Source organism: Triticum aestivum, chromosome 7B (genome assembly GCF_018294505.1).
Source record: "Triticum aestivum cultivar Chinese Spring chromosome 7B, IWGSC CS RefSeq v2.1, whole genome shotgun sequence".
NCBI classification, from domain to species: domain Eukaryota; kingdom Viridiplantae; phylum Streptophyta; class Magnoliopsida; order Poales; family Poaceae; genus Triticum; species Triticum aestivum.
The window spans coordinates 340206282-340278370 of NC_057813.1; the positions used below are offsets into that span (position 1 = coordinate 340206282).

General features: G+C 45.2%; 2 protein-coding genes and 2 long non-coding RNA genes across 11 annotated transcripts; 1 reads left to right on the forward strand and 3 right to left on the reverse strand.

Annotated features, from left to right (window-relative positions):
• Positions 1-3811: 3811 nt before the first annotated feature.
• LOC123161824 (mucin-7) lies at positions 3812-7514 on the reverse strand. 4 transcript variants are annotated; one of them, XM_044579640.1, is made up of 3 exons: positions 6987-7500; positions 5585-5656; positions 3813-3931 (listed from the first exon to the last, which is right to left on the reverse strand). In XM_044579640.1, the coding sequence occupies exons 1-3, from the start codon at positions 7483-7485 to the stop codon at positions 3837-3839; spliced, it is 666 nt and encodes a 221-aa protein (XP_044435575.1). In that variant the 5' UTR covers positions 7486-7500; the 3' UTR covers positions 3813-3836. The 4 variants fall into 4 exon arrangements, with proteins under 4 accessions (XP_044435577.1, XP_044435575.1, XP_044435578.1 ...); XM_044579641.1 differs by having other exon boundaries at positions 3829-3931; positions 6994-7514; XM_044579642.1 differs by lacking the exon at positions 5585-5656 and having other exon boundaries at positions 3812-3931; positions 6987-7502.
• Positions 7515-29116: 21602 nt separating this feature from the next.
• LOC123162400 (uncharacterized) lies at positions 29117-30622 on the forward strand. Its single transcript, XR_006481256.1, has 3 exons — positions 29117-29368; positions 29461-29659; positions 29967-30622. It is a non-coding gene; the product is annotated as an uncharacterized lncRNA (long non-coding RNA).
• Positions 30623-32182: 1560 nt separating this feature from the next.
• LOC123162401 (uncharacterized) lies at positions 32183-35695 on the reverse strand. 3 transcript variants are annotated; one of them, XR_006481259.1, is made up of 5 exons: positions 35315-35695; positions 35018-35161; positions 34592-34912; positions 33904-33949; positions 32183-33805 (listed from the first exon to the last, which is right to left on the reverse strand). It is a non-coding gene; the product is annotated as an uncharacterized lncRNA (long non-coding RNA). The 3 variants fall into 3 exon arrangements; XR_006481257.1 differs by having other exon boundaries at positions 32183-33802; positions 34592-35161; XR_006481258.1 differs by having other exon boundaries at positions 34592-35161.
• A 713-nt stretch (positions 35696-36408) lies between these two features.
• LOC123162399 (60S ribosomal protein L13-1) lies at positions 36409-38910 on the reverse strand. 3 transcript variants are annotated; one of them, XM_044580182.1, is made up of 5 exons: positions 38743-38910; positions 38316-38440; positions 37478-37611; positions 36911-37069; positions 36409-36824 (listed from the first exon to the last, which is right to left on the reverse strand). In XM_044580182.1, exons 2-5 carry the CDS (start codon positions 38422-38424, stop codon positions 36600-36602), a joined length of 627 nt encoding a protein of 208 aa, XP_044436117.1. In that variant the 5' UTR covers positions 38425-38440; positions 38743-38910; the 3' UTR covers positions 36409-36599. The 3 variants fall into 3 exon arrangements, with proteins under 3 accessions (XP_044436117.1, XP_044436118.1, XP_044436119.1); XM_044580183.1 differs by lacking the exon at positions 38743-38910 and adding an exon at positions 38617-38711; XM_044580184.1 differs by lacking the exon at positions 38743-38910 and adding an exon at positions 38670-38688.
• Between the last annotated feature and the right edge of the window lie 33179 nt (positions 38911-72089).

Consider the following 72089-nt stretch of genomic DNA (forward strand, 5'->3'; position numbering starts at 1 on the left):
TATAAAAAGGATTGGGCTACCTTGTTGCACTTATTGTTACTATTGTTACTTGTCATTTGTTACAAATTATCTTGCTATCAAACTACTTGTTACCGACAATTTCAGTGCTTGCAGAAATTACCTTGCTGAAAACCACTTGTAATTTCTTTCTTCTCCTTGTTGGGTTCGACACTCTTACTTATCGAAAGGACTACAATTGATCCCCTATACTTGTGGTCATCATTTATATTCTCCTCCCTAATCAGATTGAATGCACTGAATTTTTCTGTTAACAAGGCGTTCAACATGGGCTTGAAACGAATGAAAACTGCCTCAACATCAGATTTAGCACACAAGAAATAGATCCAAGTGAATTTGCTAAATGCATCGATAAAAGATACATAATATTTATAACCACCAACTGAAATAGTAGCGTGACCCATACATCGGAATATATGAGTTCCAAAGGAAATTTTGCGGAACAACTAGGCGAACCATACGGAAGTTCGTGACTCTTTGCGTGTTGGCATGCATCACAAACGGATGCATCATGAGTCCGATTGTATGAAAGTTCATTCAAACTAAGAATTGGTTGAATGACTTGGGACGATGGGTGACCGAGGCGATGACGCCATTGCTTTTTATTGACCGATGCAAGCACGGCAGCCTTGACATGGTGGAGGGTGGATAGCGGAATGGGTTAGACGCCCACTCTACATCTGCCTTGGAGTAGGCTTGTCTTCCATGCTTGATAATTAATGAAAAAATATCAGGGTGAAATTCAACGAACACATTGTCTTTGGTAAGTTTACGGATGGAGATGAGATTATTTTTTATATGGGGAACATGAAGTATGTTTCGAGGAAGAAGAGGTTTAGCAACAGAAGTATTAATAGAACTTTGACCAATATGTTCGATGTGCAAACCTACTCCGTTGCCAACTGTTGGGGAACGTAGCAGAAATTCAAAATTTTCTACGCATCACGAAGATCTATCTATGGAGAGACTAGCAATGAGAGAGAGGGGAATGCATCTACATACCCTTGTAGATTTCTAAGCGGAAGTGTTACAAGAACACGGATGAAGGAGTCGTACTCGTAGCGATTCAGATCGCGGTTGATTCCGATCTTAGCGCCGAACAACGGCGCCTCCGCGTTCAACACACGTGCAACCCGATGACGTCTCCCGTGCCTTGATCCAGCAAGGGGAGAGGGATAGGTTGGGGAAGAGGACTCCGTCCAGCAGCATCACGACGGCATGGTGGTGGTGGAGGAGCGTGGCACTCCAGCAGGGCTTCGCCAAGCACCGCAAGAGACGAGGAGGGAGAGAGGTAGGGTTGCGCCTTGGGAGAGAGAGACTCATGTGTTGGGAAGCCCCAAAACCTCCACTATATATAGGGGGAAGGGAGAGGGGGAGGCGCCCTAGGGTTTCCCCTAGGGGGGCGGCGGCCAGGGCAGATGGGATCTCCCCTTTGGGTGACTTGGCCCCCAAGCCAGGAGGTGGGAACCCTAGATGGGGTGCCCCAAACCCCCTGGTCATGTGGGAATAGGTGAGGGGGGCGCACAGCCCCTTAGTGGGCTGGTTTGCCCCCTCCCCTTGGCCCATGAAGCCCCCCCCAACACTTGTCGGGGCTCCCGAAACACCTTTCGGTCATGCTGGTCATCACCCGGTACCTCCGGAACACTTTCGGACTCCAAAACCCTTCGTCCAATATATCAATCTTCACCTCCGGACCATTCCGGGACTCCTAGTGATGTCCGAGATCTCATCCGGGACTCCGAACAACATTTGGTAACCGCGTACATACCTTCCCTATAACCCTAGCGTCACTGAACCTTAAGTGTGTAGACCCTACGGGTTCGGGAACCATGCAGACATGACCGAGACAACTCTCCGGCCAATAACCAACAGCAGGATCTGGATACCCATGTTGGCTCCCACATGTTCCACAATGATCTCATCGGATGAACCACGATGTCAAGGATTCAATCAATCCCGTATACAATTCTCTTTGTCTACCGGTATAGTACTTGCCCGAGATTCGATCGTCGGTATGACGATACCTCGTTCAATCTCGTTACCGGCAAGTCTCTTTACTCGTTCCATAATGCATGATCCCGTGACTAACTACTTAGTCACATTGAGCTCATTATCATGATGCATTACCGAGTGGGCCCAGAGATACCTCTCCGTCTCACGGAGTGACAAATCCCAGTCTCGATTCGTGCCAACCCAACAGACACTTTCGGAGATACCCGTAGTGCACCTTTATAGCCACCCAGTTATGTTGTGACGTTTGGCACACCCAAAGCATTCCTACGGTATCCGGGAGTTGCACAATCTCATGGTCTAAGGAAAAGATACTTGACATTTAGAAAAGCTTTAGCATACAAACTACACGATCTTGTGCTAGGCTTAGGATTGGGTCTTGTCCATCAAATCATTCTCCTAATGATGTGATCCCGTTATCAACGACATCCAATGTCCATGGTCAGGAAACCATGACCATCTGTTGATAAACAAGCTAGTCGACTAGAGGCTCACTAGGGACATGTTGTGGTCTATGTATTCACACATGTATTGTGGTTTTCGGTCAATACAATTATAGCATGAATAATAGACAATTATCATGAACAAGGAAATACAATAATAACCATTTTATTATTGCCTCTAGGGCATATTTCCAACAGTCTCCCACTTGCACTAGAGTCAATAATCTAGTTCACATCACTGTGTGATTGTAATGAATCGACACCCATGGGGTTTGATCATATCTCGCTTGTGAGAGAGGTTATTAGTCAATGGATCTGAACCTTTCAGATCCGTGTGTGCTTTGCAAATCTCTATGTCATCTCCTAGATGCAGCTACCACGCTCTATTTGGAGCTATTCCAAATAACTGTTCTACTATACGAATCCAGTTTACTACTCAGAATAATCCAGATTAGTGTCAAAGTTTGCATCGGCGTAACCCTTTACGACGAACTCTTTTACCACCTCCATAATCGAGAAAATTCCTTAGTCCACTAGTTACTAAGGATAAGTTTGACCGTTGTCCTGTGATCCATTCCTGGATCACTCTTGTACCCCTTGACTGACTCATGGCAAGGCACACTTCCGGTGCGGTACACAGCATAGCATACTATAGAGCCTACGTTTGAAGCATAGGGGACGACCTTCATCCTTTCTCTCTCTTCTGCCATGGTCATGTCTTGAGTCTTACTCAATACTCACACCATAAAGAACTCCTCCTTTGCTGATTTATTTTGAAATCCTTCAAAATCTTGTCACGGTATGTATTCATTTGAAAGTACTATTAAGCGTTTCGATCTATCCTTATAGATCTTAATGCTCAATGTTCAAGTAGCTTAATCCAGGTTTTCCATTGAATAACACTTTTCAAATAACCCTATATGCTTTCCAGAAATTCTACATCATTTCCGATCAACAATATGTCAACAACAAATACTCATCAGAAATGCTATAGTGCTCCCACTCACTTCTTTGGAAATAAAAGTTTCTCATAAACTTTGTATAAACCCAAAATCTTTGATCATCTCATTGTGACGCCCTCGATTCAATCATACACTAATCATGCACACAAATCTGTACGATCAAGATCAAGGACTCACGGGAAGATATCACAACACAACTCTAGACACAAATTAAAAAAATACAAGCTTTATATTACAAGCCAGGGGCCTCGAGGGCTCGAATACATAAGCTCGAAAACACAAGAGTCAGCGAAAGCAACAATATCTGAGTACAGACATAAGTTAGACAAGTTTGCCTTAAGAAGGCTAGCACAAAAGCATCTATGATCGAAAAGGGAAGGCCTCCTGCCTGGGAGCCTCCTAACTACTCCTGGTCGTCGGCGTTCGTCACGTGGTAGTAGGCACCCTCGGGGTAGTAGTAGTCGTCAAAGGTGTCATCTGGCTCCTGGACTCCGTCATCTGGTTGCGTCATCCGAGAAGAATGGAAAAGGGGAAAAGAGGGAGCAAAGCAACCGTGAGTACTCATCCAAAGTACTCGCAAGCAAGGATCTACACTACAGATGCAACATTATCAAGGGAAGGCTGTATATGTGGACTGGGCTGCAGAAATGCCAGAATAGAGAGAAGGCCTAGTCCTATCAAAGACTAGCATCTTCTGGAAACCATCATCTTGCAGCAAACAGGAGGGGGTAGAGTAGCATAAAGTAAAGTAGTAGTAGTGTTATCAACCTCGGCCAGAGATCCTTTCTCGACTCCCTGCGAGAAAGAAATCCCAGAGCCGTACTATCCAATTATCATCACAATCCAATTCTCATCACCATCCATTTCTCATCTCAATCCATTTCTCATCTCAATCCATTTCTCATCATGAGTATCCAGTTCTAGTTGTATCGATCGGGATACAACTCCGAGTGTCCGTTACCGTAGGACAGGCTATCGATAGATGTTTTCTTCCCTGCAGGGGTGCACCAACTTACCCACCACGCTCGATTAACTTCGGCCGGACACACTTTCCTGGGTCATGCCCGGCCTCGGCCAAACAATACGCTGCAACCCGACCTAGACTTAACAGAGAGGTCAGCACGCCGGACTAAACCTATGCCCCCAGGGGTCATGGGCCATCTCCCCGGGAACTCCTGCACGTTGCGAATGCGGCCGGTGAGCAGACCTAGCTACCTCCTTAAAAAAGGTAGGTGCTTACCAGTCCAACCCGGCGCGCGATGTTCAGTCACTGACGTCTATTAAGCTTCGGCTGATGTATACGACGCAGAACGCCCATACTATGCCCACGTGATGGTTAGTGCTATCAGGCCAGAGGCCCCTCGGATCAAATATCCAAATCGTAGTGGATTAGGAACGCGCGGTAACAAGCAGAGACTCACGAAAGATGTGACCCCGTTGCCCCGTCTCGAGGACTTGCGGCAAGGACTAGGAATGCCCGGCCACGCCTCGTAATTATCTCGCGGGCACCCTCCAGGTCAACCCGTCTCCACATCACTCGCAATTAAGCTCGCGCGGGTACCCCTCAGGGTCGACCCGTCTTTCCAAGTAACAGGGGTAAAGTCCAAGTATCTGTGTGTCCAAACATCAAGGGGAAAACCCGAGGAATCACCCCCGATGAATTCCACTAGATGTAATCATCAAGGTGAACGTAAGAGGAATCACCCCCGAGGTTCACACTTGAGGGGTTGCACGACAGAGTCGTATCGGAAGTGGTTAAGGAGGAAATCACCCTCGATGACCACGACCGAATGACTACACTACAGGGTTAACATCAGAAGTGCTGAAGAGGTTCACCCTCGGTACTCGATAGTAACCCAGTAGTGTTGAGCAACTAAGGGGAAAGTGATGTGCGGTGCCGGGGCCTGGTCTTCGGTCCCGTTGATCGGGTCTTCAATGATGAAGCAGGGGCAACAAGGACAAGGTGGGGGTCACTGATGGATCACTAACCAACCTATACTAAGCAGTTTAGGATAATCAGATAAGGTACAACAGCAGATACAAAAGCAGGCTATGCATCAGAATAGGAGCAATCAATAACAGTAGCAAAATCTAATGCAAGCATGAGAGAATGGAATGGGCGATATCGGGATGATCAAAGGGGGGGCTTGCCTGGTTGCTCTGGCAAGGTGGGGTCGTCGTTGATGTACTCGAACATAGCGGCATCAGCGGCAGTCTCAGGGTCTACCGGGGAGAAGAGGGGGGAGAAACAGTAAATACATAGCAAGCAAGAGCATAACAGGACAACAGGCGGAGCTAGATGCGTTCTAACGTGGTGCTACACGTTACCGGCGAAGGGGGATAACATCCGGGAATGTTTTCCCGAAGTATGCATTTTTCGGACAAATGAAACGGAGGGGAAAAGTTGCATGTTCTCTATGATAGGGGCACGTGACAGATGAACGGAGAGTGTACTCGGATTCGTCTCGTCGTTCTGAGCAACTTTCATGTGTAAAACTTTTTCATCCGATTTACGGATTATCTTAAATTGAATTTCAAAGTTTTAAATGATTTTTAAAATTATTATTATTTTGAAAATATACAGTAAATGCTACGGGTACACAGAAGTGTAACCAACATTGTGCATATGTGGCTGACAGATGGGGCCAGAGGGCCCAGTTGACCAGGTCAACAGAGACTAGTCAACCGATGAATAGTAGAAGTGGGCCCGCATGTCATTGACTCTAAGTTTAGTAGTTTTAGGAAACCTTGCTTAATTAACAGCGGGGCCCATTTATCATAGACTTAGCCTTTTTAGAACAACTAACTAAAGCTAATAAACAGAGGGGACCACTTGTCATTTGTTGTTATACTAATTGAGCACTAAAGTATTACCAACTAAACTAAACAAGGGCCGGCCTGGTGGCACAGCCGTGAGGCTGGTTGTGCACACACGCACAGACCACACACGACACGCAGCACACTATGCTAGGTGTTAATTATGTTCTCTATTGACCGAAGGTAGCAATTTGTGATTTTCATAGCATTTAAACCACACATCAAATGGATTTGGTCCAGTGGGGTAAAATGAAGTTTGTCAACTGTACTTTCTACCTATATTTATTTTAGTCTTGTCAACAGTTAATTAACAGCAGTTTAGAGGCTGTCTAGGAGGTTAGTCAGTGTAAAATTCCTAAAGCTAGCCATATAGCTACAGTCACATTCAGCAGCAGCAGTACATTCAGTAGAGCAGCAACTGCATGCACACGAGCTGGGCGGTGGGCGCTGCGCTGCACGGCGTACGCGTGAGCGCGCAGAACGGGGCCGGGGCGGCCGAAGCTGGAGCTCGGTGAGGTCGAGCGCAGGGGGCAAGGGGGGTTCATGGGGCTGCGTGCGTGCGCACGTCGGGCTCCTTGGGAATCGCAGGAGCTCGACAGTGAGCTCGTGCGCACGCGACCGCGGCTGAGGCCACGACGGCAAGCTCGTCGGCGGTTGCAGGTTCGACCATGACGGAAACGAGGTCTACAGGCACGGTAAACGACAGGGAAGAAGGGGGATCGACGTTGTTGCTCACCGCGGACCTGCAGATGTGCATGAGCGGGCTCGGGGGAGGCTCGGTGCAGCAGAACGACGGCGGCGGCCTTCGGTGGCCGGAGGTGGAAGCAGAGGGCCGGCTCGACGATGGAAGGGGTTCCGGCTCGTTTCATCTCCGTAGTAGACGCAGCGGACGACGGCGGTCTTTGTGGACGCAACGGCGAGGCGAGATGTGCCTGCTGGCCATGGCAGAGTGAGGCGAGCGGCAACGACCGCGCTTGGCGATGGATCTGGAGGAGGTGACGAGTGCGTGGGCAAGAGAGAGAGCGAGGGGGCGCAAGTGGGGAGCGGTGAGTGGACGGGAGGGCTCGAGGCGTCGAGGGGACGGCGCCCTTATCCCCTCGGGGCGGCGCCGGCGAGCTGGTCCGACAGGGACGTGTCCCTGTAGCGGTCGCGCCAGGAGAACAGTAGGCGAAGGCGACCGATGGGGTAGGTGGGCTGGCTGAGATGTTGGGCCGGCTGGGTGGGCTAAGGCCCATGGGGACAAGGGGGTGGGCTGTTTCCTTTTGCTTTTTTTACCTTTGTTTTTCAATTTCGTGGCTGTTTGTTTTTGAGCTCCTGTTTTGCATTTAGTTGACCCACCAAACAATTTTTGTAAAATGTGAATCATGTCATATAAATACTAGACAATGTCCTTAGATGGCAGAAAAAGTTTGGCTCAAATAAAATAGTTCAATATTTTATAAATTAGAAAAGGCATTTAATTAATTGTTAAACCCACTTTATATTCACAAAAGGGCATTTTAATACTTTACAAAAATGTGGGGTCACCACCATAATTAGTTATGGAATATTTGCCACACTTTGAACATTTCAGTTTGTATGTTTGATAAATTTGAATTTTGGACTTGATGTTTTGAACAAGTGGCAACTAGCAAGGTAATCATGATGACATGGCATGATTAGTGGGAGATTACTGTGGCATGAATCTCGGGGTGTTACAAATCTCCTCCACTACAAGAAATCTCGTCCCGAGATTTAAGTGGGGAAGTGATGGGTAACTTCAGGAGGACTAATCTTTATAGGGTTAATCATCTCGTGAACAATTAAGGGAATGTGGCAGAAGTATCTCTCGAGTCGAAACTTCAGAAAACATCAAGAGCAAAGTATGAAGGTACAATAGGAAGTTTCATGTGAATGTACAAACGATCGATACCTGAACAGAGTATGAGAAGGGGTGCTCAGAGCATTGGGAATAGATCATCTCTCAGAGGGTGGCTCATGATAACACACAAGGTTAAGAGCAAAGGATACTTCGGAATTAAGGATGTACAGGAGAGTCAGGTTTCGATCCAGTGGAACTGTGGGTTATGGGCCCACCATGTGGGTTAAATGCAGGAAGGGTGGTGACATCTTGCACGGTCATGAGGGAAAGGCATGTCAGGGGATAGTCTGTCAGTTATGTCGCCAACAACGTTGGTACCAAGGGCGAGGGACGAAGAGAACCATTTTCCTGCTCGATTAAACGAGGCGGACCAATAGGCGAAGTTCTCGTCCATCGATGGTTACCGGAATGTCAACAGCAATAATAACAAGGTCTTACTGACCAATTGTACACTGAGGTGTTTACATAAGCCGGGAACTATTACTGCTTAGAACATATGGATCACAAGATAGGTTAAACAAAACAATGGAAAGGAATATGTGATTATTATGATAATTAGACCAATGGAAAGGAAAGATGTTTATACCCAAGTATTAGAGTATAACTTTCCCAAAGAAAGGCAGAGCATGATTGGACTCCAAGTATTAAACCGTTTAGACAAAGGGGCAAGGAATTTATGAGGTTTACACATACAATGGTGATTGGATAATTGATCAAGAATAGTTAGCATTGCACTCCCAATGTTCTTGTTGATGATCGGAGTACCACACACATGTTCCGGGATAGTGTTGACATGGTCATCAGGGAAAGGTCGGACTTCAGATACACAAAGGATCCATCGGAAACAACTTAGAAAATAAGTCATACAATTTCAGCAAAGAAAAGATGAGGGTGTGGCCGACGGGCTCAGCAACAATCCATCGACATGTCAAAAAGGGTGTATTACCAAAATTATGTGAACAAGTTTGTGTTGGGGAGGGCAAGAATGTTGTCGATGATAACTTAAATCATCGAGGGGCAAGGATTGTATTTCTCATCATGAATTCGATTGATATCCTGGAAGAGCTCAGAATGTTGATGATGATCACGAAACATTTGTCGAGAGATTTAATGAAGATGTAATCGATCGGCGATGACATCAAGTCAAAGGAATGATGAAGCGAAAGGTTATTGGAACCACGGGTATGACACAAACTCGAAATTAAGCTTGCTATTCAAGACAAAATGATATGACGAGGAAAGTCGATGTAGGCTTAGCTCATCGTCAAAATTGTGCTCCGGGAAGAAGAACCAGGCAGCACAGTTAAAATTTGGCACGATATTGACATAGACGACCAGGCTAGGAATGACTTGAAGGATTATTAAACTCGGAAGTAATGAAAATTACTTAGTTATAGAATCGGAGTGCGGAATCGATCCAACCGATTCACTTACCGGTGTCCTTGAGTGATTAAAAACTCAGATCCTGGGGGGAAATGAAATCGGTGAGTAGCAATACTAGATGGAGACTAATAGGAAGCAACACAGTTCTTTGATATTCTCGAGATACCGAAGGGTAATACCCGAAGGAAGATCAAAATAGAGGTTGCGGGGATACATTGACCTGCAAAAGACAAGTGCTTTAACTTGCCTGAGAAATGGAATCAAGGGAGACTAATCATGGTCGGGTCCACGGTTGCAAAGGACCAAAACCCAGAAATAAGATGAACTTATACCAAGGAGATAATTAATTTTAAGAGAAGCTTCCATGATAAGATCTACCTCGTGTCCATGGGCATGAACACAAAGTTCAAGGTCGACTCCCACTTCTTCAATGCATAACCTTTCATTCACTCCTCGTTTTCGAAGAAATTGTAGTGCGAAAGATTTACCTGGTGAAGCACCAGAAGAGTATGACTCACATCTCTTTCGAGTTCACATGGATTAGTGAAGGCATAGGTTCAACCCGTAGGGGTATCTTAGGAACATATACCACTAACTTCAGGATTAAAATATACCAGCTCGAAAGCAGAGCATGGTTGACAAAAGCAGATGATAGAATTTACCAAAGGCATTATGTGTCAGGGCAAAACTCACAAGTTTAATGAATATGAAATACATTGTCGGATAATAATCCAACCAAGGATATGGTGGTCCATAAAAGATCTGATGTGAGTATCGATACTCACCCAGAAGAAGAAAGAATGCAAAGACAGCGGGTTATAGAAACATCTGAATAATTTGATGCTTGAGTACAAAGGAGTTATGATTTCAAGTCGAAGGATCAGAAGCAGAGGCTCTGATCAAAAGGTGAGTAAGTTGAATAGACTTAAATATGGCCCCGATCAAGTCTTGATTGGGCAAGAACCAGCTCATAACCGGAGCGATGTCGAAGCCGGAAAGAAAATTTCCAAGGATTAATTGATGATTGCGAGTATTTGCTCACACGTTGAATCCATAGGATTAGAATGACAGCCACAAAGAATTTTAAAGAATATTGCTAGACATATGGAATTAATCCTAATGCAAGCAGGCAAGGAAAATCAAGAGCAATAGGCTGCAGAGGATTTTTTGGAAGATCACATAGTATTTCCAAGTATTTTGGAAATCATGTGAACAACTGGGGATGAACGGGTTCGGCGAATTATCCGTAGTGCAAAAAGAAACCGCAAGGCAGAAGGCACAAAGGATTCTCGAAACACCGGAGAGTACATCTTGTAATAATAGGAGCAACTGGGTATGAAGGTACAAGCGGCAAGGATGTCATTCACGGGGATTATCTGTGGTCAGGAACTGCAAGGCAGTGGGCACAGGGTCTCGAAAAACATTAAGGAGTATCTGCAGAAACTTCTAGCAAAGCAAGCGATCAGTGGTAATGTCGGGGCTCTCCGGGAGGAAGTGGGTACGAGAACCTAATGTCAGAGTTAGTAAAATGTTTAACCCGAATAGACGAGAGATCGGAATCCCAGAGTAAGGAAAAGGAATAAATGATCCTAATACCACCCAATGGCGACGTGGGCCCGTAAGCCACACAACCAAGTTAGTAAAAGTCTTTCATTGACTAGACTCAACTTCGACCAAGGAGTTGGAAAGGGGGCTACCTATAGGCAGTTGGCTCTGATACCAACTTGTGACGCCCTCGATTCAATCGTACACTAATCATGCACGCAAATGTGTACGATCAAGATCAAGGCCTCACGGGAAGATAACACAACACAACTCTAGACACAAATTAAAAAAATACAAGCTTTATATTACAAGTCAGGGGCCTTGAGGGCTCGAATACATAAGCTCGAAAACACAAGAGTCGGCAAAAGCAACAATATCTGAGTACAGACATAAGTTAGACAAGTTTGCCTTAAGAAGGCTAGCACAAAAGCATCTATGATCGAAAAGGGAAGGCCTCCTGCCTGGGAGCCTCCTAACTACTCCTGGTCGTCGGCGTCCGTCACGTGGTAGTAGGCACCCTCGGGGTAGTAGTAGTCGTCAAAGGTGTCATCTGGCTCCTGGACTCCGTCATCTGGTTGCGTCATCCGAGAAGAATGGAAAAGGGGAAAAGAGGGAGCAAAGCAACCGTGAGTACTCATCCAAAGTACTCGCAAGCAAGGATCTACACTACAGATGCAACATTATCAAAGGAAGGCTGTATATGTGGACTGGGCTGCAGAAATGCCAGAATAGAGAGAAGGCTAGTCCTATCGAAGACTAGCATCTTCTGGAAACCACCATCTTGCAGCAAACAGGAGGGAGTAGAGTAGCATAAGGTAAAGTAGTAGTAGTGTTATCAACCTCGGCCAGAGATCCTTTCTCGACTCCCTGCGAGAAAGCAATCCCAGAGCCATACTATCCAATTATCATCACAATCAAATCCTCATCACCATCCAGTTCTCATCACAAGTATCCAGTTCTAGTTGTATCGATCGGGATACAACTCCAAGTGTCCGTTACCGTAGGACAGGCTATGCATAGATAGTTTCTTCCCTGCAGGGGTGCACCAACTTACCCACCACGCTCGATTAACTCCGGCCGGACACACTTTCCTGGGTCATGCCCGGCCTCGGCCAAACAATACGCCGCAACCCGACCTAGACTTAACAGAGAGGTCAGCACGCCGGACTAAACCTATGCCCCCAGGGGTCATGGGCCATCTCCCCGGGAACTCCTGCACGTTGCGAACGCGGCCGGTGAGCAGACCTAGCTACCTCCTTAAAAAAGGTAGGTGCTTACCAGTCCAACCCGGCGCGCGCCGCTCAGTCGCTGACGTCTATTAAGCTTCGGCTGATGTATACGACGCAAAACGCCCATACTATGCCCACGTGATGGTTAGTGCTATCAGGCCAGAGGCCCCTCGGATCAAATATCCAAATCGTAGTGGATTAGAACGCGCGGTAACAAGCAGAGACTCACGAAAGATGTGACCCCGTTGCCCCGTCTCGAGGACTTGCGACAAGGACTAGGAATGCCCGGCCACGCCTCGTAATTATCTCGCGGGCACCCTCTAGGTCAACCCGTCTCCACATCACTCGCAATTAAGCTTGCGCGGGTACCCCTCAGGGTCGACCCGTCTTTCCAAGTAACAGGGGTAAAGTCCAAGTATCCGTGTGTCCAAACATCAAGGGGAAAACCCGAGGAATCACCCCCGATGAATTCCACTAGATGTAATCATCAAGGTGAACGTAAGAGGAATCACCCCCGAGGTTCACACTTGAGGGGTTGCACGACAGAGTCGTATCGGAAGTGGTTAAGGAGGAAATCACCCTCGATGACCACGACCAAATGACTACACTACAGGGTTAACATCAGAAGTGCTGACGAGGTTCACCCTCGGTACTCGATAGTAACCCAGTAGTGTTGAGCAACTAAGGGGAAAGTGATGTGCGGTGCCGGGGCCTGGTCTTCGGTCCTGTTGATCGGGTCTTCAATGATGAAGCAGGGGCAACAAGGACAAGGTGGGGGTCACTGATGGATCACTAACCAACCTATACTAAGCAGTTTAGGATAATCAGATAAGGTACAATAGCAGATACAAAAGCAGGCTATGCATCAGAATAGGAGCAATCAATAACAGTAGCAAAATCTAATGCAAACATGAGAGAATGGAATGAGCGATATCGGGATGATCAAAGGGGGGGCTTGCCTGGTTGCTCTGGCAAGGAGGGGTCTTCGTCGACGTAGTCGAACACAGCGGCATCAGCGGCAGTCTCAGGGTCTACCGGGGAGAAGAGGGGGGAGAAACAGTAAATACATAGCAAGCAAGAGCATAACAGGACAACAGGCGGAGCTAGATGCGTTCTAACGTGGTGCTACACGTTACCGGCGAAGGGGGATAACATCCGGGAATGTTTTCCCGAAGTTTGCATTTTTCGGACAGATGAAACGGAGGGGAAAAGTTGCATGTTCTCTATGATAGGGGCACGTGACAGATGAACGGAGAGTGTACTCGGATTCGTCTCGTCGTTCTGAGCAACTTTCATGTATAAAACTTTTTCATCCGATTTACGGATTATCTTAAATTGAATTTCAAAGTTTTAAATGATTTTTAAAATTATTATTTTTTGAAAATATACAGTAAATGCTACGGGTACACAGAAGTGTAACCAACATTGTGCATATGTGGCTGACAGATGGGGCCAGAGGGCCCAGTTGACCAGGTCAACAGAGACTAGTCAACCGATGAATAGTAGAAGTGGGCCCGCATGTCATTGACTCTAAGTTTAGTAGTTTTAGGAAACCTTGCTTAATTAACAGCGGGGCCCATTTATCATAGACTTAGCCTTTTTAGAACAACTAACTAAAGCTAATAAACAGAGGGGACCACTTGTCATTTGTTGTTATACTAATTGAGCACTAAAGTATTACCAACTAAACTAAACAAGGGCCGGCCTGGTGGCACAGGCGTGAGGCTGGTTGTGCACACACGCACAGACCACACACGACACGCAGCACACTATGCTAGGTGTTAATTATGTTCTCTATTGACCGAAGGTAGCAATTTGTGATTTTCATAGCATTTAAACCACACATCAAATGGATTTGGTCCAGTGGGGTAAAATGAAGTTTGTCAACTGTACTTTCTACCTATATTTATTTTAGTCTTGTCAACAGTTAATTAACAGCAGTTTAGAGGCTGTCTAGGAGGTTAGTCTGTGTAAAATTCCTAAAGCTAGCCATATAGCTACAGTCACATTCAGCAGCAGCAGTACATTCAGTAGAGCAGCAACTGCATGCACACGAGCTGGGCGGCGGGCGCGGCGCTGCACGGCGTACGCGTGAGCGCGCAGAACGGGGCCGGGGCGGCCGAAGCTGGAGCTCGGTGAGGTCGAGCGCAGGGGGCAAGGGGGGTTCATGGGGCTGCGTGCGTGCGCACGTCGGGCTCCTTGGGAATCGCAGGAGCTCGACGGTGAGCTCGTGCGCACGCGACCGCGGCTGAGGCCACGACGGCAAGCTCATCGGCGGTTGCAGGTTCGACCATGACGGCAACGAGGTCTACAGGCACGGGAACCGACAGGGAAGAAGGGGGATCGACGTTGTTGCTCACCGCGGACCTGCAGATGTGCATGAGCGGGCTCGGGGGAGGCTCGGTGCAGCAGAACGACGGCGGCGGCCTTCGGTGGCCGGAGGTGGAAGCAGAGGGCCGGCTCGACGATGGAAGGGGTTCCGGCTCGTTTCGTCTCCGTAGTAGACGCAGCGGACGACGGCGGTCTTTGTGGACGCAACGGCGAGGCGAGATGTGCCTGCTGGCCATGGCAGAGTGAGGCGAGCGGCAACGACCGCGCTCGGCGATGGATCTGGAGGAGGTGACGAGTGCGTGGGCAAGAGAGAGAGCGAGGGGGCGCAAGTGGGGAGCGGTGAGTGGACGGGAGGGCTCGAGGCGTCGAGGGGACGGCGCCCTTATCCCCTCGGGGCGGCGCCGGCGAGCTGGTCCGACAGGGACGTGTCCCTGTAGCGGTCGCGCCAGGAGAACAGTAGCGAAGGCGATCGATGGGGTAGGTGGGCTGGCTGAGATGTTGGGCCGGCTGGGTGGGCTAAGGCCCATGGGGACAAGGGGGTGGGATGTTTCCTTTTGCTTTTTTTTACCTTTGTTTTTCAATTTCGTGACTGTTTGTTTTTGAGCTCCTGTTTTGCATTTAGTTGACCCACCAAACATTTTTTGTAAAATGTGAATCATGTCATATAAATACTAGACAATGTCCTTAGATGGCAGAAAAAGTTTGGCTCAAATAAAATAGTTCAATATTTTATAAATTAGAAAAGGCATTTAATTAATTGTTAAACCCACTTTATATTCACAAAAGGGCATTTTAATACTTTACAAAAATGTGGGGTCACCATCATAATTAGTTATGGAATATTTGCCACACTTTGAACATTTTAGTTTGCATGTTTGATAAATTTGAATTTTGGACTTGATGTTTTGAACAAGTGGCAACTAGCAAGGTAATCATGATGACATGGCATGATTAGTGGGAGATTACTGTGGCATGAATCTCGGGGTGTTACACTCATCAAAGCGTATATTCCAACTCCGAGATGCTTACTCCAGTCCTTAGAAGGATTGCTGGAGCTTTGCATACTTGTTAGCATCTTTTAGGATTGACAAAACCTTTTGGTTGTATCACATACAACCTTTCCTCAAGAATATCATCGAGGAAACAATGTTTTGACATCCTATCTGCAAGATTTCATAAATCATGCAGTAACTGCTAATATAATTCCAACAGACTCTTTAGCATCGCTACAAGTGAGAAAGTCTCATCGCAGTCAACTCCTTGAACTTGTCGGAGAACATCTTAACGACAAGTCGAGCTTTTTTAAAGGTGACACTTACCACTATCGTTCGTCTTCCTTTTAAAATCCATCTGTAGTCAACAGCTTTATGACCATCGAGTAGTTCTGCCAAAGTCTATACTTTGTTTTCATACATGGATCCTCTCTCGGATTTTATGGCCTCGAGCCATTTGTCGGAATCTGGGCCCACCACCGCTTCTCAATAGCTTGTAGGTTCATTGTTGTCCAGCAACATGACCTCCAAGACAGGATTACGTATCACTCTGAAGTAGTACGGATCCTTGTCGACCTATGAGGTTTGGTAGTGACTTGATCCGGAGTTTCATGATCACTATCATCAACATCCACTTCAATTGGTGTAGGTGCCACAGGAACAACTTCCTGTGCCCTGCTACACACTGGTTGAAGTGATGGTTCAATAACCTTATCAAGTCTACACCATCCTCCCACTCAATTCTTTCGAGAGAAACCTTTCCTCGAGAAAGGACCCATTTCTAGAAACAATCACTTTTGCTTCTGGATCTGAAATAGGAGGTATACCCAACTGTTTTGGGTGTCCTATGAAGATGTATTTATCTGCTTTGGGTTCGAGCTTATGAGGATGAAACCTTTTCACATAAGCGTCACAGACCCAAACTTTCAAGAAACGACAGCTTAGGTTTCTCTAAACCATAGTTCATACGGTGTCATCTCAACGGAATTACGTGGTGCCCTATTTAAAGTGAATGCGGTTGTCTCTAATGCCTAACCCATGAACAATAGTGGTAATTCGATAAGAGACGTCATGGCATGCACCATATCTAATAGGGTGCAACTATGACGTTCGGACACACCATCACACTATGGTGTTCCAGGCGGTGTTAGTTGTGAAACAATTTCCACAATGTCTTAATTGTGTACCAAACTCGCAACTCAGATATTCATCTCTATGATCATATCATAGACATTTTATCCTCTTGTCACGAAGATCTTCAACTTCACTCTGAAGTTACTTGAACCTTTCAATAATTCAGACTTGTGTTTCATCAAGTAAATATACTCAGCATCTACTCAAATCATCTGTGAAGTAAGAACATAACGATATCCACTGCGTGCCTCGGCACTCATTGGATAGCACACACCAAAATGCATTACTTCCAACAAGTTGCGTTCTTGTTCCATCTTACTGAAACGAGGCTTTTCAGTCATCTTGCCCATGTGGTATGATTTGCATGTCTCAAGTGATTTAGAATCAAGTGAGTCCAAACGATCCATGTGCATGGAGTTTCTTCATGCGCACATACCAATAGACATGGTTCGCATGTCTCAAACTTTTCAAAAAACAAGTGAGTCCAAAGATCCATCAAATTGGAGCTTCTTCATGCGTTTTATACCAATATGATTCAAATGGCAGTGCCACAAGCAAGTGGTACTATCATTACTATCTTATATCTTTTGGCGTGAACATGTGTATCACTACGATCGAGATTCAATAAACCATTCATTTTAGGTGCAAGACCATTGAAGGTATTATTCAAATAAATAGAGTAACCATTATTCTCCTTAAATGAATAAGCGTATTGCGATAGACATAATCCAATCATGTCTATGCTCAACGCAAACACCAAATAACAATTATTTAGGTTTACCACCAATCTCGATGGTAGAGGGAGCAGGCGATGCTTGATCACATCAACCTTGGAAACACTTCCAACACACATCATCATCTCACCTTTAGCTAGTCTCCGTTTATTCTGTAGCTATTTTATTTCGAGTTACTAACACTTAGCAACCGAACCGGTATCTTAATACCCTGGTGCTACTAGGAGTACTAGTAAAGTACACATTTAATACAATTTATATCCAATATACTTATGTCAACCTTGCCAGCCTTCTCATCTACTAAGTATCTAGGGTAGTTTTGCTTCAGTGATCGTTCCCTCATTACAGAAGCACTTAGTCTCGGGTTTGGGTTCAACCCTGAGTTTCTTCACTGGAGCAGCAACTGATTTGTCGTTTCATGAAGTACCCCTTCTTGCCCTTGCCCTTCTTGAAACTAGTGGTTTCACTAACCATCAACAATTGATGCTCCTTCTTGATTTCTACTTTCGCGGTGTCAAACATCACGAATATTTCAAGGATCATCATATCTATCCCTGATATTTTATAGTTCATCACGAAGCTCTAGTAGCTTGGTGGCAATGTCTTTGGAGAACTATCACTATGTCATATGGAACATTAACTCCCACTCGATTCAAGTGATTGTTGTACCCAGACAATCTGAGTACAAGCTCAACGATTGAGCTTTTCTCCCTTAGTTTGTAGGCTAAGAAGCTCGTCAGAGGTCTTATACCTCTTGACGTGGGCACGAGCCTGAAATCCCAATTTCAGCCCTTGGAACATCTCATATGTTCCGCGACGTTTCTAAAACGTCTTTAGCGCCTCAATTCTAAACCGTTTAACATTATTGAACTATCACGTAGTCATCAAAACGTATATGTCAGATGTTCGCAACATCCACAGACGACGTTCAAGGTTCAGCACACCGAGCGGTGCATTAAGGACATAAGCCTTCTGCGCAACAATGAGGACAATCCTCAGTTTACGGATCCAGTCCACATAATTGCTATTGTCAACTTTCAACTATATTTTCTCTAGGAACATATCTTAAACAGTAGAACTAAAGCGTAACCTATGACATAATTTGCAAACACCTTTTGACTATGTTCATGATAATTAAGTTCATCTGATTATTTAATGAACTCCCACTTAGATAGACATCCCTCTAGTAATCTAAGTGATACATGATCTGAGTCAACTAGGCCGTGTCCGATCATCATGTGAGACGGACTAGTCATCATCGGTGAACATCTTCATGTTGATCGTATCTTCTATACGACTCATGTTTGACCTTTCGGTCTCTTGTGTTCCGAGGCCATGTCTGTACATGCTAGGCTCGTCAAGTCAACCTAAGTGTTTTGCATGTGTAAATCTAGCTTACACCCATTGTATGTGAACATTAGAATCTATCACACCCGATCATCACGTGGTGCTTCGAAACAACGAACTTCCGCAACGGCGCACAGTTAGGGGGGACACTTTCTTGAAATTATTATGAGGGATCATCTTATTTACTACCGTCGTTCTAAGCAAATAAGATGTAAAAACATGATAAACATCACATGCAATCAAATAGTGACATGATATGGCCAATATCATTTTGCTCCTTTTGATCTCCATCTTCGGGGCGCCATGATCATTATCGTCACCGGCATGACACCATGATCTCCATCATCATGATCTCCATCATCGTGTCTTAATGAAGTTGTCTCGCCAACTATTACTTCTACTACTATGGCTAACGGTTTAGCAATGAAGTAAAGTAATTACATGGCGTTATTCAGTGACACGCAGGTCATACAATAAATAAAGACAACTCATATGGCTCCTGCCGGTTGTCATACTCATCAACATGCAAGTCGTGATTCCTATTACAAGAATATGATCAATCTCATACATCACATATATTTCATTCATCACATCCTTCTTGGCCATATCACATCACACGGCATATGCTGCAAAAACAAGTTAGACGTCCTCTAATTGTTGTTGCAAGTTTTTACGTGGCTGCTATAGGTTTCTAGCAAGAACATTTCTTACCTACGCCAAAACCACAACGTGATATGCCAATTGCTATTTACCCTTCATAAGGACCCTTTTCATCGAATCCTATCCGACTGAAGTGGGAGAGACTGGCACCCGCTAGCCACCTTATGCAACAAGTGCATGTCAGTCGATGGAACCTGTCTCACGTAAGTGTACGTGTAAGGTCGGTACGGGCCGCTTCATCCCACAATACCGTCGAAACAAGATAGGACTAGTAACGGTAAGCATATTGAACAAAATCAACGCCCACAACAACTTGTGTTCTACTCGTGCATAGAATCTATGCAATAGACCTAGCTCATGATGCCACTGTTGGGGAGCATAGCAGAAATTCAAAGTTTTCTACGCATCACCAAGATCAATCTATGGAGATTATAGCAACAAGAGAGAGAGGGAGTGCATCTTCATACCCTTCAAGATCGCTAAGCGGAAGCGTTACAAGAACGCGGTCGGTGGAGTCGTTCATGAAGCGATTGAGATCGCGGCCGAATCCGATCTAAGCACCAAACAACGGTGCCTCCGCGTTCAACACACGTACAGCCCGAGGACGTCTCCTCCTTCTTGATCCAGCAAGGGGAGAGGAGAAGTTGAGGGAGAACTCCGACCGCACGACAGCATGGTGGTGATGGAGCTCGTGGTTCTCCGGCAGGGCTTCACCAAGCACTACGGAGGAGGAGGAGGTGTTGGAGGAGGGAGAGGGTTGCGCCAGGGAAGAGGTGCGGCTGCCCTCTCTCTCCCTCACTATATATAGGGGAAGGGAGGAGGGGGAGGCGCCCTAGGGTTCCCTAGGGGAGGGGCGGCGGCCACAGGGGAAACCCTAGATGGGTTTGGGCGCCCCCACCCCCTAGGAAACTTGCCCCCCAAGCCAGGAGGGGCGGCTGCCCTAGGGGTGGCGCCCCCACCTCTCCTGGTTACGTGAGATGGGGTGGGAGGGGCGTTCAGCCCCTTAGTGGGTTGATGTGCCCTCTCCCCTTGGCCCATAAGGCCCCCCAACGCTTGTCGGGGCCTCTGAAACCCCTTTCGGACATGCTGGTCATCACCTGGTACCCCCGGAACAATTCCGGACTCCAATACCCTTCGTCCAATATACCGATCTTCACCTCCGGACCATTTCGGAGCTCCTCGCCATGTCCGGGATCTCATCCGGGACTCCGAACAACCTTCGGTAACCACATACTATTTCCCATAACAACCTAGCGTCACCGAACCTTAAGTGTGTAGACCCTACGGGTTCAGGAACCATGCAGACATGACTGAGACGTTCTCCGGTCAATAACCAACAGCGGGATCTGGATACCCATGTTGGCTCCCACATGTTCCACGATGATCTCATCGGATGAACCACGATGTCAAGGATTCAAGCAATCCCGTATGCAATTCCCTTTGTCAATCGGTATGTTACTTGCCCGAGATTCGATCGTCGGTATCCCAATACCTCGTTCAATCTCGTTACCGGCAAGTCACTTTACTCTTTCCGTAATTCATGATCCCGTGACTAACTACTTAGTCACATTGAGCTCATTATCATGATGCATTACCGAGTGGGCCCAGAGATACCTCTCCGTCTCACGGAGTGACAAATCCCAGTCTCGATTCGTGCCAACCCAACAGTCACTTTCGGAGATACCCGTAGTGCACCTTTATAGCCACCCAGTTACGTTGTGACGTTTGGCACACCCAAAGCATTCCTACGGTATCCTGGAGTTGCACAATCTCATGGTCTAAAGAAAGGATACTTGACATTAGAAAAGCTTTTAGCAAACGAACTACACGATCTTGTGCTATGCTTAGGATTGGGTCTTTTCCATCACATCATTCTCCTAATGATGTGATCCCTTTATCAATGACATCCAATGTCCATGGTCAGGAAACCATGACCATCTGTTGATCAACGAGCTAGTCAACTAGAGGCTCACTAGGGACAACTTGGATAGTGTCGTTGCCATTGTAGCACTCACGACAGGAGAGGCGATCCAAGTCGCTGGTGATATGGTTCGTTGCGCCTATGTCCAAGTGATGGTTAGGATCAGCCTGGTACCTGACACTAGTTCCGATGATATTTGCCAAGTGTTTCTCCTCATCGCCATGGAATGAGGAGCCAAAGCACTTGCGTCACTTCAGGGCAACATGCCCTTTTATGACACACAGCTAGCACATGGGGCGCTGGCCCCCACCATTTCCGTTGTTGCCACCATAGCCACGACCTCCGATATGACCATTTCTGCCATTGTCGCGGCTTTGACCACCACCATAATTCCATGACCTTGTACACCTTGATTGTTGCATCCCGGGTATTTGAGTAAGAAGTTGGCGGAGTTGTTGGAGCCGACACCGGCGTAGCTAGTCGAGGAGCTTGAGCCAAGCTGGAGGTCGAAGTTGTACTACTCATGACGATGCTGATGGCCAAGAAGAGCAGCGTAGACATCATCAAGAGTCAAACTAGGCTTCACATTCAGTGAGTGCACGAGGGACTCGTACTCCGCTCTAAGGCCCGATAACATGTAAGAAACTATCTCATCAGCATGAAGGGCTTGTCCAATGGGCGCAGGTGTGTCAGCCAAGGTCTTCTTCATCTTGAAGTAGTTTGTTCCCGTCATGTCGCATCTCTTCAAAGCATCCAGTTGTGCGTGTATCCAAACAAGGTGAGCACGGGAGCGCAATGAAAACATCCGCCCTAGCTGCCCCCACGCCTCGGTCGCTAAGGTCACAGCCATGACATATGGCAAGATGTCCTCACTAACGGTGGCGAGGATGCCGCCGAGGATCATCTGGTCCTCGCGGTACCAGATTTTGTATTCCGGATTTTCCACCTGAGTGGTGGTGCGGCCTTCGCATGTACTCATGGTCTGTTCCATGGTTGGAGCAGGGACCATCTCTCCGCCGGACACGATGCCGAGGAGATTGTAGGTGCACGGAAAGGTGAGAAGTTGTGCCTTCCACATGAGATGGGTGTCGCAGGAGAGACGCACGGTGACGACGGTGGTGATCGCTGGCACGGAACCCATGAGAGAGGAGGAAGAAGTAAACATTGGTCAGATGGCTCTGATACCATGTAAACTCTAGTGTTGTTGTTTAAGCTGTGATAAACCTGACTGGGTAGTTGTCACGCCCAATATGCGACCCTATCATAAAGGAACTCGAAGGTCCCACCAAGGATAGAAGCGCATATTGCAGACGCTTTTGCAAGGTGGATATCATTACATCGTACATTACATAATATTTGGGGATACATACAAGAGGCATACAATGCCACACGAATACAACATCATCATACAAGAGAAACATCCGACTACGGATGAAACACAAACAGAAACTCAAACGACATCCACCCTGCTAGCCCAGGCTGCCGACCAGGAACCTATCCCCTGAACGATGACGCAGAAGAAGAACTCAAAGCAAGCAAGCATCACTCTCACATCATGATCATCGCATTACCTGTACCTGCAACTGTTGTTGTAGTAATCTGTGAGCCACGAGGACTCAGCAATCCCATTACCATGGGTATCAAGACTAGCAAAGCTTAATGGGTATGGAATGGATAGTGGTGAGGTTGCCGCAGCGACTAAGCATAATATGGTGGCTATCTTACGAGTACAAGAATAAGATGAGAAGCTATGCAAAAAGTCGCAAACTAGTAATGATCAAGAAGTGATCCTGAACTACTTACGTTCAAAGTTAACCCCACTGTGTTCTCTTCTCGAACTCACCCGAAAAGAGACCATCACGGTTACGCACACGGTTGGTGTATTTTAATTCGAATCTGGTGTCAAGTTCTCTACAACCGGACATTAAAAATTCACATCTGCCACATAACCGCGGGCACGTCTTTCGAAAGTTTAAACCCTGCAGGGGTGTCCCAACTTAGCCCATTATAAGCTCATGATCCGCGGAGACAATCCTCCATCACGGGACATCCGATCAGACTCGGGATCCCGGTGCACAAGACATTTCAACAATGGTAAAACTAATCCAGCAAAGCCTCTCGGCGTGTCGACACCCTGATAGTAGCCGCGCGTATCTAGTCTCAGGACATGTCCGGATAGGTCAGCCTACGAGTGAAACCAGATCCTCGGGTTGCCCCGTGGTGGCCCTGCGGTCTGCCCGTTTGGGACCAACACCATCAGCGCTGGCCCCCCTGCTATGTAGAAAATCCTCGGGTTCATGACGCCCTATGCAAATTTATTATTTAGTTTAAGTATTATCATGGCAAATGTTAAAACCAATGTTGGGCATTGCTGGAAGAGTTTTATTCAAAGCGAACTGTCAAGAGGGTCCCATACCCCTCACTGTGTTAGGGACGCAAAATCAAGGAACATAACACCGGTATGAGGGAAACTAGGGCGGAAAGAGTGGAACAAAACACCAGGCATAAGGCCGAGCCTTCCACCCTTTACCAAGTATATAGATGCATTAATTAAATAAGAGATATTGTGATATCCCAACATAATCTTGTTCCAACATGGAGCAATCTTCAACTTCACCTGCCTAACAACGCTATAAGAGGGGCTGAGCAAAAGCGGTAACATAGCTAAACAACGGTTTGCTAGGTAGGGTGAAAAGGTTAGAGGCTGACAGGGCAATTTGGGAGGCTTGACAAGCAAGTGATAGGTAGCGCAGCATAGCGATAGAACGAAGCAACTAGCATAGCAATGATAGTAGTGAGATCCAAGGTGACGGTCATCTTGCCTGAAATCCCGCTAGGAAGAAGAACGAGTCCATGAAGAAAACGAAGGGCGAAGACGAACCTAGCGTAGACGAAAGAATCCTCACAATCACAACGAAACAGGAACTATTGAGAAGAAGCACAACCGGAAAGAAGCAAACAACATGGTAGACACACAACACATAAGCATGACATGATGCTCAACCAAGTATGATGCATGACAATACTATATGATGCTACTCATGGCAAGAGATGATGCATACAAGAATAACACACAAAGCAAGTTTAAATGAGGCCGAGAACAACATATAACTAATCCGGTAAGTCCTCATATGCAAATTTCGAAATTGCTCCAGATCTGAACAAACATTAAGTTGAAGTTGTTAAACAGCAAGTTAAATAGCATCATGATGATCTACATGAAATTCTAGTCAAGTTACATATAAAGTTCATTTAGTTCGGAGCTACGGCCTAGAAGATATGAGCAAAACAAGTCAACCATGGCATTGATGCAAAATGCATCCAAACATCAAGCAAACACCTTAAAACAAGGATGCAACATGATAATATGAAACTACATGCAATTCTAAGCAAGTTTCATATAGAGCATGCTCAAGACGGAGCAACGGTGCAACACATACACTCCACTCAAGATATAACAACAATCTGCCCAAAACAGCAAGTAGGCACTTTGCAAACATGAAAACAACATGCTACAGGAATCACATGTCATATGAGCACAAACTTGACATGCACTTCAAGTACATATAACATAATTCAAATATCATTAAGGTTCAGGTTCATAGGAATCAATATTAAACCAAGATGATCAATGCAAAATGCAACTTTATAACACAGGAGTAAATGCATGAACAGGGTTAATATGACGGCAACTTGAGAGCAAGAAAGATACAAGCTACAGCAAGTTTATATAGCAACTAGGGGCATGGAATCGAAGTACACATAACAAAAAGTAAATAACATCATGGCATCATATACATATGGCTCATGGATTAGTGGGAACCAACAAGACAAGATTGAATGTTGAAACAGTTTCAGCAAGTGTAAAACAGCAACATTATGATAGCATGTTTGCAAGCATGGAACAGAGGCATGTGACATCCAAAATTAACAACCATGGCATGGTAACATAGTACTCATAGCATACTACAAAAAAGTAATTGGAGAATCTCCAGAATAGGCATGGATCACTCAATAACAAGCTCACAACAAGGCATCATGAAGTTAACAAAAATCTGGAACATTATATAAGCATGTTCATGGCAATGAAAACATATGTTACAGGACATATATAGGGCATCAAAAGGCATGGCATGATATAGCATAATATATACATCAAAACATGTCAAATAAGCATCTCCAGATTATGTATGGATTAATTGGTAGCATCAAGAAAACATAGCCACATGATATGACAGATTCAGCATTGACAGAACATTAACAACAAGTAGCCCACTTCACAAGCTTGATGCACTCACTACAGGGCATATACAAATACATGGATGGCACCACTATAAAGATGGCATGAAAATGCTCCTAAAATATGTATACATCATGCTCATAGGATGCACACACAAAATGCAACAAAAATGACAAATCAGCAAGTTATAGCAGTTTTCAGCAGTTAATAGCAACATGCACTTTTGCAACAGGGATTAATATGTCAAGATGCACCCTAACATGAATGCAAAGCACACCAACACGAAGAGTATGAAGAGCAGAACATGTGTATATCAAGATCATCACCATAGCATCAACAGGGACAAAGTTGTGACACTCACAAGATGCAAACATAAAGTTAACAACCAGCAGATTACAGCAGTTTATATCAATTAGCAGTTTTGCAACGAAGATTAAGGCATAAATATGAACCCTAACATGCATGCAAACTACTCCATCATGAAGGGCACTCTGGGATGAACATTTTGACATATCATATGCACAAATCGGAGCCACGGACATGGAGATATGGCATGATGAACAAGGCAACAAAATGTTGAAAACTTTGGGACTTGGAGAAAATTCAACCTCGCAGATCTAGGGTTTCCGGGCGCGGATCCCGATGTTCGTCAGAGAACTCGCCGGAGTTGACGAGGAAGACAGCCGGAGCTGCGGGGAGGAGGCCGAGCTCAGGGGCGGCGGATCTAGCCGGATCCCGTCGGATCTGGCACGGTGGAGGCGAGGGTGAGGCCGACGGTGGTGGATGGCGTGGTGGCCGGAGGCGAGGAGGAGGCCGGCGGTGGAGTCCGGACGAGCGGGCAGCGAGGCGGCTGCCGGTGGGGAGGTGCGGCGGTGGCGAACCCTGAGCGGTGGGCGGCGGCGAAGCGAGGCCGGGCGGCGCGGCGGCAAACAGGAGGCGCGGGCTCGCGCGGGCGGATTCCGCGGGGGCGCGAGGTCGTCGGCGGGAGGCACGAGGCAGCAGGGGCGCTGCTCGGGGCGGCTGGGCCCCGATGGGCTCGGTGGGCCCGCCCCGGGCCTGGTGGGGCCGGCGGCGGCGCGCGGTGGCCGGGGCCATGTGGCACGAGGGGAGGCGATCGGGGCGGCAGCGCGGTTTTGTCCGGCGGGAAACGGACATGTCCGGCGGCGGAGGTAGGTGGAGACTAGGGTTTTGCCCGAAAATGGAGGGGGAGGGGACGTTTTTATAGGTAGAGGGAGCTAGAAGAGTCCAAATGAGGTGCGGTTTTCACCCACACGATCGTGATCGAACGGAGGAGAGCATGGAGGGGGTTTAGATAGGCTAGGTGGGTTGTGTGGAGGGGTGTTGGGCTGCAAAAGAAAAGGGGGTTTCGGTTAACTCGGTTAACCGTTGGGGCATCAAACGACCTCCAAATGGAACAAAATTTGATGGCGGTCAACCGGTGATATACCAAGGCCACTCGGCAAATCTCGGCCCATTCCGAGAACGGTTTTCTATGGCTCACGAAACAAGGTCTGAGAGGGGCAATGGGTGCATGTGAGTGTGCCTGTGCTCGGAACGGACAACGGAGCGAACCGGGGAAACCCGAACAGATGCAAGTTTTGAAAAACATGCAGATGAAATGCAGTTGATGACATGGCAAAATGCAACACGCAAGCAAATGACATGTAAACGACGGCGAATAACTGAAAGACACCTGGCGCATTGGATTCGGGGCGTTGCAGTAGTGCTCTGTTTATATAGCTTGAATTACAACATTAGTTACAAATGAATAGATTATGGATAATCAAGAGAGGACTCTAGTCCTTCTATATTCTAGCACTAAGCACTAATTACACAATGTTACTTCATATCCAGGAGGAAAGGGGGTGTTCGCCCTTCGGCCAGAAGAAGGAGAGGCTCAATGAAGACCGGCAGCTGACCATACAACATCGCTCCACTATGGAATCCTTTGTTGGTGAGCTCGAACTCAATCATCAATCTTGAGCTCAGTGCTTCCCCACTCCTCTTCATCCACCACCTTGGTGGCCTCAAGAGAAGGTAGGCGGCAGAGAGACCTCCTACAAGTGGCACGCATGTACATCTCCTTTTGGTCAATCTCTTCAGGAGAGAACATCTCATCCAGTGCACCATCTGGTTGGGATTTATTCCAGCAGAAAAAGAGAGAGAAGCGGGGACAAAACCGAAAAGGCCTAAGCTTCACCATGGAGACAGCTGAGGAATGCCCCGAAGGATTCACCGTTGGGGGTTATCTTAGCCTCTGCCTCTTCGCCACCAGCGTGACCTCAAGGAAGAGGTGAAGAACCACTAGGACAAGATCCAAAACACAACATCACTTTTTTTGTCGGAGAGAGACACACTCACCACTAGGCCTAGGATCCGGACCTCCATCCCACCGAGCGTCGGCTACCATGGCCGCTTGCAACGAGGGGGGGGGGGGATGGGGAAGTACTCAAGGGTGGTTATAGAATGCCAGCCAGAAAGATTTATTGCAACTGAAATTTGTTTTCTTTTTTTAGCATCCGACGCCAACAAAAAATGAATTGTATTCAACAAAGATGATGGGCATCTACAACCACATCGATGGTCATGCCTTTCAGCTTTTTATTTGCTGCGTTTAGCCATTCCTTTCTTTTTCTTCTTTGAACAAGCCACTCGCAAGCAATAAAGCCAACAATGGAATAGGAAGCACTAAATTTGTTTTTTTTTTTTTGCCACGCCTTCTAGGAATGTGATTTCATGACGAATTTTTGCAGGCACTTAGAACTTTTGTCAATGTTTCTCTCAAAAAAAAAATTGGAAATTTTTGAATGTTTTTCGATTTTTTTCGATTTTACTGTTCACGCGGAAGCATATGAGCTCGGGTGCAGATTAGCCGCGTCCGATTTTGCCTTCTTTTTTTGTGCGGGGAGCAGGACTTTGCCTTTGTACGAACTTGACCGACTTGTCCACATCGACTTGTCTAGGAAGGATTGATTTTTTTTTAGTTATAGGAAGGGATGATTTTAGTATTGCGTGGGTGCTTAAAAATATATTCTACTGCATGAGTTGTGCCCTAATGGTATTAAATCTAAGCCGTTCAAATATCACAACTCTAAAGTGCTAAATCCCTACCGTTTATTCAATTTGTTTCTCACTCTGCTGGTCTCCAAGCGATTAAGGCTACAAATTATTCTAAGTGAACGTAAAATATTTGCATAATCATTTTACTCTAGAGTTGTGAAACTTTTTCTTGATGGTTGTATGTGTCACTCTGGCCTTCCTATCAGGCATACATGGTTGAGATATCGTAGGTTCTCCGGGAGTTGAGCGGCTTTTGCATGATGGCTCTACATGGAGTAATTGAGCTCGAGCTCAAATGAGCTCGTTATCCTGGACGTTCGACAGTGCATCTGGATCTGAGCCATCTGTTTATACGGGCGTTGGAGTGGCGCTAGAAAAATGCACACTGTAGATAAATACATTCGCAACAGGGCTGAGGTTGGGCCAGAGTTAACGTTCGGGTCGGCGTCCGTTAGTCCCAGCGGAGGTGGGACGTGGATCAGAATCGCGTGTCCCCGCCTGGTCCATGGCCCTGGAAGTTAGCTTTTCCGTCGGGTGGGGACAGGCAGACAAATTGATTGCAGGATCCAGAGTGTTCTTTGCCCAGAGCGGTGCTCATTTGGAAACAGGGGAGTCTTCGGCGGAGAGAGAAGAGCGCCGGCGGCGATCCACCATGGAGTTTCCGATGCATCCAAGCGGCAGGTACGTAGATCTTTGTTTCCCTGGTGGTTTCGTCGCAAATCTTACCCGTATGGCTTTGGTGGCTGAACGGATTTGATTTTGGCTTGAATCAGATCCAGTGTCCTTGAGGAACTAGGAGAGAGCTTGGTGCAATGGTGCCGGCCGCTGTAGCGCCTGGGCTGAGGGGAGGTGCTACGGTGGAAGAGCAGCAGGTGTAGCAGCCAGGAGCGGTGGATAGCGCGGACGCTCAGATTTTCGCCACCAATGAAGCGCTGGTGTGCAGGAGGGATAATCGCCTGGTTGGACTAAGAGGTTAGTGTTGGATTTGTATTTCAATCAGTAAAATAGGAATTTACATAATAGTTAGAATGAGTGGGTAAATCCTGCCATTAGAACAACTAGTGATGTTGCTGTCAGCAAGCAGAACCGTGTTTACTGAACCCAGGCAGTTCATATGAGAAAATGCTGATTGTCGATTTGAGGGAGTTAATATGTGAATTTGCTATGTTTGCAGTGATATTCAGGGAATCATGCTTACTGCCCATGAGACATTTCATATAAGGAAATGCTGGTTACTGAAATCCAGGCAATTAATATGTGAAGTTTGATGCGTTTGCAGGCTGGGGATTAGGGCTGAGGCACCGAGAAGAACACCCTGCCCAATCGCGTCAGTGTGTTTGAGAAGGCTATTCGGAGTTATGCCGACAATCCAGCCGAGAATGTGATCACACCAGTGCTTGGCACTACTTTCAGACTCTTTAGGTGAGGCTTGTGACTTCTATAATTTGTACTCATGGGCGAAAGGCTTCGGCATCCGATATGAGAAGAGCCGGCTGAATGTCGAGAGGACGAATGCATGCGGGAAATAGTGTTAATTCAGTTAATCTCGGGAAGGGAGTGTGGTGCGGATGGCTTTAGGGAGGGACAGATCCCCACAAGTCTCGGAACTCTCCACGGTGAAGATGAATCCACATGCCCCTGGATGGAACAAGAGGTAAGCCTGATGCTTGTTAGTTCATTCCACCGTAGGACATAGGAGGCGAATTCAGTATGGCAGGCAGGTGGAATGATTTAGCGTAGTAATGGATGTGCAAAAAGAATTTAGGTATGGCCAGGTAGGTGTTGAAAAACCATCATGTGGAATGGAAAGGAAGTTTGTGTGGGCTGTAGTATGGTGAAGCACATGCCAGTTTCTGGGCTGAAAAAATTGTACAGATTTAGATGCAGGCAAGTTCTGGCATTCCTGTAGGTAAGAGCCACAAAATTTTAGTTGCATTGCTAAGGCATGTTTTGATTGATGTATTTGCTGTCAAATTTAGTATGTTCGGCTGTAATGAAGCAAAAAAAAAGCGGTTGTTGCAGATTGAGGACTGGATGAAGCTGTTGCTGCACCTAGTAGAGCCCCGTGTCCACCGCGCGTCGGTGCTTTCGAGAAGGCAGTGCGCGGTTATGCTGAGAACCCTAGTGCTGCCGTATCTTTGAGTATGATTCTCTTTGAATAATCATAGATTTGGTCTAACTGAGGAGTTCCCAGACTACGCACCCCGGTGTAATGCTTATAGATGATGTCTTTGTTATACGCAGTGAATTTAAATAAAAGTAATCATAGGTTTGGTCTAACTGAGGAGTTCCCAGACTACGCACCCGGCAATATGTAATGCTTATAGATGGTGTCTTTGTTATACGCAGTGAATTTAAATAAAAGTATACCATGTGGATTGTCAACTACTCCCTTCGTTTCTAAATAATTGTCTTTCTAGAGATTTCAACAAATGACTACCCGGAGCAAAATGAGTGAATCTACACTCTAAAACATGTCTACATACATCCGTATGTTGTAGTCCATTTGAGATGGCTAGAAAGACAATTATTTGAAAACGGAGGGAGTATATACCCTTAAAGAGGGTTTATATTTTATTCATTTGCATTGTACAATAATCAGCTTTCCAAACAGAAAAAAGGCATTACATCTTAAAACTTTGTTGCATATAAGAAGTAACATATAGAAGCAAACTGGAAATGATACATTTATTCTCACCCTATGTGATGCATCTTGCACAAGAGATGTACGCATTGACAATTTACTAATAAGATTAAACGCCGCAGTTAATATATATTTACAAAGAAAGATGTACACATTGCTATCTCATACCAAGACCGGGCATGTTACAACCATTGCCATCTTATACCATTCTAGTGCGGTCGCCAGCGAGATTGATACTGGTGATGATATGATTTAAAGCTCGTGCAAATTCTTGCACATGACTTGGTTGTGGTTTAGCAATTAATCGGCATATACTATGCTAACCAAATGTAGCACTTAGTTTAGAAAGCAACATAGCATGTGAATATTTCAGTACAGGGTGTTCAGTAAAACAAGAATCTGCATGACGACGGTCTACTCAAGATAACATGTCAGATTATAATTCAATATACCACCACTTAATCACTGAATATGCCAGCTTTACTGTATTATACATGGGCAACCTTTCTGAAGTCCCTCTGCCATATTTTAGGCAGGATCTCAAGAACATACATTCATTTTGCATGAGGCCTAGGATTATGTAAGGTGGAGGTGTCGGACAGTAGATAGAGGAGCACAGTTGATTCTTCTCATCAATGTTCTGGCATGTGAGCAATTTGAGAAGATACCTAGGCGACCTCTCTACAACGCTAGCCAATGTGACATGGCTAATGGAGAGTGGAGTGAAGGTGAGTAACAACCAAGGCAGAGCTGCAAAACAATTCTGAACTTAGGCTACGACGCTACGTTACAAAAGTGTGAACCAAACACCTTATAAGGATTCATTATTACCACCTCTATAATCCATGTGCTTCATAAGAAACAAAATTTTGTTCCAGACCTCATGTAGCAGCATAGTAGGATCAGCAGTTAGTGCATAATTGAAAGAAATTACACTCCAAATTAGTAATCGTCCTATTAGTGAAAAATCACTAATTTTCACAATACATTGTTCCTCCTCAAACTATATACTACAATAGTTTTCAGTAGGCTAATTCAGAACTATTTCTCAATGGATGCACATGACATGTTACTTCTTTATCTTGTTGTCTTGAACGAATGGGAGATAATGAGCTCAAGGATAAGGATGCACATGACATGTTACTTCTCGATACCTACACTGAAACAATATCCATCATGCCTTTCTATTCCAAAAAAATGGTTAACCATGTGAGAGGTAGAAGTGCATATATATGAGCATGTCTTCACATATGAACATTGGAAATTAATGGGTAGTGAGGAAGTTAACATTGAAATGCATAATGAATGAACGAAAATCCATCTATCTAAACATCATTTAAAGAACTGAAGTATATGAAATTTTAGGGGGCAATAGACCTCACAGTCACGCTGCAAACTTACACTATATAGCCAATCTATTGTCGAGAGAGGCATTTTGGAGGCCGAGCTCCATAGAGGCCTTTATTTTTGAAAAATTCAAATTCAAACTTTTATGGTTCAAAAAATTCTGAAAAGAAATATGCATGCATGTAAGCATGTAACCCACATGTGTGTAAAAATTTATGATGAAATACCTTGAGTTGTGACCTGTACAAAAAAGACAAATTGATGGCCTGGGAGGATGAATAGTATCGTGTGTTAAACAGCCCCAGATTTGTTTTTTTGCACAACCCTCATTTCAATGTATTCCGAACTGAAAATTTACACACATGTGTGTTATGCCTTCATGTATATCTGTATTTATTTTCAGAATTTTCTGAAATGTAAAAATATGAATTTTGATGAAATTTCAAATTTGAATTTGGAGGCCTCACTGGAGGCCGAGCTCTAAATGGGATTTCTGATCTATTGTCTCATCAATATAATTTAAAAGAAAAATCAAGTGACGTGTTTCTCAATTATACTAAATAAAATGGTCGAACTATGTAGCAGGATGTCCTGACCAACCACAAAAAGTATCTGCTAACTATCGCACGATGCCCTTAACGCTATAAGAAAGTGTAGAACAGAAAAGAGGAACTAAACTGACTTATGAGTTCTTGTCCATAAATGTGGCAGTTAAGAATAAGCATGACAGAGACGTCTTACCATACATAGAGCAAAGAAACAAAATTAAGTCGGATCAATTATTTGGTTCATGTTCATTGCCTTCTTAGTGCAGCCATGATGAACCAATACTCATGGTTACGGACAAGAAAAATATCCCACATTATCCAATTTGAGGTTAAAAAATTATCTCAAATAATTAGTCGCTCTGCATTCTTCTGCTACACACATCAACCATTCAGGTCCTACATTCAAAAATCACAAGAGTTACCTGGAAAATTGTCTATCATCTCCTAGTATTTAGTTATCCCGGTTTTGAAATCCCAACTGAGTACTTGATGGGTGTTTGCATCATGGAAATTTAAACAGCTTGCCTTATACTAACCTCCCTGGCCTGCAATTAGTTTTTGTCCCCATGCTCATGCCTGCTGTATCACATGGAAGGGGGTCAGTGCCTGGTACTCAGGTCCATGAACCATCAGACGATCAACAGTAATCTAAAATCGATTGATCAATACATAAGCACCTGCAAGGATAACCACCTACGACCATACTGTTTCCTTGTACACAGCCTGCAGCAGAACATATACTGTCAATCAGGAAGCACAACCAAAAATAGAGAACCAAATAGCCTATAACAATCTAATAGCTGGGCTGGATGTGTAACCAAATACCACAACGGCAAAATAGCTTTCGTTAGCGCGATACAAGAGCACAGGCATATCATAGAAACTCTAGAAATTTGAACAAATTGCTTCCGACCCATCCAGTAATGGGTGTGGCTCCCTATTTAGTTTACTCCAATACTTCAATAACATCTGATTTTTAAGTCTGCTCAACAGATGGGACATCTGATTGTTTTGGAGTACAGGGTACTGGACAAAACAAAGGGAAAACCAGAAGATGTTCGTCCGTTAAAAAAAACTCATAATTTTCTGAATATTTTGATATTTTCTGGATTTAACTGTTCATGGCAGGAACATGTGGTCTCGGTCCAGACCGGAACTTTGTGAGCTAATAAGTTACTTTACTTCCTGAACTTAAATACAGTCTACATAATGTACCCAATGTACAAAGCTTATATTTCATCAAACCAGAAACCTTGAAAGAATGATACACATGCATCTAGTTGTCCCTAACGAATTTAAAGTAGATACGTGTATTTGCAATGTGCATTGGTACTTCAAAACAATCATCTTGCATCTATTTTTTACCTGAGAGCTTCTCACAAAGGCAACCAACATCCATTACTAAAACATTATTTACGCATCTTCTATCGTATTAGCAGTCACCCAAGATCTCATACACTGGAAGAGAAAATCAAGGGATAAATTAGGGGCAAGGTTGAAACATCAGCACCAAATGATCGCTGACAGCATGTCACCAAGGATTGAGAATTTTTTGGCGACAAATGGAACTCCCTCTAGCGAAATAGAAACCATCTCCATAATGGAAGGGGGCATCCTCCACAGCTTCATGGTCGCACGGGAACGGCAGGGACGCGTCCTGCACATGTGCCAGAGCTGCTAGGCGACCTGCGAGACAACATCGAGATGCTCGCGAGAGGGGATGATTCACAAAGATCTGCAGAATTTGTATGTAACTAAAAATATACAATCAGACCATAGGTGAAGACTTACGCTGGTGGTTCCTGGAAAAACAGCAGCAAGCTCGAGCGGTCAGGCGGGCCACATCTCCGTATTCTCGAGGCCTCCTCGTCCTTAAAGTCAGCACCAACCCCGTGGGCGCTTGCCATAGTTCCCATCGACAGTAACCAGGGTGGCCTGCACACGAGAGGTTGTCGAACATCAAGCGCCGTTTTGGAGGTCTCGGCGGCCAAACTCGCTCCACGCTGGTCCGGTATCTAGACTTGGCTCGGTTGAGGCAATTGGCCGAACACCTTATAGGTGAGCATCGGTGTAGAGTAGACGACGAACCTAGTTAGTGAGGTCGTTGGAGGAGGCCGTACGGGGACGGGGAGAGCGCTGGAAGAGGTCGGAGGTGAGAGGCGACGTTGGGGCATCGAGAAGCCGAGGAGCGGGACGAAAACCGGATGAGGCCATCGGTGGAGGCCGTGCGGGGAGCACGCAAGCCGCCGGTGGTGGGGGAGGGGGGGGCGGGGGGGTAGGCGTGGGTGCAGGGGACGTCGGGGGGTAGCGGTGGTGGATGCCGAGAACGTGGTGCGACGACGGATTGCGACGGCGGTGGAGCAGCGGTTGAGTGTTCTGCGGCGGTGGCGGTGCAGCCTTTATATAGGTACGTCAAGCGGTGCCTTTTTCTGGAGGGAGCGATTAGAGCGGTGGCTCTGGAAACAACGAATCAAGCGGCAACCGACTCAGCCCGACAAAGGAGTATATCTGGTCAATAGGGCAATCCAATCCACAATCGCTGGATACACTTCAAAATGTACACCGCAATTTCCCCCAGTAATTAACGTGGCGGCCGCCCATTGGTCGATTTTTGACTGATAGAAAAAAGTCAAAAAAAAACAGTAAAAAAGAATCCTAGCTTGATTTAGTATATGTAGAATTTTCTGAGGGCAAACATGGTGTGTTAAACTTGCATTCGGTTTGTAGGATTTCGTCAAAGAAGTTCCAGTGGAAAAGAATGGTGCAAACAGCAGCTAGCATCTTCTAAAAAAAGACATATATGGTCCAAACGCACTATATAATGCCCCTAAGAGTAAATTTTGAAAAAAAAACAGATTTTTTTTCTTTTATGACAAACACTGCTGTTTTTCTGCATGCAAATTGTCATGATGAAATCACATTCATGTAGATCTAGGCTAAAATAACCGATACTCCAAAAAGACTTGTTCTGAAATGTTGATTTTGTTATTTTGGACACAAGAAGATAATTCAGCATAGTTTGCTAGATTTTTTTTATTTTACTGTCCACGAGAGTTTTGAGCTGAGTGTAGATACTCCAGGTCTGGTCAAAAGGGCAACTTGCTCCTAATTCAAACCGTCAATACTTCCACCAAAAATTTACGAAAAACAACGGTCATAGTTTGACCAGTGCATTTTGGGTATAAATCAGAGAATAATACTGGTTGACCTCCACGAATTATGCCAACAAGGGTAACACTGAACAGCATATCATGCAAACAAGTACCAGGTATCAAAGCCATCCGCTGGTCTCTTTTTCCAGCCCCAAAACAAAATTTAGAACAAGTTCCCGATGATAACATTCACTAGCTGCAGAATGAAACAAAATATCTTATCACTTCTTTTCTTCCTTCTCTGCCTCGGCGGCTTTCTTCATGCGGGCACCGAGCTGGCACTGGTTCATCCTCTCGACACGGAGCTTGCCGTAGGCCTTGAACGCCTTCATCTCCTCGGTGACCTTCATGAGCTCAACCGAGCGCTTCTCACCACGAGTAATAGGCATGTAGTCACCCTGGACCTGGGTGGCTGTGGCAAGTTCCTCAGGGGTAGAATCACCAGCCTAAGACAAGAGCATAATGGTCATGAACAGAAGAATACATAACAAAACATAAAATGGTGTACACAAACAATAAACTCCAGTCATACCTTAACCTTGCGAGCACGCCTTGGGAAGATAACCAGCTTGGCCTTGTAAGTCTTGAGTCTCTGAATGTTAGACTGCATACCCTCAAGTGACCGGTTTTTACGGCGGTGGTCCACAGAAATGCCAATAGTAGGAGCTAGCTTCTTCGGAATGCCCGCTGACTGCAAGTTACAGCATAAATGAACATTAGCAGAAAGATACAGTACGATACATGATACATGAGAAATGACAGCAGCATCTGGATAGAATAATCGGATTGCAAGGAGGATACACTAAAGGCACGGCAAGCTAGCATATGAGTCTGCATGCCAGACATCAGGTCATCACTTATAGGAAGGGAAGAACAATAAACTATTGCTAATATAAGTACTTACTAATAACAAAAAACAAATGCCGAATATGAGAACAATTTACCAGAAACATGCATGACAGCAACTGATGCGGAAACGAAACCACACATATTGAACAAGGGGTATATTAATTTTCTCCCACATTTAATTAAGAAAAAGGAAAACCAGAGAAAGAGACATGATTTAAAGGATTTTTACAGTATAGAAGAAACAAGTCACCTTCAGCTCCTCAAGGGTAAAGCCTCTCCCAGCCCTTGCCTTCATGTTGTACTTCCGTGTCTGGCATTGCACGATGGGACGAAGAGGACCAGATGTTGGGCGAGGGAAGATCTTCACAGCCTTCTTTTGACGAGCTGAACAAATACAAATTGTACGATGGTTATTCAAAATTAGTCAAGCAGCAAAAACAAGCCCCCAAAAAGTTGGTAGCTGGCTAGTGATGCTGAGCAGCCTCACAGGCATATCATTTTTTTTTTCGAAACGGAATCACAGGCATATCATCACATGTTAAAGATCAAGTGTGTGCATATGAAGACATGCTGAGTCAGATCACTCCATGCATGGCATCAGAGGTACACGAAAATTCAAAATAAATCAATCCAGAAATGATATTGAACAGACATGTCTAACAGTTGTCATGCGTTTGTGTACAGAAGTGAAGATAGGTTTGCTGGAAACAATTGATTGACCTGGCAAGGAATACTGCCTGGAGATAATTGAGGTGCCTAAATAAGCAAGAATGCTTTCAACAGAACACTCAGCACAGGTATAACTTTCAGGGACAACATTCGTTTCTATTAGATTACAAACCAGTATGCACTGTTAAATGTGTATACAAATGATAGTGATGAAGGACAGAGAGCCAATGTGATCACGCAATATGGGATAAAATCAACCACATATAGCTCTGTCTATCACTCTAGCAGGGATAATAAATTAACTAACGAGAATTTAAGCACTTAATATCACTGCAATTACCATCGCGTGATGCATGACATGTACAGTTACAAGTGTGTGACTGATAAACACGCAACAATGTAAGAGCAGGGTTGCTCACCAATGCGGCGCCTCTGCTTGCGGGCAGGCTGGTTGAACCAGGTCTTGACATAGTTCTGCCAATGCTTCTTGAAGTGTCCGTTAGGGATAACATTGTTATGCTTCACCATTTCGACCCCTTCTTACCTGCACACGATCCACCACACCAACGTAAGCACGCGAGCTAAACGATCCCAACAAGTTGTCACCTCTCCAAACTACTGAGCAACACGGCATGAGTGCGCAAGCTAACAAGCAAGATCATGAACGCGTGGCGGATCATAAACTAACACTACGCATCCGTGAGGAAATCAGGAACCTACTGCTACCGCGCGAAGAACCAGAGCGACATGGAATCCGGGGCAGATCTATTCACCCGAATACAGGAGATGATTTCCACCGGACGGGGAAGGTGAGATGACGTGAGCGACAGAGGGAACGGAACGAACCTGCACTGCGGCGGAGGGGAGGGGGAGGACGAAGAGGATGCGGCGGCAGGGGAGCGGGGGTTTAGGCTAGGGTTGGGAGTTTATAAGCGATCCCTAGCTTGGACGGCCGAGATCTTTCGATCATCCGAGCTGTTGCGCCAAGTGGGCCGAGGGATACAGCCCAGTGAGAGAGCCACCGGGAGGCGGGACATTCCTATGCGCCGCTTACTGCAGCAAACTGTCGATGCTTCGCAAAGGGAGTAGCTGAGCTGGGCTGGCCCATTTAGATAGTGCAACGTGAAAAATGAACAATAAAAATGGTCCTTTGTTGAACCCGCGACCAGCAGAACACACGACCGCGCATCTAGCCAATGCGCCAGGCTAAGAGCATCTCCAGCCGCGCCCCCAGCAAAGCCCCACTAGTGATTTTTCGGCCGCCGGCGCCAAAAAATCGGCTCAGTCGCGCCCCCAGGGGCCCATTTTTCGCCGGCTCGGGTCGAAATTGGCGCCGGCGGACCCAACCCGAACCCGGCATGCTGGGTGTCGCTCGGGGGCGCCGGGCGAATCTTTTATGGCGCGAAAGCACAGTGGGCCAGCCACGTCAGCGGCTCGGCTCCCCTCTCGCCGCTTCGTCGTCCTCATCGCCTCATTTCCCGCGGCGAATCAATGCCAAAGCTGCGCGCGCTACCACGCCGGTCAGCCTCCATTGATGCCTCACGGGCGGCGCAGTGAAGTCCGGGCGGCACAGTGAAGTCCGGGCGACGCGCGTCCCCTCAGCCGCCACGTCTCCCGCCACGCGTAACGCGCCGGCCAGCCTACCGCGTGGCGCTTCCGCCTATATAAGCCGAGGACCAGCGCGCCGGAGATACGCATGCACACTACACCGCTGACGCGCCCACTTCTCTGTTTTCCTCCTCTCGCCGTCTCCAGCTCAGAAGGATGGTCGAGCGCTTCCCAGGCGACGCCGCGGCGGCGAATGGTTTAGGCCGCTGCCATCTGCACGAGGACGAAGCTCGCCTCCTCTTCGAGGCCGAGTACCCGGCCCCGCCGGACATGCGGGTGCCCGGGTCGTGGAGGATCAGCACCGGCGGCGTGCCGGTGCCACCACCACCCACCGGGGCGGCGTGGCGTGCGGAGATCGCACGCATCCGTGCATCCCTGCCGCGGGCGGTGAGGGAAGGCCCGCGGTACACCCCCGACAACCCGCTCTGGGAGTCCTACTTCCGCCGCCGACGCCGAGCAGCTCGACGCGACGAACGGCGTCGTGCCCTCCGGCAGGCTCAACTCCGAGGGCCGGCGCCGGTGGTGGGGCATACCCGGCCGCATGTTGGAGGCCGTCCTCGAGTACATCGAGGGCGGTAACACGTCGCGCCTCGAGTACCCCGCTCCCCCGACCTTCTCACGCCGCCGTGGGAGCTCCTGGACGCCGAGGCGCATGGAGCGGCCCGGCGCATGCTCCTCCTCGTCCGGCCGCTCGTCGGGCTCTCCCTGCCTCCGTCCTGTCAAGCCGGAGCCCAGGACACGCAGGTCAGCGCGCGCACCCGCAACTCCTCCAGCGTCCGCATCGGCGACTCCAACCCCTCGTCCGGCCGCTTCATCCTCGTCGAGCCCAAGCCGGAGCCCAGCCTCCCCCCGGAGTACGAGGAGATAGCCCGGCGCGGCTTCTCCGACGAGGACGCCCTGAAGTGGGCGCGGGACGACTACCTCCGCGACGAGATGGTCCGGCAGCGCCGGGCCCTGGAGGATATTGAAGCCCGCAAGCACGGGCGCGAGGACGAGCACGGCGTCGTCATCCTCGACAGCAACGACGAGGAGGACGCCCCCGAACCGTCCAACCCGCCGCGCCAACCAGGGGAGGGATGCAGCAGGGACGACGACGGCGATGACGACGACGATGACGGCGGCGGCGACTACACGCGGTTCTACAGCCTACTCGGCATGTAGAACGGCGAGGAGCGGCGAGGCGGACGGCGAGGAGCGGCGATGGAGACGGCGAGTGGCGGCCCCTAGTAGTTTTTTTTTTTGTAAAATATGTTTAAGTTCGAACGAACTCGCCGAAGTTTGCAGCGAATTTACGCCGTTTTTGTGCCGTGTTTACATTTTTCAAAAAAACATGAGCGCCGCGACTAGGGGGCATCATGCCCCCAGCGCGCAGGTTAGCGCCGGTGCGCCCCCAGGGGACGATTTTTAGCCCCTTTTGAGGGACCAACGGCTGAAGATGCTCTAACTCTAGTGATAAATTAGCAACGTGATATATAAAGAACGAACTGCTACGCAAAAACTAAAAGAACAGCCCGTAAAACATTCGCAAAAACATGTGTGTGGGGATTGAGCACACGACCTCAACCTAGTGAACCGTGTCTCTAGCCACTCTGTTCATTTATTTGCTTGTCTAAACATGCTAGCTTAGTTAATATAAACTATACGTGGAAAAAGAAAATGAAGTTCTTTCGAAATTTCAAACGTGGTTTCTTTTCCATTAAAGTATATATATATTTAGAAAGCCGAAACATTTTTGAATTTCCCAAAACATTTTGAACGTACGATTACGCAAACAAAATTTCTGCAAACGAACAAATTTTGAATTTCCCAAACATTTTTTGAATTTGTGATATTTCTTTAAAGTCGAACATGTTTTGAATCTTGAGAAAAAAATTAAAAAGGAGAACAAATTTGAAAGCACAAACAATTTTTTAAAGCACAAAATACTTTTTGAATCTTGAGAACAAATTTTGAAATGGAGAACAAATTTGGAAGCGCGAATAATTTTTTAAAGCACGAACATTTTTTGAATCTTGAGAACAAATTTTGAAATATAGAACCATTTTGAAAAATCCCGAACAAATTTGGAAGCGCGAACAATTTTTTAAAGCACGAACATTTCTTGAATCTTGAGAACAAATTTTCAAATAGAGAACAATTTTGAAAAATCCCAAACAAATTTGGAAGTGTGAACAATTTTTCAAAATTATGAACAACTTTTTCAAAATGCGAACATTTTTTCTAAAAACAGGAACAAAATTGCTAAAACGCTGACATTTTGAATTTATGAATATTTTATGAAATTCTTGCAGATATTTTTTCAATTTGTGAACAAATTACGAAAACTTGGACTTTTTGAATTTGTGAATAAATTTTAAAAACTGGAACATTTTTTGTAAAAAGTGAACATTTTTTAATAAAATGAACAATTACTTCAAAACACGACCATTTTATAAATTTACGAACAAATTTTGGAAACATGAACATTTTCTGAATTTGTGAACAATTTTTGAAAACAGAAACAATTTCGGAAATTTGTAAACATTTTTTGAATTTTGAAAAAAAATTAGAAATGCCAACATTTTCACAAATTGTAATATTTTATGAATTTATATACATTTTGGAAATTAACTGAACAAAATTTAAAATACTAATTTTTTGGAATTTCTGAACAAAATTTGAAAATAGGAACAAATTCTGGAAAAATAAACAAATTTTAAGAAATACAAACATTTTAAATTGCATAAAATTTGTTGAGAAAAAAATTAACTTGAAAAGGAAAATGAAATAAAATGAAAAGGAAATAAAAGAAAAAAAGATAGAAAAGGGAAAAAGAAAAAGGACATGAAAAGGAAAAAGTAGAAAAATAAAAAATAAAAATAAAAAGGAGAAATTGAAAAATCGGTTTAGGAACCTTCCAGAAGGTTCACAAAACCGGTAGGAAACCTCTAGAAGGTTCCCAAAACCGGAAACTAGAAACTATACGTACCGTACACATGGGCTGGCCCAAGTCGCTCGCTAGGTCGTCTCGTTTGTGCGATCCCCCGTCAGTTTGACGCAAAGTGCGTCCTATTGGATTTTCCACCAGAGGCCTCCTTTCATCCTTTGCCTCCACCGAAAAAAATAAAGTACCTCTTTTGTGGGCGCGACTATACCTCGCATGACCCACAGTGAAAACAACTGAAATCAATAGTTGAGGAGTAATCCTGCAAAGATCAGCCGGGAGTACTCCACGCATGACAAGCGTCGCGTTCTGGCCACTCGGTAGACTTTCCCGGGTTGCTCCGCACGTGACACTTGTCATGTGGAGGAGCTTTCTCATGTTTTTTGGTTTCTGGTTTTCGTTTCCTGGTTTTCCCTTTTTCACGTTAGTCCTTAAACATTTAAGGTTTTCTATTATAATTTTGATATGTTTCTCTCTTGTGGTGCCATCCCCGACGCCTTGGCCTTGGCCTTTTTGCTCTATTTCCTTTTTGTCCTTCGTCGTTGTCCTCGCCCCCGTCGCCGTCCCCGCCGCTACCGCCTGGCTATGGCGGCCCTTGATTGCCGACGGTAATTGTGTTCTTCGTTGATTCCCTGGTTTTTGTTTGTTTTCCTTTATTTTTTCCATTATATTTCTGGGCAATGGAGATTTATGGGGTGATTATGGGCGAAGGCTTCCAACGCTATCAAATGTCAACTTTCAACTCGGTTCTGCAATCAGTTCTTAGTAATCATTGTGTTCTTTGCATGTATGGCTTGCCCTTTTTGCTGTATGCCAAGTGGCCCTTGTTCCTCTTTTGATTCTTCTGCAGATGTGTTCGCTGTGGTGCTGGATCGGCGCTGTTCGAGGCGTGTTGTAAGATTAACATTTTTATTTGTTCATTTTTTGGTGTTAAAAATTGTGCTGGCGCACATGGTTATTTATTTTAGTGTTGGTGGTGGTGTTTTCAATGGAAGGTATTTTATGTCTTGTTTATTTGAGTATGATGGTTGTTTTGATTCTTTTTGTGGTATGCTCCTTGCAGTGTTAGAGCTCATCTTGCTCAGTACATTGAGTAGTAAAGGGCTTTATCCATTGGGAGGGGTGACAAAGATACCGAGTTTGCTCTTAACACTAGTGAGAGTGCATTATATGATGTTCTATTTAGTCATGGTCGGATGAGCAGCAAATTCCATGGTCCTTCTTGGTAGGGACTGATGACTGATTATGGTCTCGGTCATCATGACATAATGGTTGTTAGGCTTGAGCACTATGGAACGTTGATTGGTGTTGATTTTTATCGAGGTGGAGATATGTTATTCCCTTTACCCTTTGTTGGTAAGGTTTATTTTTAAAGAAACTCTTACCTTGTTTCTCCTGACATGTTTTGTTGTTCCCTTAAACCTATTAAATTTGTTTTTTAGCACTCGAGGGTCTGAGTGAATATGAGAGGGAACATGCTGGCACTTGTTTTTATACTCGTGGTGTCAACCTGAATTATTAGCAATCGTATTTCGCGGCAACTCTTTGATGACAACTACTCTGATGTCCTCTCATACATTGGATTAATTCCATGAATGTTAATGGTCATCATATGGTTAGATTTTTTCCTTTGTTTTTTATTTTTCGATTTATTTATTATTTATTATTTTCTCTTTTATAGCCTTTTAATTTTGTTAATTCTAATAATTTAGTGTTTTTGTTAGGTTATTCCGAGCATGGTTGTGAGGAGTTTGAAGAAATTTGTGTTAGTTTCTAGGTCAGGCTTTTTAACTCTTGAAGTTACTTTGGATTATCATGATGATGATATACTCCCTCCGTCTGAAAATACTTGTCGGAGGAATGGATGTATCTAGACGTATTTTAGTTCTAGGTACATCCATTTTTATGCATTTCTCCGACAACTATTTCAGGACAGAGGGAGTATATGTGAGCACTCCTTGTTCGTACTTCATTGGCTTGGGTGGTAGAATGGTGTTCAAGAAGGAAGGCTTCGGTGATTTTCTTCAAGCATATGGAAGTAAATAGCTTGGTGCCTATAACCTTGAAAGAGCGTGATTGGAATCTTGTTGTTATCTTCAGCCTTCTGCCGCAGTGATGTTACTTATAGACTGTGAAGTGGAACAATTATGTAGCTTATAGTGGTATCCAAACGTTATTTAAAATATATGGTAGAATATAATGTTATTCAGATATATAAAACTAATATGAACCCAATTATTCATCGTTGTTCTACAGATGTAGAAGAGGCACGGCTATGCATCCGTGTTTTAAATATTTTTGGGACAAATATCAATCTATGAGAGGCACAATTATACATAAATCAGAGGCATGTGTGTGCCTTTGTGTTGCCCATGATTCCTCCTGACATGGACACTCGGAGAGACACAGTCGTGCAGCTAGTGGAGACACGATTATGCATAAATCAGTGGTACAGTCGTGTTTGTTTGTTTCAACGGAGAAGCAGGGTCATGAAGATACTAGAAGCACAATTATTCATAAAGTAGAGGCATAGACGTACTTTTGTGTTCGAATTGTATACAGTGACATGTACACTCAGAGAGGCATGACTATTAAGGTACTGGAGGCACGATCGTGCATTTGTGTTTGAAATGTATAAGCCCATGGAGCCCATCCACGCACGTGCCCCTGTGTTTTAAATGTTTTCCGGTTACACATTCACTTAGCAAGCCATAGCCTTAAAGCTATGTGAGGCACGCTTCCATACGCAGATAGGCACGGACGTTGCCTTTGTCTTTCAAATGTCTCCAAAGCACATGTATTACTGGGGAGGCACGCCCTTGACTTTAGGAGAGGCATGATGCCATATTGAGAAAAGGCACGGTTGTTTGTCTATGTTTGTAGTGTTTTCAATCGCACGTTCACATGGCGTGAGGCACGGGAATGTCGCTATGAGATGCATGGTTTTATCGGAAGTAGAGGCACGACCGTGCGTCTATGTTCCAAAAATATTTGTGCTAAGATGTTTACTGAGAGAGGCATGACCGTGGAGCTACTCGAGGCATGGTTGTATATGCAACAATGTCATGGGCGTGCCTCTTTGTTCCAAATGTTTGTGCTAACACGTTTAGCCAATGAGGCACGATGGTCAAGCTAGTCGTGGCGCTGTATTATATTAAGTATAGACACATTTACTCATAGAGGCATGTTCGTGGACCTAGTCTAGGCATTGTTGTACATGGAGGAGAGTGACGATTGTGGGTCTCTGTTCTAAATAAATTACCATTAAGAAGTGTCATGGTCGTGCCTTTGCATTTCAAATGTTGTTACTGTGTTTGAAATGTTTTGCAGTTACACATTCACTCGGAGAGGCACAACTTTACAGCTATGAGAGGCGCGCTTGCATATGAAAAAGATGCACGGTTGTGTCTTTGTCATTCAAAATTTATTCAAGTGCCATATATTTGTCGGGAGGTATGGTTGTAACTCTAGGAGAGGCATGGCTCCATATGGAACAGAGGTCGTGCATTTGTGTTTCGAATATTTCCAATCACATGTTCACTCAACGAGATGCACGGTCGTGACTCTAGACAAGTCATGTTACATCATGGAGCAGACACATATTTCAGCAAAGACTGCGATATCCTTGAGATGACAGAGCTCACAATTCAAACATGGACCATGTTTGGGGATTATCTAGGATAGGATTTTTTAGAAAGAGATTGAAGAATTTCAAGAACAGACGTGATTATAGTTTTTGGACCAAAAATGTATGCCCACTTGGTTGAATTTTGATTCAGAATTGAGAAAACTTGAAGGATCATATTGCTAGGCTCAAGTGCATTATCCGCAAGTTGGAGGGTTGGTAGTTTTCTAAATGTATGCCCCGAACGCAGCCGCGGTGCTATGCAAGAAGCTTAAAACACTTCGATATGACCTCAAGCAGTGGAGCAGGAAAAACTCTAAGCTTTCGATGCTCATTGATAATTGCAACAAGACCCTCCTGGAGATTGACGGCTTAGAGGAGAAAAGAAGACTGTCTGTTCCTGAAACCAACTTCAGATTGATCCTGAGACAGCATCTCCTCCATTTATTGGACTGCAAGAAAGCTTATTGGAAGAAGCGTTGCACGGTCAGATACTTCAAGTATGGGGACAGCAACACAAAATTCTTTCACAGAGTGGCCACAGAGCGGTACCGTAGAAATAGCATTGCATCTCTCAGACTGCCCGATGACTCGATCATACATGATCACGCAGGCAAGGAGGCTGTGCTTTTTCAGGCGTTCAAGGAAAGACTTGGATGCTCCAACCAGACTAACATGAAATTTGACTTGTCTCGAATCATTAAAAGGGTAGAGGGACTCCAATCTCTATCTGCTCCTTTCACCCATAAAGAAATTGATGAGGTGATCAAGGAGATGCCGGCCGATCGTGCCCCGGGCCCAGATGGTTTCAGTGGCAACTTCATCAAGTCCTGCTGGCACATCATTAAGGGGGATTTATACCGATTATGTTTCGAGTTTCATGCAGGTACTCTGAACCTGGAGAGCCTGAACACAGGGTTTATAACTCTTATCCCTAAAACCCAATCGCCAGAAACTGCCAACGACTATCGACCAATGTAGCGACCCGACGCGAATGGGTCAAGTCTCTGTGCTTACGTGTCATCCCTGGATCGGTATGCTGACACACACAGTACTCGAGGATTTATAATAGAGGTAAATCACATGTATAAAATAACATAAAAACTATTACCTCAATCCAAAATAGCGGAAGCAACAAGGTTGTGGATTCCCATCAACACCAACGACAAAGTTGAGTATAGGAAATCGTAACCCTAACGTATCACTTACTCATCGTAAGATCCTGCAACATGAGACGTTGCAGCCACAGAGGGTCAGTACATTGAATGTACTGGCAAATTCACACCATAGAGCAATGATGAATAAAGTTTATCACTACATGCATATATGGCTGGTGGAGGCTCTATGGTTATAATGTTTTTGCGAAAAGCCAATTTTTCCCTACTGCAAAGGAATATATTTTATTTAACTACAAAGTTGGTTGATAAAATGTTGAGAAGGTAAACCCCCTCTCAACCCCAATTAAAAGTAATCATTAACCCAATAAATTAATTTAAGTAATATGATGAGATACTTAAGATACTCCAAGTACTAGATACTCAAACTGTCCATAATCGGGGACACGGCTAACCATGATTAGTTTGTACACTCTGCAGAGGTTTGCGCACTTTTCCCCACAAGACTCGATCGCCTCCGTTGGATTTCTCGCACTACATGGTGTTTGAGAAACGGATGACCGAGACACAGTCTTTCAGAAACATTAACTCTCTACTCCGGGTAGACCATACCAAACCTACAAAACCCACTACCTGCTGATCTACCTCTTCAAGAGCTTCACGTAACTTACTCAACTATGCTAGAGCCCATAATAGCTTGTGGCTGCACACGGAAGTTTCTAGCATGAATAATCTCAGTTCCCTTTGAGCCTGGGTGGCGGTCCATAGGAAAATCACACGGTAACCTTGGGATTTCCAAAAAAAATAGGCAATCACTGGATACCCCAGGTGCCTCAATCCACCCAGATGTGTATTAAAGTTGCCACCTTAAGTAAACCATTAATTTAACAATCTCACATCTGTCATGGAAATCACTCAAACCCAATCCACGTCTACGAGCATAGCATGGCAAAATAAGCAACGCGTAGAAGTAACTCCCAAGGGTTTGATAATAAACAGGGCAATAGGTTCTACCTCAGCAACTACTTCCCAAAACCCACATATTAAAGGCATCCTAGTCGTGCAATGTTTGAGGATTGAAACTAATGCATAAAAACTGGGTATGAAAAGAGTATGATCAATAGTGTGAACTTGCCTGCAATGTTGATGAAGATGATTCTCACTCATAACTCTTGATAGTTCTACTCGTCACACTCCATTCAATCTATCGTAGTCAAGCAATAGTAACCACACATAAGCAATCACTCAGAAGATCGGGAAGAACGAAGAAGACAGTTCGGAAAAACATCAAAACCAAGCAAATAACTCTTGCAACATAAAACAATTTCTAACAGTACCAAAATCATGTGAATTTGGCCTAATCAGAAAGTTTAGGTCAAGAGCTTCGATTTGCAAAAAGAATCAACTAAATCGGAGTTACGAAACTCAAGTTATGATCAAAGAAAGTTCAAATTCAAATCTGATCTAATTCAAATTTTAAACTTTCAAAAACATGTTTGAGTTGGATTACTGGATAGAGGAAATCATAACGAAGAAGTGGGTGTTGGTTTCATCTAATTTGGATGAACGATTGAAAAGTAGTGGTTGTTTGAAAAACAGGGGCCAATCTGTAAATAAAAATATTCACGGACGGGTCCCTGGCCAAAATCTATTAATAGAAATAAAACTCTACTGAGCGAACGCTCGCTAACAGAACCTAACTAATGAACGTTCGCAAAATAACAAAACCTAATATAATAAATCGAAAAAAAACAAACTGAAGGAAAACCGGGGTGGTTAAATCGGTTTATACCGGTTCGAGCGAACAGACCGGCGGTGGCGGCGGTTCCCGGCGAAGTGCGGCGGCGAGGCAGAGCGATGCAGCGGCGGCGGGTCGGATCCGGCCGGGGCGGCGGCTCCGGTCGTCCAGGAGGGCGGCGAAGGGGTCGGGGAGGGGCGGCGCGGCGAGGCGAAAAGGATGGCGGCGTCGGCGGCGATCCTCGGCGATGGGAAGGAGCGAGGCGACGGCGGCTCCGGCGAAGTGCGGCGGCGAGGCGGAGCGAGATGTGGAGAGAGGCGAGGCGAGAGGAGGAAAAGAGGGGCGGCGGCGTCGGGGCTGGCCTTTTAAAGGGGCAGGGGAGGGCGGTGGCGTGGGGAAGGGGGCGACGGGCGCCGTGGGGGCGGCGGACTCCGGTGACCTGACCCGAATGGGTCAAGTCTTTGTGCTTACGTGTGATCCCTTGATCGGTATGCTGACACACACAGTACTCGAGGATTTATAACAGAGGTAAATCACATGTATAAAATAACGTAAAAACTATTACCTCAATCCAAAATAGTGGAAGCAACAAGGTTGTGGATTCCCATCAATACCAACGGGAAAGTTGAGTATAGGAAATCGTAACCCTAACGTATCACTTACTCGTCGTAAGATCCTGCAACATGAGACGTTGCAGCCACAGAGGGTCAGTACATTGAATGTACTGGCAAATTCACACCATAGAGCAATGATGAATAAAGTCTATCACTACATGCATATATGGCTGGTGGAGGCTCTATGGTTATAATGTTTTTGCGAAAAGCCAATTTTTCCCTACTGCAAAGGAATATATTTTATTTAACTACAAAGTTGGTTGATAAAATGTTGAGAAGGTAAACCCCCTCTCAACCCCAATTAAAAGTAATCATTAACCCAATAAATTAATTTAAGTAATATGATGAGATACTTAAGATACTCCAAGTACTAGATACTCAAACTGTCCATAACCGGGGACACGGCTAACCATGATTAGTTTGTACACTCTGCAGAGGTTTGCGCACTTTTCCCCACAAGACTCGATCGCCTCCGTTGGATTTCTCGCACTACATGGTGTTTGAGAAACGGATGACCGAGACACAGTCTTTCAGAAACATTAACTCTCTACCCCGGGTAGACCATACCAAACCTACAAAACCCACTACCTGCTGATCTACCTCTTCAAGAGCTTCACGTAACTTACTCAACTATGCTAGAGCCCATAATAGCTTGTGGCTGCACACGGAAGTTTCTAGCATGAATAATGTCAGTTCCCTTTGAGCCTGGGTGGCGGTCCATAGGAAAATCACACGGTAACCCCGGGATTTCCAAAAAAAAACAGGCAATCACTGGATACACCAGGTGCCTCAATCCACCCAGATGTGTATTAAAGTTGCCACCTTAAGTAAACCATTAATTTAACAATCTCACATCTGTCATGGAAATCACTCAAACCCAATCCACGTCTACGAGCATAGCATGGCAAAATAAGCAACGCGTAGAAGTAACTCCCAAGGGTTTGATAATAAATAGGGCAATAGGTTCTACCTCAGCAACTACTTCCCAAAACCCACATATTAAAGGCATCCTAGTCATGCAATGTTTGAGGATTGAAACTAATGCATAAAAACTGGGTATGAAAAGAGTAGGATCAATAGTGTGAACTTGCCTGCAATGTTGATGAAGATGATTCGCACTCATAACTCTTGATAGTTCTACTCATCACACTCCATTCAATCTATCGTAGGCAAGCAATAGTAACCACACATAAGCAATCACTCAGAAGATCGGGAAGAACGAAGAAGACAGTTCGGAAAAACATCAAAACCAAGCAAATAACTCTTGCAACATAAAACAATTTCTAACAGTACCAAAACCATGTGAATTTGGCCTTATCAGAAAGTTTAGGTCAAGAGCTTCGTTTTGCAAAAAGAATCAACTAAATCGGAGTTACGAAACTCAAGTTATGATCAAACAAAGTTCAAATTCAAATCTGATCTAATTCAAATTTTAATCTTTCAAAAACATGTTTGAGTTGGATTACTGGATAGAGGAGATCATAACAAAGAAGCGGGCGTTGGTTTCATCTAATTTGGATGAACGATTGAAAAGTAGTGGTTGTTTGAAAAACAGGGGCCAATCTGTAAATAAAAATATTCACAGACGGGTCCCTGGCCAAAATCTATTAATAAAAAGAAAACTCTGCCGAGCGAACGCTCGCTAACAAACCTGACTAATGAACGTTCGCAAAATAACAAAACCTAATATAATAAATCGAAAAAAACGAAGGAAAACCGGGGTGGTTAAATCGGTTTATACCGGTTCGGGTGAACAAACCGGCGGCGGCGGCGGTTCCCGGCGAAGTGCGGCGGCGAGGCGGAGTGACGCGGCAGCGGCGGCTCGGATCCGGCCGGGGCGGCGGCTCCGGTCGTCCAGGAGGGCGGCGAAGGGGTCGGGGAGGGGCGGCGCGGCGAGGCGGAAGGCGGCGGCGCGCTGGGCTGGGCCGTGACCTGGCCTGGGAGCTGGGCCGGCCCAGTCGGAGGAGGGAGTTTTTTTTTTTGTTTTTTTTAAAACAGACAGGCAACAAAACAAATAAAAACCACAAATACTAAAAATGTTATATAGGCATATTATATATCAAAATTTTCAGAAAATTATTTTCCACAATATGAACATTATTCTAGCATCAAATAAAATCTACAAAAATTTAAATAAATCAAATAGTGCTACTGCTCTAATAAAATCCAGTAAAAATCATTTTAAAAATACCAAAATTAATTCAAATTTATTTCTCTCCAATTTTCTGATGCAGGGAATCATGTTACCCTAATTTCTGTATATTTTATTTTTGGAGAAAAATAATTTGAATAAAACCCAAATAACTCCAAATTGAAAAATAAATTCAAAAGAACTTTGAATTTAATTCTTTTAAACTCCCAACTCATATTTCATATGTTTTGAAGAAGTCATTTTATCTTCTCTCATGAAAATCATTGAGTTGCGTGAAGTTTATGAATTGGAAATATTTCCAAATGAAATTGAAATATTTTCAAATACCCTTTCATTTAATTAAATGGAAGAAGTCATATCATCTTCGCTCAAGGGTTTTGTATTTGAAAAGAATTTGAATTCATGAAGATCAGAAAAGAAAATGAAAGTTCGGGAAAGTCCTTTTATTCCCTCTCATTTAACTTTCAAAAGTTTCGAATCACTCAATTTCACACAAGAAATCAAACAATCAATCAAAACTATCTATTTATTATAACATTCCAAAATTTAGAATTTTGGAATGTTACAAACAATCACCCTGTTGAACTGCTGTCTTAAGATTCTGACCAAGCTACTCGCTAACTGTTTACAGCAAGTCGTCCTCCAGATTATACATCGCAACCAGTATGGGTTTCTGAAAGGCCGTTCGATTCAAGATTGTGTTGCGTGGGCGTACGAATTCATTCATCAGTGTCAGGCCTCGGGACGTGAAATTGCGATCTTGAAGCTGGATTTCGCTAAAGCCTTCGACACGATCGAACATGCCCCGATGCTGGACATTATGAAATGCATGGGTTTTGATGAGCGGTGGCTTGGTTGGATCAAGTGCTTGTTTTTGACGGCCAAATCCTCGGTTTTACTCAATGGGACACCGGGCAGGCAATTCTTCTGCTTACGTGGGGTGCGCCAAGGGGACCCGTTCTCCCCTCTAATTTTTGTGCTCGCTACAGATCTGTTGCAGGCTGCAGTCAATGACGCTTATAGAGCTGGTAGCCTTCAGCTGCCAATCCCAGCCCGGGGGGATGATTACCCTGTGATGCAGTACGCCGATGACACAATTCTTGTATTGCCCGCGGAGGAGAGCCAAGCTGAAACCGTCAAAACCATCCTGCAAGACTATGCGTCGTCTGTTGGACTGCACATAAATTTTCAAAAATCAACTCTGATTACAGTCAACACAACCACGGACACCACCTCTCGCCTGGCGCAGGTCTTTGGCTGCTCCATTGGGTCCAAGCCATTTACCTATCTAGGGTTGCCCATGGGAACGACCGGGCCGACTGTCGTGGACCTCATGCCGTTGGTGTCATCGGTCGAGCGCAAACTCTCTACAACAGCCTCTCTGCTCGACCTTTGTTCGAAGCTTACTCTTGTGAACTCGGTGATTTCCTCTCTTGCAATCTATGCGATGTGTTCCATCAGGCTGCCGCCGAAAATACTAGATCACCTGGATAAACTGAGGCGGTATTACCTTTGGGCAAAGAACACTGACGATGGATTGAAAGCTGTCTCCCTGGCAGCCTGGGAGTTAGTTTGCAGGCCCAAGCACAAGGGAGGGCTCGGGGTGCTTGACTTGAGGATCCAAAACCAGGGCCTACTGCTCAAACAGCTGGACAAATTTTATAACCGCATGGACATTCCATGGGTTAATCTTGTTTGGGACACCTACTATGAAGGCTCGATCCCGCATGCTTCTACTCCGTGTGGATCGTTCTGGTGGAAAGACGTACTAAATCTGGCACCAACATACAGAGCAATCACTTCGGTTGAGCTTGGGGATGGGAGTTCAACACTGTTCTGGAAGGATGCCTGGCATGATGATATACTTGCTGATAGTCATCCCCGTCTCTTCTCCTTCGCTAAGCACGAAGACATCTCTGTCAAGTCACTCCTGACATCGTCTACGCTTGGCCAAAATTTCCATCTGCCACTTTCGATGCAAGCTAGAGAAGAGCTCGATGACTTACAAACATCCCTGGCTTCGGTGGAGCTCACGGAGGTTAACGATGCCTGGCGGCTGATTTGGGGCGCGGAGGAGCTCGCCTCCAGCAAATACTATCTGCACTATTTTCGGGACATGGAAGCAGACGATGCATTCACGTGGATCTGGAAATCCAAGTGCACCAACAAATGGAAGGTTTTTGCATGGCTGCTTCTTGCGGATAGGCTGAACACTCGGGGACTGCTCAAGAGGAAGCAGATGAAGCTAAGGGATGTCAACTATGCGTGCCTTTTGTGTCACAATCCTCCCGAGGAAACGGTTGAACATCTGTTCTTTCACTGTGAATTTAGTCAAACATGTTGGGGGAAGTTGGGGATCACGTGGCCTCTGCATGGCAACCGGGTGCAACTTTTGCATGCAGCTAAAGGCACGTGGGGCAGACCAATGTTCATGGATGTCTTCATCATCGCCTCCTAGAGCATTTGGAAGGAACATAACAACAAACTGTTTAGAAGTGTGGCACCGACCGTCGAGGGGTGGACCCAGAGATTCAAAATGGACTTTGGCATGATGAGACACAGGACCAATCAGGCCTTGGTGCCTTTCGTTGACCAAGTGGTTGACTTGATCTAGCTGCATAAACCTTGTACCTTTGTTCTATAGGGATACCCTGCCTCCTCCTGCCCCTATGTAATTTCTATTCCTTGTAACTTTGTGTCTTGAAATGTAATACAAAAGTCACTGGGGGGCTACCCTCACTGTCCCAAGTTCTCAAAAAAAATGATCCTTCAACAGAATATTCTCCTGTGTGAGATACTTGTTCTGTATGCGGGCTAACTCAATCATCTTGAAAGCTTCAATCTCCGTTGGAGTAAAGAGGTTAGGTAAAGGTTGAGGGATATCTTCTTCTTTCACTGCCGGAGCTTGAACCTCCATGGCTTTCTTGATCCCTTCATCCTTGTTGTTCTCTTCTGGTTCTTCTCTTTTCAGCTCTATCTTCAAAAGCCAAATATCCTTGTCTTCATTGTTGGAGGAGGGTGAAGTCATGGTGCTCTAAATCTGAAATAGAAACAGCTCGAAACGAAAACAGAGGATATTTGCGTGATATGGTGGTCAAAACCTTCGGGAGTATATATAATGAATTTTTACCGACCAAAATACGTAACATACAAGAAAACGGAGTCCGGGAGGCACACGAGGTGCCCACGAGACAGGGGGCACGCCCTACAGGGGGGGGGCCTCCACTCTCGTGGGAGCCTCGTGTCCCTTTTGGACTACTTCTTTCTTCCTAAAATTCTTAAATAATCGAAAACTGATAAAAATTGCCATTAAAGTTGTTTTGGAGTCGGTTTACTTACCGTACCACATACCTATACCTTTTCGGAGTCTGAAACATTCTGGAAAGTGTCCCTTATGTATTCCTCAGAGGTTACGGTTTCAATAATATTAGTTTCAACATTGATAGGATTACCTGAAATATAGTGTTTAATTCTTTGACCGTTTACCACCCTCGGATTTGTGCCTTCGAAGTTGTTGATTTTTATAGCACCAGAATGATAGACTTCCTCGATAGCGTAGGGACCTTCCCATTTTGAGAGAAGTTTTCCTGCAAAAAATCTTAAATGAGAGTTGAATAATAACACATAATCTCCTATGTTAAACTCACGCTTTTGTATCCTCTTATCATGCCAGCATTTGACTTTTTCTTTGAATAGCTTGGCATTCTCATACGCTTGGGTCCTCCATTCATCAAGTGAGCTAATATCAAATAACCTCTTCTCACCGGCAAGTTTGAAGTCATAATTGAGCTCTTTGATAGCCCAATATGCCTTATGTTCAAGTTCCAGAGTTAAATGACACGCTTTCCCATAAACCATCTTGTAAGGAGACATACCCATAGGATTTTTGTATGCAGTTCTATAGGCCCATAATGCATCATCAAGTTTTTTGGACCAATTCTTTCTAGATCTATTCACAGTCTTTTGCAAAATTAATTTGAGCTCTCTATTGCTCAACTCTACTTGACCACTAGACTGCGGATGATAAGGAGATTCTATTCTACGATTGACATCATACTTAGCAAGCATCTTACGGAAAGCACCATGAATAAAATGTGAACCACCATCAGTCATAAGATATCTAGGGACTCCAAACCTCGGAAAAATAACTTCTTTAAGCATTTTAATAGAAGTGTTATGATCATCACTACTAGTTGGAATAGCTTCTAACCACTTAGTAACGTAATCAACAACAACTAAAATATGTGTATAACCATTAGAGGCAGGAAAAGGTCCCATATAATCAAAGCCCCAAACATCAAACGGTTCAATAACAAGAGAATAATTCATAGGCATTTCTTGACGTCTACTAATGTTACCTTCTTTGACATTCATCACAAGATAAGACAAACTTACGAGCATCTTTGAAAAGAGTAGGCCAACAAAAACCAGACTGTAGTACCTTGTGTGCAGTTCTATCTCCAGCGTGGTGTCCTCCATAAGATTCAGAGTGACACTTACGTAGAATCTGTTCCTGTTCATGCTCAGGCACACAACGTCTAATAACACCATCTACTCCTTTATAAAGGTGTGGATCATCCCAGAAGTAATGTCTTAAACCATAAAAGAACTTTTTCTTTTGCTGGTATGTGAAACTAGGCGGTATAAGTTTAGCAACAATGTAATTAGCATAATCAGCATACCAAAGAGAAGTACGAGAAGCATTGACGACCGCTAATTGTTCATCAGGAAAGCTATCATTAATAGGCAGTGGGTCATCAAGAACATTCTCTAACCTAGACAAGTTATCTTCAACGGGGTTCTCATCTCCTTTTCTATCAATAATATGCAAGTCAAATTCTTGGAGCAAGATAACCCATCTAATGAGTCTAGGCTTAGCATCTTCCTTTTCCATAAGATATTTAATAGCATCATGATCAGTGTGAATAGTAACTTTTGAATCAACAATATAGGGTCTAAACTTATCACATGCAAATACAACTGCTAAGAACTCTTTTTCAGTAGTAGCATAATTTCTCTGGGCAGTATCAAGAGTCTTACTAGCATACTGGATAACATTCAATTTATTATCAACTCTTTGCCCAAGAACAACACCTACATCATAATCACTAGCATCACACATAATTTCAAAAGGTAAATTCCAATCAGGTGGCTGAACAATAGGTGCAGTGACCAAAGCTTTCTTAAGTGTTTCAAAACTTCTACACAATCGTCATCAAAGACAAAAGGAATATCTTTTTGCAATAAATTAGTCAGAGGCCTGGAGATTTTAGGAAACTCCTTAATGAACCTTCTATAAAAACCGGCATGACCGAGGAAACTTCTTATACCTTTTATGTCCTTGGGACATGGCATCTTTTCAATAGCATCAACTTTGGCTTTATCAACTTCAATACCTCTCTCGGAGATCTTGTGCCCCAAGACAATGCCTTCACTAACCATAAAGTGACACTTTTCCCAATTCAGGACGAGACTAGTGTCTTCGCATATCTGCAAAACTCGATCAAGGTTGCTCAAACAATCATCAAAAGAGGATCCATAGACGGAGAAGTCATCCATGAATACCTCACAAATCTTTTCACAAAAATCAAAGAATATAGCCATCATGCATCTTTGCAAGGTAGCAGGTGCATTACATAAACCAAAAGGCATATGTCTATAAGCAAAAGTACCAAAAGGGCAAGTAAAAGTAGTTTTAGATTGATCCTTCGCTGACACAGGTATCTAAGAGAAGCCAGAATAACCATCTAGAAAGCAAAGATGTGTGTGTTTGGATAGGCTTTCTAGCATTTGATCAATAAAAGGTAAAGGGTAATGGTCTTTCTTAGTAGCTTTATTTAACTTACGGAAATCAATTACCATCCTATAACCTGTAATAATTCTTTGCGGGATCAATTCATCTTTATCATTAGGAACGACAGTAATACCTCCCTTTTTAGGGACACAATGGACATGACTTACCCATTCAGTATCAGCAATGGGATAAATAATACCTGCCTCGAGGAGCTTTAGTATCTCCTTTCTTACCACTTCCTTCATCTTGGGATTTAATCGTCTTTGAGGATCCCTAACTGGTTTGGCATCGTCCTCCAATGTAATTTTGTGTTGACATAACGTGGGACTGACTCCCTTAAGATCATCCAGAGTATATCCAATAGCTGCTCGGTGCTTCTTCAGAGTTTTCCATAGTCTTTCTTCTTCTTTCTCTGAAAGGTTAGCACTAATAATAACAGGATATATTTCTTTTTCATCAAGATAAGCATACTTAAGATTATCAGGTAATGGTTTGAGTTCAAACACGGGATCACCCTTGGGTGGAGGGGGATCCCCAAGAATTTCAACGGGAAGGTTATGTTTCAGCATAGGCTTCTGTTTAAGGAACACTTCATCTATTTCTTCCCTTTCCTTCATAAACATATTGTTTTCATGGTCTAGCAAATATTGTTCTAATGGATCAGTTGGAGGAACAGCAATGGAAGAAAGACCAATAATCTCATCCTTACTAGGTGGTTCCCTTTCACGAGGTTGTCTACTAAACTTAGCAAAATTAAACTCATGAGACATACCATCTATGCCAACAGTGACAATATTCTTTTCACAATTAATCTTAGAACTAGCAGTATTCAAGAAGGGCCTACCAAAAATAATGGGACAAAAGGCATCTTGTGGGGAAGCAAGAACAAGAAAATCAGCAGGGTATTTAACCTTCCCACAAAAACTTCAACATATCTAACAATCCCAATAGGTTTAATGGTATCACTATTAGCAAGCTTAATAGTAACATCAGTGTCTTCTAATTCAACGGGTGCAATGTCGTGCATAATTTCTTTATAAAGATCATAAGGTATCGCACTAGCACTAGCACCCATATCACATAAGCCATGATAACAATGATCTCCTATTTTAACAGAAATAACAGGCATGCCTACGACAGGTCTACGTGTCTTAGTATCAGGTCTAGCAATATTAGCAGTCTCACCCATGAAATAAATAACATGCCCATCTAAGTCCTCATCCAAGAGATCTTTAACCATAGCAATACTAGGTTCAACATTAATTTGCTCAGGAGGTGTATAAGTCCTAGTATTACTCTTATGAACAACAGTCGAAGCTTTAGCATGATCCTTTATCCTAACAGGAAAAGGAGGTTTTTCAACATAAGCAGTAGGAACAATAGGATCACTATAGGTAATAGTCTTTTCTTCGACTGTAATAGGTGCAACTACTTTCACTTCAACGGATTATATTTAAACCAATTCTCCTTAGGAAGGTCAATGTGAGTAGCAAAAGATTCACAAAAAGTAGCTACTATCTCAGAGTCAAGTCCATACTTAGCGCTAAATCCACGAAAAACATCAGTATCCATAAAAGATTTAACACAATCGAACTTAGGTGTCATACCTGACTCCTTACCATCGTCGGAACCCCAATCTTTAGAGTTGCTTTTAATTCTTTCCAATAAGTCCCATTTGAAATCAATAGTCTTCAGCATGGAAGAACCAGCACAGGAAGTATCGAGCAGGTTGCGATTATCAAGAGAAAGCCGAGCATAAAAATTCTGAATAATCATTTCCCGAGAGAGCTCATGATTGGGGCATGAATATAACATTGACTTAAGACTCCCCCAAGCTTGAGCGATGCTTTATCCTTCACGAGGCCAGATATTATATATGTAATTACGATCACGATGAACAAGATGCATAGGATAGAACTTCTGGTGAAATTCCAACTTCAATCGCTTATAATTCCAAGATCTTGTATCATCACATAGCCTATACCATGTCATTGCATCTCCCTTCAAAGATAAAGGGAAGACCTTCCTTTTTACAACATCATCGGGAATACCTGCAAGCATAAATAATCCACAAACTTCATCCACAAAGATAAGGTGTAAATCAGGATGCAATGTTCCATCTCCTGCAAATGGATTAGCTAGCAGTTTCTCTATCATACCCGAAGGAATCTCAAAGTAAATATTTTCATAAAGTTCAGTAGGTTGAGGAGCAACTCTTTGCTCTTCTGGTTGGGGTGAAGATACCCCAAACAAGTGTTGGAAATATGCCCTAGAGGCAATAATAAATTGGTTATTATTATATTTCCTTGTTCATGATAATCATTTATTATCCATGCTATAATTGTATTGATAGGAAACTCAGATACATGTGTGGATACATAGACAACACTATGTCCCTAGTAAGCCTCTAGCTGACTAGCTCGTTGATCAATAGATGGTTACGGTTTCCTGACCATGGACATTGGATGTCGTTGATAACGGGATCACATCATTAGGAGAATGATGTGATGGACAAGACCCCAATCCTAAGCCTAGCACAAAGATCGTAGTTCATATGCTAAAGCTTTTCTAATGTCAAGTATCATTTCCTTAGACCATGAGATTGTGCAACTCCCAGATACCGTAGGAATGCTTTGGGTGTACCAAACGTCACAACGTAACTGGGTGGCTATAAAGGTGCACTACAGGTATCTCCGAAAGTGTCTGTTGGGTTGGCACGAATCGAGACTGGGATTTGTCACTCCGTGCAAACAGAGAGGTATCTCTGGGCCCACTCGGTAGGACATCATCATAATGTGCACAATGTGATCAAGGGGTTGATCACGGGATGATGTGTTACGGAACGAGTAAAGAGACTTGCCGGTAACGAGATTGAACAAGGTATCGGTATACCGACGATCGAATCTCGGGCAAGTACAATACCGCTAGACAAAGGGAATTGTATACAGGATCGATTCAGTCCTTGACATCGTGGTTCATCCGATGAGATCATCATGGAACATGTGGGAGCCAACATGGGTATCCAGATCCCGCTGTTGGTTATTGACCAAAGAACGTCTCGGTCATGTCTGCATGGTTCCCGAACCCGTAGGGTCTACACACTTAAGGTTCGATGATGCTAGGGTTATAAAGGAAGTTTGTATGTGGTTGCCGAATGTTGTTCGGAGTCCCGGATGAGATCTCGGACGTCACGAGGAGTTCCGGAATGGTCTGGAGGCAAAGATTTATATATGGGAAGTCCCGTTTTGGTCACCGGAAAAGTTTCGGGTTTTATCAGTAATGTACCGGGACCACCCGGAGTGTCCCGGGGGTCCACCAAGTGGGGCCACCGGCCCCGGAGGGCTGCATGAGCCAAGTGTGGGAGGGGACCAGCCCCAGGTGGGCTGGTGCGCCCCCCCACAAGGGCCAAAGCCGCCTAGGGTTGGGGGAGGGGGCGCACCCACCTAACTTGGGGGGCAAGTTTCCCCTCTCCCCCCTTGGCCGCCACCCTAGATGGGATTGGGCTGGCCGCCGCCCCTAGGGGTTAAACCCTAGGTGGGGGCGCAGCCCCCCCTCTCCTCCTATATATACTTGAGGGTTTTTGGGGCTGCCAACAGATGAGTTTCACCTCTCCCAGACACAGCCCTACCTCTCTCCCTTCTCCTCTCTCGCGGTGCTTGGCGAAGCCCTGTAGGATTGCCACGCTCCTCCATCACCACCACGCCGTTGTGCTGCTGCTGGAAAGAGTCTTCCTCAACCCCTCCCTCTCTCCTTGCTGGATCAAGGCATGGGAGACGTCACCGGGCTGTACGTGTGTTGAACGCGGAGGTGCCGTCCGTTCGGCACTAGGATCTCCGGTGATTTGGATCACGACGAGTACGACTCCTTCAACCCCGTTCTCTTGAACGCTTCCGCTTAGCGATCTACAAGGGTATGTAGATGCACTCTCCTTCCCCTCGTTGCTGGTTTCTCCATAGATAGATCTTGGTGACACGTAGGAAAATTTTGAATTTCTGCTACGTTCCCCAACAGTGGCATCATGAGCTAGGTCTATTGCGTAGATTCTTTGCACGAGTAGAACACAAAGTAGTTGTGGGCGTTGATTTTGTTCAATATGCTTACAATTACTAGTCCAATCTTGTTTCGACGGTATTGTGGGATGAAGCGGCCCGGACCGACCTTACACGTACACTTACGTGAGACAGGTTCCACCGACTAACATGCACTTGGTGCATAAGGTGGCTAGCGGGTGCCAGTCTCTCCCACTTTAGTCGGAACAGATTCGATGAAAAGGGTCCTTATGAAGGGTAAATAGCAATTAACATATCACGTTGTGGCTTTTGCGTGGGTAAGAAACGTTCTTGCTAGAAACCCATAGCAGCCACGTAAAACATGCAAACAACAATTAGAGGACGTCTAACTTGTTTTTGCAGGGTATGCTATGTGATGTGATATGGCCAATAAGAATGTGATGAATGATATGTGATGTATGAGATTGATCATGTTCTTGTAATAGGAATCACGACTTGCATGTCGATGAGTATGACAACCGGCAGGAGCCATAGGAGTTGTCTTACTTTATTGTATGACCTGCGTGTCATTGAACAACGCCATGTAATTACTTTACTTTATTGCCAACCGGTAGCCATAGTAGTAGAAGTAATAGTTGGCGAGACAACTTCATGAAGACACGGTGATGGATATCATGATGATGGAGATCATGGTGTCATGCCGTTGACGATGATGATCATGGAGCCCCGAAGATGGAGATCAAAAGGAGCAAAATGATATTGGCCATATCATGTCACTATTTGATTGCATGTGATGTTTATCATGTTTATGCATCTTGTTTGCTTAGAACGACGGTAGTAAATAAGATGATCCCTTATTAAAATTTCAAGAAAGTGTTCCCCCTAACTGTGCACCGTTGCGAAAGTTCGTCGTTTTAAAGCACCACATGATGATCGGGTGTGATAGATTCTTATGTTCACATACAACGGGTGTAAGTCAGATTTACACACGCGAAACACTTAGGTTAACTTGACGAGCCTAGCATGTACAGACATGGCCTCGGAACACAAGAGACCGAAAGGTCGAGCATGAGTCGTATAGTAGATACGATCAACATGAAGATGTTCACCGATGATGACTAGTCCGTCTCACGTGATGATCGGACACGGCCTAGTTGACTCGGATCATGTAATCACTTAGATGACTAGAGGGATGTCTATCTGAGTGGGAGTTCATGAAATGAACTTAATTATCCTAAACATAGTCAAAAGATCTTTGCAAATTATGTCGTAAGCTCGCGCTTTAGTTCCACTATTTAGATATGTTCCTAGAGAAAATATAGTTGAAATTTGACAGTAGCGATTATGCGGACAATAGAAAGCTTATGTCCTTAATGCACCGCTTAGTGTGCTGAACCCCAATCGTCGTCTGTGGATGTTGCGAACATTGGACATACACGTTTTGATAACTACGTGATAGTTCAGTTAAACGGTTTAGAGTTGAGGCACCAAAGATGTTTTCGAAACGTCGCGGAACATATGAGATGTTTCGAGGGCTGAAATTGGGATTTCAAGCTTGTGCCCACGTCAAGAGGTATAAGACCTCCGACGATTTTCTTAGCCTGCAAACTAAGGGAGAAAAGCTCAATCGTTGAGCTTGTGCTCAGATTGTCTGAGTGCAACAATCACTTGAATCGAGTGGGAGTTGATCTTCCAGATGAGATAGTGATGTTTCTCCAAAGTCATTGCCACCAAGCTGCTAGAGCTTCGAGATGAACTATAACAAATCAGGGATAGATATGATGATCCTTGAGATATTCACGATGTTTGACACCACGAAAGTAGAAATCAAGAAGGAGCATCAATTGTTGATGGTTAGTGAAACCACTAGTTTCAAGAAGGGCAAGGGCAAGAAGGGATACTTCATGAAACGGCAAAACAGTTGCTGCTCTAGTGAAAACCCAAGGTTGAACCCAAACCCGAGACTAAGTGCTTCTGTAATGAGAGGAACGGACACTAAAGCAGAATTACCCTAGATACTTGGTAGATAAGAAGGCCGGCAAGGTCGATAGAAGTATATTGGATATACATTATGTTAATGTGTACTTTACTAGTACTCCTAGTAGCACCATGGTATTAGATACCGGTTCAGTTGCTAAGTGTTAGTAACTCGAAATAAAAGCTACGGAATAAATGGAGACTAGCTAAAGGTGAGCTGACGATATGTGTTGGAAGTGTTTCCAAGGTTGATGTGATCAAGCATCGCACGCTCCCTCTACCATCGAGATTGGTGTTAATCCTAAATAATTGTTATTTGGTGTTTGCGTTGAGCATATACATGATTGGATTATGTCTATCGCAATACGGTTATTCATGTAAGGAGAATAATGGTTACTCTATTTATTTGAATAATACCTTCAATGGTCTAGCACCTAAAAGGAATGGTTTATTGAATCTCGATCGTAGTGATACACATTTTCATGCCAAAAGGATATAAGATAGTAATGATAGTACCACTTACTTGTGGCACTGCCATGTAAGTCATATTGGTGTAAAACGCATGATGAAGCTCCATGTTGATGGATCTTTGGACTCACTCATTTTTGAAAAGTTTGAGAAATGCAAACCATGTCTATTGGTGTATACGCATGAAGAAACTCCATGCAGATGGATCATTTGGACTCACTTGATTTTGAATCACTTGAGATATGCAAATCATACCACATAGGCAATATGACTGAAAAGCCTCGTTTTCAGTAAGATGGAACAAGATAGCAACTTGTTGGAAGTAACACACTTTGATGTGTGCAGTCCAATGAGTGCTGAGGCATGCAGTGAATATCGTTATGTTTTACTTCACAGATGATTTAAGTAGATACTGTATATTTACTTGATGAAACACAAGTCTGAATATTGAATGGTTCAAGTAATTTCAGAGTGAAGTTGAAGGTCATTGTGACAAGAGGATAAAATGTCTATGATATGATCATAGAGATGAGTATCTGAGTTACGAGCTTTGGCACACAATTAAGACATTGTGGAAATTGTTTCACAATTAATACCGCCTGAAACACCATAGTGTGATGGTGTGTCCGAACATCATAGTTGCACCCTATTGGATATGGTGCATACCATGATGTCTCTTATCGAATTACCACTATCGTTCATGGGTTAGGCATTAGAGACAACCACACTCACTTTAATAGGGCACCATGTAATTCCGTTGAGACGACACCGTTTGAACTGTGGTTTGGATAAACCTAAGTTGTCGTTTCTTAAAAAGTTTGGGGCTGCGACGCTTATGTGAAAAAGTTTCATCGTGATAAGCTCGAACCCAAAACGGATAAATACATCTTCATAGGATACCCAGAATGGTTGGGTATACCTCCTATCTCAGATCCGGAAGCAAAAGTAATTGTTTCTAGGAACGGGTCCTTTCTCGAGGAAAAGTTTCTCTCGAAAGAATTGAGTGGGAGGATAGTTGAGACTTGATGAGGTTATTGAACCATCACTTCAACTAGTGTGTAGCATGGCACATGAAGTTGTTCCCGTGGCGCCTACACCAATTGAAGTAGAAGCTTATGATAGTGATCATGAAGTTTCGGATCAAGTCACTACCGTACCTCGTAGGGTGACAAGGATGCGTACTACTTCAGAGTGGTACGCAATCCTGTCTTAGAGGTCATGTTGCTAGACAACAATGAACCTACGAGCTATGGAGAAGCGATGGTGGGCCCGGATTCCGATGAATGGCTCGAGGCCATAAAATCCGAGAACGCATCCATGACTTTGGAAGAAATACTTGATGGTCGTAAGGCCATTGGGTACGGATGGATTTTAAAATGAAGACAGATAATGATGGTAAGAATCACCATTAAGAAAGCTCGACTTGTCGTTAAGATGTTTTCCGACAAGTTCAAGGAGTTGACTACGGTGAGGCTTTCTCACTCGTAGCGATGCTCAGAGTCTGTTGGAAATGGATTAGCAGTTACTGCATTATTTATGAAATCTTGCAGATAGAATGTCAAAACATTGTTTCCTCGACAGTTTTCTTGAGGAAAGGTTGTATGTGATACAACCAGAAGGTCTTTGACAATCCTGAAAGACGCTAACAAATATGCAAAGCTCCAGCAATCCTTCTAAGGACCAGAGTAAGCATCTCGGAGTTGGAATGTACGCTTTGATGAGATGATCAAAGATTTTGGGTTTATACAAAGTTTGTGAGAAACTTGTATTTCCAAAGAAGTGAGTGGGAGCACTATGGAATTTCTGATGAGTATATGTTGTTGACATATTGTTGATCAGAAATGATGTAGAATTTCTAGAAAGCATATAGGGTTATTTGAAAAGTGTTTTTCAATGGAAAACCTAGATTAGGCTACTTGAACAATAAGCATCAAGATCTATAAGATAGATCAAAATGCTTAATAATACTTTCAAATGAGCACACACCTTGACATGATCTTGAAGCTGTTCAAGATGGATCAGTCAAAGAAGGAGTTCTTGCCTGAGTTGTAAGGTATGAAGTTAAGAGTTAAAGCTCGACCATGGCAGAAAAGAGAGAAAGGACGAAGGTCGTCCCCTATGCTTTAGACGTAGGCTCTACAGTATGCTATGCTAAGTACCGCACCGGAAGTGTGCCTTGCCCTGAGTCAGTTAAGGGGTACAAGAATGATCCAGGAATGGATCATTGGACAGCGGTCAAAATTGTCCTTGGAGTAAATAAGGACATGTTTCTCGATTATGGAGGTGATAAAGAGTTCGGCGTAAAGGGTTACGTCGATGCAAGCTTTAACACCTATCCGAGTGACTCTGAGTAGCAAACCGGATACGTATAGTGGAGCAACCATTTGGAATAGCTCCAAGTGGAACGTGGAAGCAGCATTTACAATATGACCTAGAGATTTGCGAAGTACATACGGATCTGAATATTGCAGACCCGTTGACTAAAACCTCTCTCACAAGCAAAACATGATCAAACCCCAGAACTCATTGAGACTTAATCACATGGTGATGTGAACTGGTTTAGACACTAGTAAACTCTTTGGATGTTGGTCACATGGCGATGTGACCTATCAGTGTTAATCACATAGCGATGTGAACTAGATTATTGACTCTAGTGCAAGTGGGAGACTGTTGGAAATATGCCCTAGAAGCAATAATAAATTGGTTATTATTATATTTCCTTGTTCATGATAATCGTTTATTATCCATGCTATAATCGTATTGATAGGAAACTCAGATACATGTGTGGATACATAGACAACACTATGTCCCTAGTAAGCCTCTAGCTGACTAGCTCGTTGATCAATAGATGGTTACGGTTTCCTGATCATGGACATTGGATGTCGTTGATAACGGGATCACATCATTAGGACAATGATGTGATGGACAAGACCCCAATCCTAAGCCTAGCACAAAGATCGTAGTTCATATGCTAAAGCTTTTCTAATGTCAAGTATCATTTCCTTAGACCATGAGATTGTGCAACTCCCGGATACCGTAGGAATGCTTTGGGTGTACCAAACGTCACAACGTAACTGGGTGGCTATAAAGGTGCACTACAGGTATCTCCAAAAGTGTCTGTTGGGTTGGCACGAATCGAGACTGGGATTTGTCACTCCGTGTAAACGGAGAGGTATCTTTGGGCCCACTCAGTAGGACATCATCATAATGTGCACAATGTGATCAAGGGGTTGATCACGGGATGATGTGTTACGGAACGAGTAAAGAGACTTGCCGGTAACGAGATTGAACAAGGTATCGGTATACCGACGATTGAATCTCGGGCAAGTACAATACCGCTAGACAAAGGGAATTGTATACGGGATCGATTGAGTCCTTGACATCGTGGTTCATCCAATGAGATCATCGTGGAACATGTGGGAGCCAACATGGGTATCCAGATCCCTCTGTTGGTTATTGACCGGAGAATGTCTCGGTCATGTCTGCATGGTTCCCGAACCCGTAGGGTCTACACACTTAAGGTTCGATGACGCTAGGGTTATAAAGGAAGTTTGTATGTGGTTACCGAATGTTGTTTGGAGTCCCGGATGAGATCCCGGACGTCACGAGGAGTTCCAGAATGGTCCGGAGGTAAAGATTTATATATGGGAAGTCCTGTTTTGGTCACCGGAAAAGTTTCGGGTTTTATCGGTAACGTACCGGGACCACCGGGAGGGTCCCGGGGGTCCACCAAGTGGGGCCACCGGCCCCGGAGGGCTGCATGGGCCAAGTGTGGGAGGGGACCAGCCCCAGGTGGGCTGGTGCGCCCCCACAAGGGCCCAAGGCGCCTAGGGTTGGGGGAGGGGGCGCACCCACCTAACTTGGCGGGCAAGTTTCCCCTGCCCCCCCTTGGCCGCCACCCTAGATGGGATTGGGCTGGCCGCCGCCCCTAGGGGTGAAACCCTAGGTGGGGGCGCAGCCCCCCCTCTACCCCTATATATACTTGAGGGTTTTTGGGGCTGCCAACAGATGAGTTTCACCTCTCCCAGGCGCAGCCCTACCTCTCTCCCTTCTCCTCTCTCGCGGTGCTTGGCGAAGCCCTGCAGGATTGCCACGCTCCTCCATCACCACCACGCCGTTGTGCTGCTACTGGACGAAGTCTTCCTCAACCTCTCCCTCTCTCCTTGCTGGATCAAGGCATTAGAGACGTCACCGGGCTGTACGTGTGTTGAACGCGGAGGTGCCGTCCGTTCGGCACTAGGATCTCCGGTGATTTGGATCACGACGAGTACGACTCCTTCAACCCCGTTCTCTTGAACGCTTCCGCTTAGCGATCTACAAGGGTATGTAGATGCACTCTCCTTCCCCTCGTTGCTGGTTTCTCCATAGATAGATCTTGGTGACACGTAGGAAAATTTTGAATTTCTGCTACGTTCCCCAACAACAAGCCCCTCAAAGGATTAGTTTCCATAGTGACAAGTAAGAGAAAATTTCAGCACACTGTATAAATGTTTCCTTACCAAGTTCCACTCACCAAAAGAGCTACACTCCCCGGCAACGGCGCCAGAAAAGAGTCTTGATGACCCACAAGTGTAGGGGATCTATCATAGTCCTTTCGATAAGTAAGAGTGTCGAACCCAACGAGGAGCAGAAGGAAATGATAAGCGGTTTTCAGTAAGGTTTTCTCTGCAAGCACTGAAATTGTAGGTAACAAATATTTTTGTGATAAGATAAGTAGTAACGAGCAACAAGTAAATAAAGTAAATAAAGTGCATCAAGGTGGCCCAATCCTTTTCGTAGCAAAGGATAAGCCTGGACATTTTATAATAATAATAATAAAGGAGCTCCCGAGGACACAGTGGGAATTATCGTCAAGCTAGTTTACATCACGCTCAAATGATTCGCGTTCGGTACTTTGATAATTTGATATGTGGGTGGACCGGTACTTGGGTACTGCCCTAACTTGGACAAGCATCCCACTTATGATTAACCTCTATTGCAAGCATCAGCAACTACAAAAGAAGTATTAAGGTAAACCTAACCACATCATTAGACATATGGATCCATATCAACCCCTAACGAAGCAACGCATAAACTAGGGTTTAAGCTTCTGTCACTCTAGCAACCCATCATCTACTTATTACTTCCCCATGCCTTCCTCTAGGCCCAAATAATGGTGAAGTGTCATGTAGTCGACGTTCACATAACACCACTAGAGGAAAAGACAACATATATCTCATCAAAATATCGAACGAATACCAAATTCACATGACTACTAATAGCAAGACTTCTCCCATGTCCTCAGGAACAAACGTAACTACTCACAAAGCATATTCATGTTCATAATCAGAGGAGTAATAATATGCATAAAGGATCTGAACATATGATCTTCCACCAAGTAAACCAATTAGCATCAACTACAAGGAGTAATTAACACTACTAGCAACCCACAGGTACCAATTTGTGGTTTTGATACAAGATTGGATACAAGAGATGAACTAGGGTTTTGAGAGGAGATGGTGCTGGTGAAGATGTTGATGGATATTGACCCCCTCCCGATGAGAGGATCGTTGGTGATGATTTCCCCCTCCCGGAGGGAAGTGTCCCCGGCAGAACAGCTCCGCCAGAGCCCGAGATTGATTCCGCCAAGGTTCCGCCTCGTGGCGGCGGAGTTTCGTCCCGTAAGCTTGCCCATGATTTTTTCTAAGGTAAAAGTGATGATATAGCAGAAGATGGACGCCGGAGGCCCACCAGGGGGCCCAGGAGATAGGGGGGCGCGCCCTATAGGGGGGGTGCCCCCCCTGTCTCCTGGACAGGGTGTGGGCCCCCTGGCCTATTTCTTTCCCTCAGAAATTCTTATTAATTCCAAAAAGTTGTTTTGTGGAGTTTCATGACTTTTGGAGTTGTGCAGAATAGGTTTCCAACATTTGCTCCTTTTCCAGCCAGAATTCCAGCTGCCGTCATTCCCCCTCTTCATGGTAAACCTTGTAAAATAAGAGAGAATAGCCATAAGTATTGAGATATAATGTGTAATAACAGCCCATAATTCAATAAATATTGATATAAAAGCATGATGCAAAATGGACGTATCAACCAGTGGCGGCTGAGCTTGCTCAAGGGCCGGGCCCCGAGGACGTAGAGCACCTTGGCGAGCAAGGCAGGAAGGTGGCCAAGGCAGGCTGCGCCCAACGGTACCACAGGCGCGAGAGCAAGCATCATCTCCCCAATAGGCCAAGACACCAAAAGATAAGTCTCGGCTCGCTGCAGCACCAGCTTTGCTCCCCGCACGCCCCACCTTGTAGTTCCATTTTGGCAGTTCTACTCCCCTTTTGATTCTATGTGCAGTTTCTTGCACGCCAAAGGGGACCTCGTGAGCATCACATCTCATGAGCTCTTACCGGACCTCGGGCCGCTCACCTCCTAGCCTTGACCACGGTATCGCGACCTGGCATACTAGCGACGGCTGAAGCCTACCTAGGGACTGGGTCCAGTCGGCATAGAGCGCCATGCCGCCTAAGGAAAAAAAGGGAGGAACCGAGCCAAACTGGGATACACGCATCCATCGCAAGATCAAAAGAAGCATCATTGCTATTAAGAACATTCTGATCCTTACAAACCCCACGGGGGCTGATCTTTGTTACACGCAGGGAAAGCAACTACTAGGCCCTACGGTATCGCTGGCAACACCAGGCGGCAGGCGCAGCCGCACTCGGGCCCTGGTGGGAGCTTGGCGGCACGTAGCTGTCGTTGCTCGACTCTGGAGAATACTGGGCTCAGGAGAGTCACTGAATTCCCAGGAGTCGCCACTACTGCTGGAAGAAGCGCTAAGGGGATAACAGCAGGTCTGGCACCCGTGCAGCATCCCACGTGCCGTCTCCTCCGGGGAGGCACTCCAGCTGTTCGCCCTCCTTGTTAAAGACCTTGAAAAATAGAGTGGACGCGCCGTCATACTCGAAGTGGATCACTAGGGCGATCTCGCCCCATCCTCGCGTCATGAAGACATCTCCAGGGGGCACCACCTCGACTTCAGCTCTGATGGCCAAGCTGCAACACCCGGCGTGCTGCAACCACAACTCAGCCGGCCCCCTCGGAGGCAGCTCGCTGGCGAAGAACCGCGGGAGTCAGATCCAGGTGTCGGGAGGCATTAAACCCATCCCACAAACTCGCGTGAGCTACCCTCGGCGTGGGTCCATGGTGCGGTCGGCAGGGCAATGGCGGCCCTGCCATCTTCATCAGGTGCCACTCGATGGTGCACTCCTTCGTCCTGAGCCCGAGTGTATATGGGGAGGGGGAAGCCAGGCGGAGGCCTCGATTGCCAAGGCCTGGTCACCTCTTGCCCTGCGGCGGCGTCGTGAGGGAGGAAGAGCCGTTTCTTCGGCGGGAGAGGATCGGGCCCCTCCCTGGGGGCCTTCCCCTTTTCAGCCGCAGAATACCTTCTGATCGGTGCCATGGCGGCAAGATGGAGAAAAGAGAAGCAGGCAGAAGCAAGATAAAAGGGAGATGGGCAGGAGCTCCGCCTGCTCGCACATTTTTAGCCAGGAGAAGGTAAATCGCTGGCCTCCCACGATCTCCGGTAATGATGATTCTCTTTGCATGCATCATGCAGTTGTCAAGTCGAACAGTTGCCGAGGTAGTGTGAGGAAGTGGAGTCGCCCACGTCCCATCAATCTCCACGCGTCATCGAGGCCATAGGCGGTTAGGGCCCGCAGCGCTCCACACTTGCCCTTTGGCTTCGCTTGGAAGCCAAGTCCGAGCGTGCCTTGGGCCCGGGGGCTACTATCGGCATCTTGGATATGGGGGTATCCAGCCCTGCCTGCGTGCAGCCCACCACGTGGCTCCATCGACGGCCTGGTATGGCCCAACTTTGTCGTCAACAACACAAGACCCTCGCGAGGGGCCAAGACTCGCGAGGCGGACGATGCCAAGACCCCCGAGGGGATCGACATCCTCAGGCTGGCTCCCGAGGGGCGGAGAGCTCTATGCAAGGTTCACCTCACGAGGCTCAGCTGACGTGAGCCATGATGACCAAGGCCAGGCGGGCGCCAGGCAGGCGCAGAGCGCAGGTTTCCTCTTCGGTGCAAGGGAGGCAAGCCACAGGTGCGGAGTCCCGAGGGATCAGCCAAAGGTTCCCATTCTGGCACAATGAGACCAAGACCGCCAGGACGGCAGGACGGAGGTCATCGACGAGCC

Bases quoted from the DNA above. Each gene is read 5' to 3' on its own strand.
- LOC123162399 (XM_044580182.1), bottom strand. From the start codon at position 38,424: ATGGTGAAGCATAACAATGTTATCCCTAACGGACACTTCAAGAAGCAT. The intron at 37,612-38,315 runs GTGAGCAACCCT...GTATTTGTTCAG, and splicing joins CAAGCAGAGGCGCCGCATTG to CTCGTCAAAAGAAGGCTGTG. The intron at 36,825-36,910 runs GTATGACTGGAG...CTCTTGTCTTAG, and splicing joins GGCGTGCTCGCAAGGTTAAG to GCTGGTGATTCTACCCCTGA.
- LOC123161824 (XM_044579640.1), bottom strand. From the start codon at position 7,485: ATGGGCCTTAGCCCACCCAGCCGGCCCAACATCTCAGCCAGCCCACCT. The intron at 5,657-6,986 runs GTGAGCAACAAC...TCTCCCCGGTAG, and splicing joins TGCACATCTGCAGGTCCGCG to ACCCTGAGACTGCCGCTGAT. The intron at 3,932-5,584 runs GCAAGCCCCCCC...TGACGCAACCAG, and splicing joins CACCTTGCCAGAGCAACCAG to ATGACGGAGTCCAGGAGCCA.